The sequence below is a fragment of the Notechis scutatus genome, unplaced genomic scaffold, assembly GCF_049901735.1.
Source record: "Notechis scutatus isolate UNSWTSFEM ecotype Mainland unplaced genomic scaffold, rNotScu1.2 NSCUSCF26, whole genome shotgun sequence".
NCBI lineage: Eukaryota > Metazoa > Chordata > Lepidosauria > Squamata > Elapidae > Notechis > Notechis scutatus.
The window spans coordinates 68,732-140,820 of NW_028263150.1; the positions used below are offsets into that span (position 1 = coordinate 68,732).

Sequence of the window (72,089 nt, forward strand, 5' to 3'; positions counted from 1 at the left end):
TGAAATTAGCTCTCTTAAACTCCAAGACTCTAGTTTGACTTTGTTCTATTGCTTGTGCTTGCATAATGTTGAATTCCAATATTGCATCCTCATTCCCACCAAGGTTCCTGTTGCTTGAACACCTTTCTATCATTTCATCTCTGTAAGAGAATTGAGTGCAGTATGGCTGATCCCCTAATTCCCCTTTCTACTTTTTGAGAGTCAAAGCTGTCTGCTCGGTTTGTCAGGAACCTGTTGGATCTTCCACTTGGTGCAGAGTTTGTCTCCTGATTGATGTCAGGATAGTTAAAGTCTCCCATTACTTTTTTAAATCTTAGTTAACTGATTAGCAAAATGTTCAACTATTTTCTCTGTTTATTTGTGCGGCTGAAAGTGTGTCATTGTCACAGTGCCACTGTGCCATCCACCCCCCCAAGACAGTTTTTATAATTGTTGTGCTCTATTTTTGTAAAGATGTACTTATTTCTCATATATATTACAACTCTGCCTACTCTTTTATGTGGTCTGTTTCTTTTAAATAATTTAAATCCCTCTAGCTGTGTATTGCATTTGTGGGTTTCATCCCACCAAGTTTCCCTAATGGCAACAATATCATATCTGCCCTCATTTGCTTGAATTTCTAATTCACCCTATCCTCATACTCTCTGTGTTAGTGTAGACATTGGGGCCCTTTTTAATTGAGCTGGTGTTTACTTTCTACATAGCCTGTTTTGTGCCTGAGTTTTCCTACTTCCTTACTATCTGTTTTATTGAGCTCAAGGTATAACCTCAACCCCATTCAACTGTTACAAAGTCTGCACTACTATTACTGCTAATCTTGTCCTCACTCCTTATCCCCTTCCACTTGTGATTGTATGACTGTAACTTTGTTGCTTGTATACTTATGATACTTATATACTTATGATTTATATTGACTGTTTCCTAGTAAGATTGATTGCTTATTGTATCCTATCACTATTATTAAGTGTTGTACCTTATGATTCTTGACTCTTGATGAATGTATCTTTTCTTTTATGTACACTAAGAGCATTTGCACCAAGACAAATTCCTTGTGTGTCCAATCACACTTGGCCAATAAAGTATTCTATTCTATTCTATTCTATTCTATTCTATTCTATTCTATTCTATTCTATTCTATTCTATTCTATTCTATTCTATTCTATTCTATTCTATTCTATTCTATTCTATTCTAACACAAACTATCAAAAGCTTGACTTTCCTTGACAGCAAAGTCGATATTCTTATGCGGACAAACATCCATGTTACAAGCACTGCTTACTCTATTAATTTTAGATTCCCAGGGAAGAAAGTGTTCTGTATCAATTAACTCTCTGTCCCCATTTTTTAGTTTAAATGTTTTACCAGAAAATAAATGAATTTAATGCAAAGTAATTCAGCCTCTTCCTTGATGGATGCAAAGCATCTCTTTCACAATTATTTCCATGAAAATGGCATTTGTTCAGCATCATTTTTCTAAGATCATGTACAAAATGTCAGCTTTCCATCAGTGCTGTACTCTCTTATTTTACGGAAGACCCTTTGATAGGACACAGAGCCTCTCCTCACCTTCACAAGTATGCATCAGAAGTCCCCAAAGCAATAGAGATGCTATCAAGAGAGGCTCTGGCTATTTTGATATATGCTCCCAACCTAATTTGTATTCCAGTTTCCAGTTCCTACAATGGACATAGTAAAAAGCAGGTCTTGAACTCCAAAGAAAAGATATGGATGGATCTATCCTGCACTCACTATCACCCCACTCACTTTATTATAAGGAGAAACACGCACACAAACCTGTGGGACTTTATAGGGGCTTACTAAAGTTGACATCTGGATGGAAATCTCTCTGTCAGCTGCATCAAGAAGAGCCAAAAGGTTGTCCTTCTTTCCACAGCTGTAGTTGGGAACATTGGCTTTTCCATTAGACAGCATGTCCAGCAAGACTTCTGAAGTGCCAAGGGTGTTCAAATAGTTGTCATGAATGTTGTAGCCAAGTGTGAAATTGCACAGGAGCTGGATATTCTTGTTGATCTCTTGAATGGTGAAAATAAAGCGTTCTATTCCTTTGGAAGCATAAGTTTCACTAGTGTAAAAAAAATGCTTTGGTTAATATAAGCATCATCAACAGCAGTAATGCAATACCTTTCCCTAAATTTCATCCTCTTTATCAACACAGGACTATTGAGTATGAAGCCAATACTGATAAAAAACCAGAGGCAAATGATATTCACCCATCAAATTTAATATTTGTAAATGTTGAGAAAATGGGAAGCAGATAAGAATCACAAATAATCTATTATCTATAGCAGCAGTAATTTTCATCAGCACAGTATCCAGTCTGCAAAATCATTCCTATTTTAAACTACAACCATCATAAAAGGAAGAAGATATTTCATAAGTGATCCAGAAAAGCTGTTCTAAAAACAATTCACTATTACTATAAAGGTTCAGCTACTGCATATCAACGAGTAATTATAAAAATATGGAAATAAGTTAGTCAACGTTAACTACAACAATCAGTACTTTAAACAAAAGTCAGTATTCAAGTCATGCATTCTAGACTGGATGTGGGAAGCAAAATAATGTGGACTTCTTTCAGCTATTTTTTCTGCTCCATCCTTGTATTTGTGTCTCTTCCAGTAAATAAAACAAAAGAGGAAACCCACAGAAATCTGATCTATCAACAAAATTAATCACTTCCTGAAATATAGGAGTAAGCAGGATAAGGAGAAAAGAATGAGAGTGTTAGAATTGCAGGTGGAAGGAATATAATTTCATTGCACTGAATAACTTACAAGTAAGATTGACTATAAGGAAGCAGGTTGAAAAACAACATTTCCTGGTTTAGTGTTACTGTACTGGTGACTACACCGATGAGATGGTCTCCTGGCTTGTAGTAGCTCCATGGTCTTTCTTTATCCAGGTGCACCATATTCAGTGGGCACTTCATTCTAAGCTTCCCAGAGACTGTCTGGGACACCAGTAGCATCAAATGCAGAAGCAGGAGGTCCATAATTCATGGAGCTGAATCAATCGCCTGTTTCCAAAGAAGGGTTAAATGATTTCAAAGCGCCCTCTGAAAATGGAATATCCAGGAGGTTTCCTTTTTCAAACAGAAACAAAGAGCTTCATCTGGAAAAGAGGCAAAGGTACATTCAGCATCACAGCCCCTGCCTGTGTCCTAAATGGTGTAAACCATTCAGCATGAGTAGATGTTTATATCTTTTTCTAATGAAAGATCCACTCCAGGTTGCTTTAGTCTGGCATTATATCAAAGGCAGACATTGTAAAATTATCAGTAGGCATCTTGAAGTCTAGAATTATGACAATTACTGTGAGTGATAATTTGTCCTCTTCCAGGGCTCCATGTACAGAAGGGTAGCCAGAGAAAAGGATTCTTGGGAAATGTTGCAGATACACCCCTGGAGACACTCTTCTCTAATGGTTGTTATCATTCCTGTCAGGACATATCCAGAAAGTGATGCTGGAGGAAGATGCTTCAATATGCAAGGAATTGGCTTCTGCTGTCTGCCACTATGGGTTATGGTCTCCAGAGAATGTTAGAGAAGATCACCGTGCAGTTTGGTGGCAGTCTGCGTTCTTGACACTTAACTCTAATGCTCTCTGACACCTTCTACACCTTTGAACCCTGCCGGATGTTAAGAGCAGGTCTTCTTTGTTATTTTATTTTTTAAGTTTTATTTGTTTTATTAGTATAATATATAAAAATTCCATTTCAATTGAACAGTGTGTTGTCTGGGTACAATTATTTTTAGGCAATCATAATCCGAGTGTTCACAATAATATGTATCACAATAACATTAAAACTGTAGTGACAATAATATTTTGTTTGTTCATTTTAACAAATTTACATTTTAACATTTATCCTTTTTATGTCCCTTTCTTTCTAATTTCTGTTTTTATTGTCTAGCCATCAATAACATAAACCCCATGACAAAAAGTAGTTAAGTTTCTTCTTTATCTTTGATTGTAAGTGTTAGCCTATCAATTTCTGCGCATCCTAATACTTTTTAAAACTACCTTCTCATCTGTCAGGATCTCATCACACTGCCGTTGTTGAGCATATACAATTCTAGCTGGAGTTAGTACATGTAAAATCAAATATAAAATCTCTTTAAGATATTTTTGGTAGAATGCCCAATAAATTTTTTTGTGGTTTTATATCTAAATGATGTTTGATCATTTTTTCCAAATCAGGTATGTATTTTCGTTGAATTTTTTTTAATTTGTGATCATGTCCACCACATATGGTAATATGAACCAGGTGTTTGATTACATTTCCAATATTTAGCAGATCTATCCTTATACATTTTTACCAGTTTTACTGGTGCAAAATGCCATCTATAAACATTTTAAACAGATTTTATTTGTATGCAGTTGACATAGTCAGTTTAACAGTTCAACCAAAACCAAGCATTTAATAGTGAGTGGCATACCATGTGCATTAATCAAACAGGTGGCAAGAAAGTGGGAGCAGGCAGGCACAACACAGGTTATATAGACAGTAAACACAGTGTCAGACACAAAGATCTCAAGTGCCTATATACAAATGCACAAAGTCTGGGGAACAAACAGGATGAACTCGAACTACAAATACATGAAGGTAGATATGATATAGTTGGAATAACAGAAACTTGGTGGGATGAAACCCATGATTGGAACATACAGGTAGAAGGATACAAACTATTAAAAAAAAACAGACCCCATAAAAGAGGAGGTGGAGTTGCACTGCATGTAAAGGACTACTATATTGCTACAGAAATACATGAAACCAAAGATAAAAACTTCCTAGAATGCATATGGGTCAATATAAAAGAAAAAAGAATGTCATGGCCATAAGTGTATATTATAGGCCATCCAATCAAGCAGAAAAAATAGATGTCCCTTTTGCCAACCAATTAACAAACATATGCAGGAAACACACAACAATAATAATGGGAGACTTCAATTATCCTGAAAAATGGAGATCTAATAGAAAAGAAAATAATAAAAAGACCCTGCTATTAACTGTCTGGGTTCCAGAAAAATCCAATTCCAATTAAAAAGTCTGAGACAGGCATTTTCTCAAAGTTCCATTTTATTAGAGGAGTTATACTGGGACATCTAGGAAAACCCGAATCTGAAAGTTCCAGGTTTTCCTCCAATAAGTGAAATTACAAATCCACACCCTGCATTCATCATTCCATCACATGCCCCAAACACCATCCATTCCAACTTGAGACATCCCTTCAACCACTCCTCAACCAGGAGGTGCAGGAATAACATTACATGTCAGAATCTGTCATTAACATTAAGGAGGGTTCAAGGATAGTTGAACTAGAAGACCGGCAGGATTAAAGTTGTGTCATCAACATAGAGTGTAACCAAACTCCACAGCTCTGGGTGACTTTCCTCAGCAGTCTGTAGAGACACAATGAAGGATAGCAGAAGTCAATTCTCCAGATCAAAGGTTGCCAAACTTTAGCACCCCAGGGAACACCAAACTCATAATTTTAAATCCCATGGACCAGTAATAGGAATCCAGCATGCTGCTTGCTGAAGTGCCTGGACTCCCACTGAGAGGATGGGATCCTTCAGGCACTTAGTTTGGCTGGCTATTTCTGCAACCTTAAATACTCAAAAGAGTCCAGAGAGTCATTTGGACGCATTTCCCACAGAAAACAAAACACTGAGATCTCTAATCTCTCTCTCTCTCTCTCTCTCTCTCTCTCTCTCTCCCTCTCCCTCTCTCCCTCTCCCTCTCCATCTCTCTCTCCATTTCCCTCCCTTTCTCTCTCTCTCACACACATCTCTTTTTCTTGCTCCTCCCTCTCTCCCTTTCTCCCTCTTTCTCCCTTTCTCCCTCTTTCTCTCTTTCCCCCTCTCTTTCTCCCTTTCTCTTTCTCTCTGTCTCTCTTTCTCCCTTTCTCCCTCTTTCTCTCTCTCTCTCTCCTTTCTCCTTCTCCCTCCCTCTCTCTCTCTCTCTTTGTACCTTTCTCCCTCCCTCCTCTCTCTCTCTTGTCCCTTTCTCCCTCTTTCTTTCTCTCTCTCTCTTTCTTCCTTTCTCCCTCCCTCTCTTTCTCTCTCTCTCTCTTCCCCCTCCTCTCTCTCTCTGTCCCTGAGGGTGGGGGAAAGGAATCTCTGAACTAGTGCTACATGGTGAGAATCTGATGTCTGGAGGCTGACAAGCCACATGCTGATGACCAGATGGTGGGCGAGGAAGTGGGGGAACAGGGGTGATACCAGTGGCAGATGGACTCATACACGTGGGAGATCATGGCACTGGAGCCCTTCCCGGGTATTCCCTGGCCTGCGAGGGATAGGGGGAAAGGAACCTCTGAAATGGTGTTACCTCCTGTCTCCTGCCTCCGCACATTGAGGAGGTTGAGCGGCTGTCAGCGATGCCCTCAGGTGAAGATGTTGCAAGGGGGAGGCTTGATCCCATCTCCTGAGGAGCTTCTCTTCCTCCTCGTCAGAAGTGCTCACATGCAAAGCGCTCACTGCCCCTCTGGCACCCAATAAGCCTCCTCCATCCCGCTGTGTGTGAGTGCTTCTGGCGAGGAGGAAGAAGGGGGTCAAGCCTCCACCTTGCAACATCTTCACCCAAGGGCATCACTGACAGCAGCTTCCTGAGGCTCAGAAGGTCCATGCTCTTCCCGCTGCTGCTCAGCCTCCTCGATGCACTGAGGAAGGAGGCAGCAGCCATGACATGGGTTTGCTAGGGAGACTACAGGATTGCCCCACGTCCACACCTGCCATCTGGTCTTCAGCATGCTGGGCCCATCAAGATTTTCTCTCAGACCACCAGTGGGCTGCAGCCAACTGGTTGGCGACCACTGACCTATAGATCCTGTGACAATGTTTTAAAACTTTAAATTTAAAGTTTAAATTTTTAAAAAAGTCCAATAGCTGGGAACCTGGTCTTGTGAAAATGTGTGAAGATCCCAGAAGTTTCCCTGAGCCACAGAGATGCCAAAGAGTGAGACTCAAGACGAGGCTTGCAAAAATAACAGTTTTTTTTAATTCTTTGGCCAAAGCAAAAAGTCTGGGTGAATATTATGTCCAAAACATACGGCCAAAATGCATGTAAAGAATAGCCACACCCTGCAAGAGTGGCTCAGAATATTATATACATTTTATGCTGATAGAAATAAAGTTTATTCAATCAATTTACACTGATATAAACAAAGTATATCTAATCAATTTACACTGATAGAAACAAAAATTATCAAATCAGAGACAAAGGTTTGTTATTAATGTGGAGTGTTCTTTGTTTGTGCTCTGTCCATACTTTGTTATTTTACACAGTATTCCTTGTCCTTGTGTATTCATGCTCCTAGGCAGCCCCACCTCCCATCTATGGATGTTCCTGGGAATTGTCTCCAAGAATGTGTCTAGCTCTGAAGCAAATTGCAGAGGCAAGAAACCAGATAGAAAAGGATAAAATTCTCTTACAGAATGAATTCCTAACAAATGATTCCCATCCTTAGCAAAATAGTACAAGCAACTTTTTTAACAGAAGCAAAGAGCAAATATTAGATTGATTCATGTCAATATGTTCTTTCAACACTAAGCCATCATGTGTTGTGGTTAGCCGGCAGCAGTGAGGAGGAGGTTCCCATGGAGCCTCTGCTAAGTGCAAGTGAGCGCAGGATGATTCATAGAAGAGCAGCACAGGCGATTCGGGAGTAAGAATGCTAATTAACAGCCCCTCCCTCCGGGGAATATAAGCCTGGTTTCAAAGTGTTTTTGCTCTGTAGAAGGCAAAAATGTTCTAAGAAGCTCTAAGGACCCAGCATTGTGTGTAGAGATACTGGCTTATCTGAAGAATTCTGTCAAGGCTTTTCTGGTTGGACTAATTGGCTGCAAGCCATCTTTTATCTACAAAGAAGTTTATTTGTAGATTAAAGCAGTGAAGATTTGAGTTACTGAGTTTGTCTGTGTTTGCTCTCTGGGAACTCGGCTGGGTCAGAACAGTATTTGGTTTATATATTTTGTCCCAAAGTTGCTTTTTTCAAGAGTTAACTCGACTTTCTGTTTTTTCTTTGAAGTCATTTCATTTCTCATTCAAGAAGCTCCTTCAGCGCTGACAGGATAGTGGGGAATGGAAGGATTCCATCCAGCCAGAGCTAAAGAAGCTTCTTGAATGTGAGAAGCGAAATGTCTTCCAGGAAAAACAAGAAAGTGCAGTTGCCTCATGAAAAAGCACCTTGGGGACAACCATGATCTGGATGACTGAGAATCTCTCTCTCTCTCTCTCTCTCTCTCTCTCTCTCTCTCTCAACCTCCCTCCCCCTGCATTTCTGGGAGGTTTTGCCTCTCTCTCATCACACTGAAACCTTTTTATTTTATCCTTATTTGAAACTCTCTCTCCCTCCTCCCCTTTGTCTTTGTTTATTCAACCTCTTCTCCTAAAACCTGATTGGTGCCTTGAGTTCCCAGGCAACCATTGTCTCTTCCCTCCTGTTTGTTTGGCTGCTGCTGGGTAGGCCAGGATGAGAGGCAGCCACTGGGGAGAGAGAGGGGCAGGGCTTTTGCCTTCCCTCAGAACTGGAGGAGTTGAAGGCAAAATCTTCTCTCTTTTAGGAAACTCTGCTCAGCTGCAGCCCAGAGTAGCGAAAAATAAAAGAATATTTTTAAAAACATATTTTAAAAATGAAGGAAAAAGACCTTCAGAGACAGAAAATGGGTAAAAATGTTTTCAAATACAGAGGATTTTAAAGAAATATTCCATATTTTCTTTGAGGATTGATGGATGATCAGTTAGGAAAATGCCATGGAACCTTGTTTTAATATGTGATTATGGTAGTGAGATTATTCAATGCACAAGGAAACATTCAGAACTACCCATCTGGGAGGAATGGCTTGTGAAATTGACAGGACTTTCTGAGATGGACAAACTGATTGCTTTGAATAGAGAAAGGGCAACATTTACATGTTTTGATAACTGGAAACACATTAAGGATTTTTTCGCTAAAAGTGATGTTGTGATTTATGGTTTTCATAGAGAGGAAGCTGTAGATGAAAGAGTGTAACTTTAGGAAAAGAGGTTAAAATATAATTGTACTTATAATGTCTGTGAAGAATATTGGAAGGTATTTGTTGATATTTTTTGACAGTTTAGATTATTTAACATTTCTTAAAGTTTATTGCTTTTTCCCTACCTATTTTCTGTAAACAATTGTCAACCCATGCACCCAAAATTGGTCTGCTGCTTAAGTAAGAAAAAGTCCAGGGATGCAATAAACCAAAGAAGATTATAACTAGAGCCACAGATGTGAAAGAGGCCTGCAGGAATTGAATTCAATCCACTGTTCTGTGCAAAGTTGTAAATTAAACATTAGCTCAGCTATATTTAGATCAGGTGTCAACAAAATACATCATTTAAAGGAGAACACAGAGAAGAAAAACAAATTTAAAAAATAAACAATTAGCATTAAAAATAAAAAATAACATCAATGTTTGAAAACTAGTTAATGACATACATGGTTTGAAGAAAATCAACACATATATATAGTTAACATATACATGTTCCTCTCCAAAGCAATAGAATAACAGAAGACAAAATTTGGCCATGTGTGTTTTTGCAGGTGCATCAGCAAAAACTAACTTTCCCCATCTTGGTTAAAGATGCAGATTGTGAATCAGTCCTTAAATGTTACATATTTATCCAGGTCCAAGAAGGGATGAGGAAGGCTGAGAACTTCTTGGGTGCTAGAAAGGTACAACCATGATAAAGCCAAGAAGGGAGATACACCCAACCAAACACATTTCTACTAAATTTGAGAAACTATGTCATAATATTTTTGAATAGGGTGTCCTTGCAAACTTCCATTTCCAAAAGTTTTGGTTGCCACAATGTAAAAAGAGATGTTGAGACTCTAGAAAGAGGGCAGAGAAGAACAATAATCATGATTAGGAGACTGGAAGTAAAACATATTAAGAATGGTTGTTGGAACTGGGTATGTTTAGTTTAATGAAAAAAAAGGAATAGGGTGACGTGACAGCAGTCTTCCAATATTTTGAGGGGCTGCCACAAAGAAGAGAGAGTCAAGCTAGAGGGACAAGAAACAACAGATGGAAAGTAATCAATAATCTATCAGTGAAACAACTTGCCTCAAGAAGTTGTGGGTTCTCCAACACTGGACATTTTTAAAAAGAGACAACCCTTTGTCTGAAATGGTATAAAATTTCCTGTGTGAGCAGGGGGTTGGACTAGAAGACCTCCAAAGTCTTTTCCAAATAACTCTACCATCAGAAGAATGAGATGGATGAATTGTTGCAATTTAGTAAGGAGTATTTATGCCCAATCCCACCTCCCTCCCTTACACCACATTTATGGGACACTTACATATGGATACTCTCAATTCTGTAGGAATTGTTTTGTAAAACTCTTATATGGCTGTATTTCAGCTCCCATTTTATTTTATTTCTACATGATTTGACCAGATGGATAATCCAGTTTATCCACATCCTGCAGTTATGCTGGGTAAGGATGGAAGGCAATATCTACCAATATACTTTCAAAGTCTGCCTTTGATTATTAGCTGTCCCAGCTCATATATACGGGACAGCTTGAAACAATTTCTATGCTTGGTCTGCTGGAATGTGTTGAGAGTGGAAATTTTTCTAACTCACATTAAACATTTCTTCTGGTCGTAAGATGCTCCTTTGTATTCAGGTCCGGCCTCAGAATGATAATGTAGCACTTGGGGATGAAGACACAGCCCAGCAGACCAGCACTGGAGGCCAGGATGGAGAAAACCTGCACAGCCACCATGTATTTCCCCTTGGTGCTCAGGTAGGTGGGCAGGAAGGAGACCCAGACATTGCAGAAGACCAGCATGCTGAAGGTGATCAGCTTGGCTTCATTGAAGGCTCCAGGGAGATTCCTGGCCAGAAAAGCCACTGTGAAGCAGATGGCAGCCAGGAAGCCCATGTAGCTGAGGGTGATGTAGAACATGAAAACAGAACCTTCATTGCATTGCAGGATGATCTCTCCAGGCTGGGAATGGAAGTCTGAGTCACAGAATGGGGGAGAAATTCCCAACCAGATGGAGCAGATCATAATTTGGACACTAGAACAAGAACCATCTCTTCACTCGGTTTCCTGGTTTTGTGGCCAGGAAAGCCAGCACCACTGTGATGGTTTTGGCCAAGAGAGAAGAAATGGCAACCGAGAAGTTGATGCTGAAAACTGTTTGTCGGAGAAGGCAAGTGGCTTTCCTTGGTTGGCCAATGAAGAGAAAAGGAGACAAGAAGCAAAGCAGGAGGGAAACCAGGAGGATGTAAGAGAGGTCTCGGTTGTTGGCTTTCACAATGGGAGTTTCTAGATGTTTCATGAATATGATTAAAACAAGGCCTGTGGCTAAGAACAAGAGTAGGGCAAAAGAGACCAGAATGATTCCCAGAAGTTCTTCATAGGAAAGGAAGGATATAATTTTGGGGATACAATAAATTCTGTCATGATTTGGATATTTTTCACCTGGACACTTGGTGCATTTTTCTGTATCTGAGTAAAACAAAAAAGCAACATTTAAAAAAAATTCTGTACTTTCACTTTTCAAGAAATACCTTCTTGGGACAACATTTGTTACCCACAGTATTTTCCAAGAAGCATTTCTTAAAATCTCTTCAGAAACAAGAGATAGTCAGCCTATTGCCCCCAACAATCTGGGTTCTCATTTTACTAACCTCAGAAGGATGGAAATCAGGGTCAACCCTGAACTGGAGAGAATCAAACTGCCAAACTGCTAGCAAAAAAAAAAAAAATTAAGCTTCAATCAACCTTTTAACTTGTATTTGTATGACAGTGTTTTGATGAATCCACTTCCACAAGGCCTATCCTTTTCCTTGGTATCCCTCACCTTCATGAATGGAGATGGTCCCCTCAGGACAAGGAATGCAGTCAAAGCAGCAAGCAGGCTCTCCTTCTCGCTTCCGCTTGACGAATCCAGGATGACAACTTTCCACACATTGCAACTGAGGCAGAGACTAAGCAGAAAAACAAGGAACACGAACGAAAATATATTATTGTGACAAAGCATGCATGAAAATGGATGTAGATATTAATATTAGCCAAATAGTTTCTTGGCTTCACTTAGTGAAATATGTAGTGACTCATTCCAAACTAATTCCAAACAGATTTAGGAGAGATAAATACTGGCAAATAGTTCATTTATTCACTCCCGTACTCTCATAGAAGTGGTAGTAAAAAAAAATGAATCCCACCACTGGTCATAATCTTTGGAAAAAAGAGAAGACACAGCAATATTTGACCTACCTTGTTGATCATATTTATCCATGAAAGAGCAATTTTGTTAATAATAACTCTCTGTCTTTCAATACTCCCCAGTTTCCTTTTGATCAAATCCCCATCAGGCGAAATAACCATGAACTCAATGTCCATATCTGCAGCTATTTCTCCATTATGGTCCATGTAAAGATTCCAGTTGGAAAGATTGTAGAACTCATTTTTCTCCAGAAAGGGATGGAACTAGAATGGAAACATCCGAGAATTTTAAAAGTAGAAACCTTGATTTGTTATTCCACCAGATATTTTTACATATGCCCTTTTCTTCTACAGTTTTTGTTTTTAATGTGCCAATATGCTTAATTAGGACAACAGGTGTTACCACTAAGTTCATAAGCAAATGAGAAAAGTTCAGCAAAATTTGTCAATCGTATATTGAAAAAATTGTATTGAGAAAATGTAATAGACACATTTGATCAATTTATAGGGAGCATTCTACAGCAGGTATCAAATAAATTGTACAACAGCAAAAAGTTCATAAACTCCTTGAAAACAACAGGTTGATTACCAGAAAGCATGCATTTTTCCAAGATGAAAGTTCCCAAGCTAACCAATTCATTTTCCAGCCTGAAAATTTAGAGAGGATCCTTTCTGAGTTTGTTTTGCTGGCTCTTATGCAGCTACAGGATCCCCTACTTTATCTGATCACTTCCTGGGCAGTTTATCTTCTCCCTTTCCTCAAAGTTATTCTTGTATATTATTATAGTTCTTTAATAGTATACAATAGTATACAAGGAACAAAAAGGGAAAGGGCAGCATGTAGCAGAGTTTAATGTGTGGCTAAAGGAGTGGTGTAAAAGGGAAGGCTTTGGGTTTATTAGTCATGATGTCTGCAGCTCGTCCAATGAAAAACTGTACAAAAGAGATGCTTTGCATCCATCAAAGAAAGGGACTGAATTACTTGGCATTAAATTCACAGATTTCCTGGATAAACATTTAAACTGAACAGCGGGGAAAGAGAATTAATGGATTCAGAACATTTCTGTCCCCAGCAACCTAAAACTAATAAGGATACCAGTGCATGCAAAACAGATGTTTGTGCAGGTAACATGATCAACCTTGATGCCAATCAAACCCAAGCATTTAATAGTGAGCACCATACCAAGTGAATTAATCAAACAGGTGGCAAGAAAGTAGGGGCAGGCAGGCACAACACAGGTTATGGACACAGTAAGCACAGTGTCAGACATAAAGATCTTGAGTGCCTCTATACAAATGCACAAAGTCTGGGAAACAAACAGGGTGAACTCAAACTACGAATACATGAAGGTAAATATGATATAGTTGGAATAACAGAAACTTGGTGGGATGAACCCCATGACTGGAACATACTAGTAGAAGGATACAAACTATTAAAAAAAAAACAGACCCCATAAAAGAGGAGGTGGAGTTGCACTGTATGCAAAGGACCACTATATTGCAATAGAAATGCATGAAACCAAAGATGAAAACCTCCTAGAATGCATATGGGTCAATATAAAAGAAAAAAGAATGACATGGCCATAAGTGTATATTATAGACCACCCAATCAAGAAGAAAAAATAGATGTCCTTTTTGCCAGCCAACTAACAAACATATGCAGGAAACACACAACAATAGTAATCGGAGACTTCAATTTTCCTGATATCAATTGGAAAACTGGTTCTGCACCAAGTGAGAAATCAAATAAATTCCTAACCAACCTGGCTGGCAACTTTGTTGTCCAAAAGGTAGAGGATGAAACTAGAGGGACAGCCATACTGGACTTAATCCTTACAGAGAAGAAGTGACAGGGGGAGTTGAAACTGCAGGAACCTTGGGTGAAAGTGACCATGTCATACTAGAATTCAACATAACACAGATACAAGCAACAGAACATAATGACATCAGAGTCTTGGATTTTAAAATAGCTGATTTCAATAAACTCAGAGAAAACTTGGGAAAGATTCCATGGATGAAAATCCTAAAGGGCAAAACAACTCAAGAATCTTGGGAAACTCTAAAAAGTATGATCATAGAAACCTAGACCAGCACATTACCACTGAGAAAGAAAAACAAGAAATCCAAAAAGAAACCAGCATGGCTGCACAAAGATCTCTCTGGCAGATTGAAAGAAAAAAAGAACAAGTACAAAAATGGAAAGAAGGACATACAACTAAGGCAGAATGTCAGCAGATAGCCAGAATCTGCAAAGACGAAGTCAGGATAGCAAAGGCTCAGAACAAACAAAGACTTGCAACAAAAGTCAAAGATAATAAAAAAAGTTTCTTCCAACATATAAATAACAAGAAAAAAATCAAGGAAACAGTCGGTCCACTAAAGAGAGAAGACGGCAAGGAAGTAACAGGCAACACAGAGAAAGCAGAACTGCTTAACTCATTCTTTGCATCCATCTTCACGCAAAAGAAACTATAGCTGCACTTTACAGGCCTAATCCTGTAAGGAAGGTATTCCTTACATTCTGAAGTTGTTGCTTTACAAAAACTACCTCTCCATTAACCCTTATTACATTCTTGGCAGGACTAGACTTCCTGTCTCCAGAGCTTCTCTGGAGTTTTTTTTTCCTCCTATGCTGGTACTTTGCTTGTTGGAGCCCAAAATTGACATATGTGTAGCCATTTTACTTGAAAACCTGATAGCTTGACTTTCTTAAAGGGGAAGGATTGTTTTAAGCTTTCTACACTGCTGTTGGGAGGAAATACTCCCCTGTTGGAGTTAGCACTTTGAAGAAATAATTGAATAACAAAGCAGAGTTGCCAGAAAGAAGCTTTTAATGACAAGGAACCAAGATGAGTGACATTCAGCAAGGCTTCTAGGCTAGCTAGAAAGATTGACATTCACACGTGAGTTTACATACCCTTTCTGAGTTTTGATGTAAAACTGGTTTTTTGTCAAGTTTAACTCTGTCCTTGGTGACGTTTATTTCTGTGTTTATTGATGGAATAATTTTCCCTGTTCAGCTTTGTTTGGAAAGAAAAAGGTTAATCTCTGTTCCTGAAAAGAAACTGGTTTGAAAAATCTGGCTAGTTCCTGTGTCTATTTGTTCTGATAATTAGTTTAACAAGTAACAGTTACTGTTGTTATTTAATTATTTCTATTGTGTTTGGTTTTTTTTTCCTGCCTTGTGATTTTTTTAATCTGGGGAGGTTTTTTTTCCCCCCTTCACTGCTTTAGTGGTATCTGGCAATGTTCTTTTGGGGTGTACTTCCAAGAGGCAGCATGCAAGCTTGGCACTGATTTTTTTACTGCCTTTCTGGGGGGCATGTGATCTTTCCTCAAATCTGGATGATTTCCTTAGGATATCTTGTGAGGTGAGTGAGACCAGCTGGTATCTTTAAATGGTGCAAATGGATCTAAGGATTGCTTCTCCTGGGTGTGCTCTTTCTGGAGAGCGTGTGACCTCACTTTATGAGCAAGAGTTGGCTGCTGATAGTTATCATTGCATTTTAACTATTTTAATTCCTCAAGGTAACTCCGGCTTGCAGGTATTTTTAATCTAATGATTGGTATTTAGGACAGCTTTTTGCAAGCAAATAAGCTTTTTGTATTTTTGTACAGGTAATCCTTGACTTACAATAGTTCATTTAGTGACTATTCAAAGTTACAATGGCACCGAATAAAGTGACTTATGACTCTTTTTCACACTTACAACCATTGCAGCATCCCCACAGTCACAAGAGGCCAGGCGAGGAGAAGCGCCCCTCGATGTGAGTGATGTTGAATTGGCCACACCCACCCAGTCACATGTCCACCAAGCTATGCCCACCAACGAAGCCATGCCCACAGAACTGGCTGTTAAAAAATGTGAATCCCACCCCTAGTTTCAACACTTTGTCAGCCAGGAGGTGATCAGAATAGAATTCTTTATTCTTTATTGGCCAGCTGTATTTGGACACACTAGGAATTTGTCTTTGATGCATAAGCTCTCAATGTACATAAAAGCTATAAGTAATAAATCATGATCATAGTTATCATAAAATATATTCATCATAAATCATAAGATACAACACTTAGAGAAAGTCAGAGGATACTAAATAAGCAATCTGTCAGGATTCTGATCAATGCCCTTATTAAATCATGATCTTCAGCCCAAGCTTCTAAGGAAATCCAGTTATTTATTAGGAGCTTCGTGTCAGTACAGACCAAGTCACACCAACTCTGACCTCACTTAATTTGTGCCTTGGCCCTAACTCTGCTTCCCTCTCCCCCCCAAGGTGTGTCATCAGTCACATTCCCCAATGAAGCAATTTCGTAGGTTGTAGAAGTCACTCCCTCCAGCCACTGTGGATCTCTGTGGAGATGACTTTGATGTTGACGGCTAGAATGTGCTTTGTTTTGACTGAAATGCAAGTTCCTCCACACAGCTGCGAGACTCGATTCCCCATCCCCCTGCCTATGGCAATTCAAGAACAGGTCAGGAATGCTTCACGAGTTGACACAATCAACATAAACCATACAAGGAAATTAAATAAAACAATACAAATCATAAAGATACAAGCAACAAAGTTATAGTCATAAGTCCACGATTTGAGGGATCTGTAGATATTTTCACTTACCTTTTAAAAAAATCTTGTATTAAATACAACAAATGCAATCCTGTACCAAAAAGGACAAATTTAATCACCCAAGTGTGAACTCTGATCTTGTGAAAGAAGTCACGTAGGTTGACATGTTGTAAACAACAAAGGAACATTTTGCATTAAATTCTGAGCTAACTTTTATTCAGAGAACTTGAAATGGACCTCTGTCCCAGTATGAAGCACTCTTTCTGCTGGAGTAAACAGCTGAAAGTTGCCTTCCTCATTCCAGCATGATTCATGAGCCACTCACATTGGAAAATAGAACTCATCTAAGGCTTATGCCATCTGTTGTTCTCAGGGTCTCCTTCAAATTTATAACAGTAAAACTCTACAGTGCTAACCACAAACCCTACATACAGGAATATCGTTAAAAGTGCAATCACTCTTTAGAAGTGTTTAATATCAAAACATATCTGGTACCAACTCTTTCATAAATAAATCCCCAGACTACTAGATTGGCCAAATCTGTTGGCCTTTTGTAGTACAAGGAGGTTGATATGATTCCCCTCTTTTTCTAACAGATTCCTTCTCCATAGGAATTTAGTTTGTTGGATCCTTTTGGGGACCCCATACCTGCCATGGCTGCAGCCTTGGAGCCTCCAGTGTCTCTTGAGCCTCCTTCCTTCTCCTCCAGGATCTGGATGAATATGCAGCCTTCAAGATGTGGGCCAGAGTCATAAAGACCATGTAAACAGAGTCACTGTTTTCAACCAATATCCCATTAAAATCATCTTCTATCTCCACTGGAGTTTTTTGGATGCATCTTTTCCGTCCTTTGACAGAAAAAACATGCTTTGGAAAAGAGCACTGAAAATTCTTGTCTTCATACTGGGGGTCTAAAAAGGAAAAGGATTCAAAAGCATCATATTTAGGGCTTACTTTTTGCAGAAATTCAAAGCTCCAAATACTATGGATGTATTTGTGATATCCAAGATGAGTCATTATATAGTATCCCAAAGTTGTGGTGATCCAGATTTTCTCTCTAATGGGTCCTGACAAAATGTCAAGTGTTAGATGAAAAATATGAAATGTGCTTGAAACGATAATGTGTTCTGTGAAGTGAACAAAGACATTGACTTGTTTCCACTGAGAAAAGCTGGAATCCCTCAAGGGTGCTAGATGTCCAGTCATTGAGAATTGTTGTGATATAACAACACAAATTCCATTCCTGATAAGCAAAGGAGGAAAAGTCCTCAGGAAAATATCTCCTTCCTCAGTGTCTGGAGCAAGGAGACCAATCAAGGTCCACCTGAAATGCAGGAGCACTTGGACAATTGCTGAAAACTGAAACCCTTCTTTGAGGAGCATCTGGTGGAAAAATGGGAATTTACTTTTATCACTCAGGGTCTTTGAAACAACTCTATGACTGATCTGGAAAAGCAGTGAAGAAGACAACTCCAAAATATGAGTTTTTAATAAATCCAACTTTTTGTTTTGATAAACATCTTAGAATAATTTGTTGATTGGCCATTGTTTATAATATTAAATACAGAATATTAAGGAGACTTTATATAAAAATGGAAAATGAGAAACAAATTAACTAAAAGCAATAAAATGTAAGGTCTTGCCTCTCCAATGTTCCCAAGAAAGCAGGACTCTTGAAACTGCAGTTGTTCCAAAAGGAGCTTTTATTGAAAAGCATGTGATAAGAAGAGATCTAGGCAAGAACTGAATCTTCTTACTTAAAACCAGTTATTGAAAGCAATGCTAACCAAACCCCTCCCACATTACATCATTGCAGGAAAACAGAAACATCATATAGAGATTAGCACAATAATGCAGGAAACAGAAACAGAACCTTCATATACCAATCACTCCATTCCGCCCCTCTTCCTCCCACCAATATGCCAGCATTCCTGTAGAAATATCTAGGACCTGACAAAAAATCAAAATGCAAATCATATTTCTCAATCACCCTTACAATTTAATGCAGTTAAACTCACATGTGCATGATGTTAACTGAAGTATATTCCAAATAAAGGGCCATATTATATTTAATTTTGGAAGATTGCTACATTGTTCTCTGCTTGTATATTTCAGATTCTTTGTGCAGCCATTGTATTACTTTCTTCTTCAATTGTACAAGAGACAGAGATGTAGTTCCTCATATAATTTGTCAGTTATATAAGCTAAGAGGTCTTTAGTTGAAATTTTGTCTGTTCTAACAGACACAGTTTTGGGAGTCTGTAGTTTCCATAGCTTTAATTTCATGCACCAATAATTAATGATGTTAATTGATATTGATTAACATGATGTTGGTTAATTGATGTTGATTAACATCAGGCCAGTAATCAAGAACTAAACAATACCCTAATCAAGGAACTTCCAAACAAACTAACAGCCCAACAAAAAACTTTCCAAGACCATTCATACCAGTGCTTATAGAGCAAATCATTAGAAGATAAACTTGAGAGCATACCTCACACTCCTTACTAGCACTGATGATCTTGCCTAGTTTGGGTAATGAAATGTCTGCAGGAAAATAACCATGCTCAAAAGCTACAAGAAACTGTCACTTCAACACCAAGCTACAAATATTCTCCTTCATCAATTTGATCCCATCCATCTATTAATGCAGCCTAGGTCTGCATTGGCTTTTTTGGCAGCTGCAACATACTGATGCCTCATATTTAAGTCAGATAACATATTAAAAGATAATCAGAGTTGGAAGGGACCTTGTAGGTCATTTAGTCCAACCCCCTGTCCAAGCAGGAGATCCTGCACCATTTTGGACAGATGGGAGTCCAATCTTCTTGAAAGTCTCAAGAGATGTTGCTCCCACAACTTCCGAGGGCAACTTCTGTTCCATTGGTTGATTGTTCTCACTGTCAGAAAGTTTCCCCTTATTTCCATTGTGAACTACATGCTGAGTGTAGTTTTATCAAAGTGCAGAGGCACTTTGCAGTGAGACAGGTGGCAAAAAAGTTTAATAAATCAATGAATAAATAAAGCCTTCAGCAGGCAATTATTTGTTATTTGTTGACTGAGCAACTATCAACTCTCCTCAATAGGAACTTAGCATTTATTTTAGACACAATATCTATTTGATCAATGGGTCAATAATTGATTGGGTATTTTATACAGTTTTTTTATATTTAGAAAATATTATTGCCATTTTCCACCCAACAGGATATAAAAGGTATTATTTATACATATGGGTAAATCAACCTGCCAATAGTGGGACTCACAACATGGGTGGGGTTTTTTTTGAAAAATTCATTTTGTAGAAAATCATCTCTGTGGGCTTTGTTGCTCTTCAAGCTTTTATGATGAATTTGATTCTAAATACAAAAGGATAAAAATAGTTGACATTTTGGATAATATGTTTGTAATATTTTTAAATAAAGTGATTAATTAATGATAGTAATCACTATGAGGCTGTAAAACAGATATGTTTTATCAAGAGTAGATAAGACTGGAATTAACAGAATAACAGAGTTGGAAGAGACCTTCGAGGTCTTCTAGTCTCACTCCCAGCTCAGGCAGGAAACCCTAGACGATTTCAGACAAATGGTTGTCCTATCTCTTCTTAAGAACGTCCACTGTTGGAGTATTAACTTCTTGAGCGAAGTTGTTCCACTGATTAATTGTTCTAACTGTCAGTAAATTTCTCCTTAATTCTAGGTTGCTTTTCTCCTTGATTAGTTTCCATCCAGAACTCCAATATCCCTCTCACAGTTATTACTATTGAGTTTTTTCTGGTAGTGTTTTTGATAGGTTGTGCAAAAAATAAGTTAAGCAGTTCTGCTTTCTCCCTGTTGCTTGTCAGCTTCTTACCACTTTCTCCTACCAATGGACCAATAATTTCCTTGACTTTTTCTTGTTTTTTACATGTTGAAAAAAGCTTTTGGTTATTGTTGTTGTTATTTTTGAGTTTTTTCACAAGCCTTAATTCATTTTGAGGCTTTCCTCACTTCATCTTTGCACGCTCAGGCTATTTGCTGATATTGCCTTAGATATGTGCTCCTCTTTCCAGTTTTTATACTTGTCCTTTTTGTCTTTCAATTTATCAGTTTTTTTATGCAGCCATGCTGGTTTCTTTTGAGAGCTGTTATTTTTCTTCATTGCTATTGTGCTAGACTGGGCTTTTATTATCTCACTTTTCAAAACTTCCCAAGCTGCTTTGGTTGTTTACCCCTTAAGGGTTCTCATTGATGGAATCCTACCCCAAATCTCTCTAAGTTTATTGAAATTAGCTCTGAAATTAGCTCTAATTTGACTTTGTTCTATTGCTTATGTGCTTGCATAATGTTGAATTCCAATATTGCATCCTCATTCCCCCCAAGGTTCCTGTTGCTTGAACACCTTTCTATCATTTCATCTCTGTTAGAGAGAATTAAGTACAGTATGGCTGATCCCTTAATTCTCCTTTCTACTTTTTGAGAGTCAAAGTGGTCAGTTTGGTTTATCAGGAACCTGTTGGATCTTCCATTTGGTACAGAGTTTGTCTCCTGATTGATGTCAGAATAGTTAAAGTTTCACTTTACTTTTTTGAAGGGCTTAGTTAACTGACTAGCAAAAAATTCAACTATTTTCTCTGTTTGATGGTACGGCTTATAGTGTGTCATTGTCACAGTGCCACTGTGCCAGTCCCCACCCCCCTTTTATATGCATCTAAGTGCATTCAAGAAGTTTTTATAATTGTTGTGCTCTATTTCTGTAAAGATGTACGTATTTCTCATATATATTACAATTCTGCGTACTCTTTTATGTGGTCTGTTTCTTTTAAATAATTTAAATCCCTCTAGCGGTATATTCCATTTGTGGGTTTCATCCCACCAAGTTTCCCTAATGACAACAATATCATATCTGCCCTCATTTGCTTGAATTTCTAATTCATCCTATTCCTCATACTCTGTGTGTTGTGCATAGACATTTAACTCCCTTTTAACTGATCATTTGTTTACTTTCTATATAGCTTGTTTGTGCCTGAGTTCCCCTACTTCCTTGCCACCTGTTTTATTAGTGTACATGATATAGCACACAATATCAAAAGCTTGACTTTCCTTGACAGCAAGGTTGATATTCTTATGCGGACAAACATCCATGTTACAAGCACTGCTTACTCTATTAGTTTTAGATTGCTGGGGAGAAAAGTGTTCTGTATCAATTAACTCTCTGTCCCCATTTTTTAATTTAAATGTTTCGCCAGAGAATAAATGAATTTAATGCCAAGTAATTCAGTCCCTTCCTTGATGGATGCAAAGCATCTCTTTCACAATTATTTCCATGAATATGGCATTTGTTCAGCATTATCATCATTTTTCTAAGATCATGTACAAAATGTCAGCTTTCCACCAGTGGTGTACTCTCTTATTTTATTGAAGACCCCTTGATTGGACACAGAGCCTCTCCTCACCTTCACAAGTATGCATCAGAAGCCCCCAAAGCAATAGAGATGCTATCAAGAGAGGCTATGACTCTTTTTATACATGCTCCCAACCTAATGTGTATTCCAGTTTCCAGTTCCTACAATGGATATAATTTAAAGCAGTTCTTGAACTCCAAAGAGAAGATATGGCTGGATCTATCATGCACCCACTATCACCCCACTCACTTTATTATAAGGAGAAAAATGCACACAAACCTGTGGGACTTTGTAGGGGCCTACTAATGTTGACATCTGGAGGGAATTCTCTCTATCAGCTGCATCAAGAAGAGCCAAAATGTTGTCCTTCCTTCCACAGCTGTAGTTGGGAACATTGGCTTTTCCGGTAGAGAGCATGTCCAGCAAGACTTCTGAAGTGCCAAGCGTATTCAAATAGTTGTCATGGATGTTGTAGCCAAGTGTTAAATTGCACAGGAGCTGGATATTCTTGTTGATCTCTTGAATGGTGAAAATAAAGCGTTCTATTCCTTTGAAAGTGTAAGTTTCACTAATGTAAAAAAAATGCTTTCGTTAATACAAGCATCATCAACAGCAGTGATGCAATACCTTTTCCCCAATTTCATCCTCTTTATCAACACAGGACTATTGAGTATGAAGTTAATACCGATTGAAAACCAGAGGCAAATGATATTCACCCATCAACATTTAATATTTGTAAACATTAAGAAAATGAGAAGCAGATAAGAATCACAAATAATCTTATTATTTATAGCAGCAGTAATTTTCATCAGCATAGTACCTAGTCTGTAAAATCATTCCTATTTTAAACTACAACCATCATAAAGGAAGAAGATATTTCATAAGTGATCCAGAAAAGCTGTTCTAAAAACAATTCAACCACAATTCCTGTAAAGGATCAGGTACTGAATATCAAATTATAAAAATATGGAAATGAGTTAGTCAAGGTTAACTACAACCATAGTACTTTAAACTAAAGTCAGTATTCAAGTCATGCATTAAAGACTGGATGTGGAGAGGAAAATAATGTGAACTTCTTTCAGGTATTTTTTCTGCTCCATCTTTGTATTTGTGTCTCTTCCACTAAATAAGACAAAAGAGGAAACTCACAGAAATCTGATCGATCAACAAAATTAATCACTTCCTAAAATATAGGAGTAAGCAGGATAAGTAGAAAAGAATGAGAGTGTTAGAACTGCAGATGGAAAGAATATAATTTCATTGCACTGAATAACTTACAAGTAAGATTGACTATAAGGAAGCAGGTTGAAAAACAACATTTCCTGGTTTAGTGTTACTGCACTGGTGACTACACCAATGAGATGGTCTCCTGGCTTGTAGTAGCTCCATGGTCTTTCTCTATCCAGGTGCACCATATTCAGTGGGCACTTCATTCTAAGCTTCCCAGAGAGTGTCTGGGACACCAGTAGCATCAAATGCAGAAGCAGGAGGACCATAATTCATGGAGCTGAATCAATCGCCTGTTTCCAAAGAAGAGTTAAATGATTTCAAAGCGCCCTCAGAAAATGGAATATCCAGGAGGTTTCCTTTTTCAAACAGAAACAAAGAGCTTCATCTGGAAAAGAGGCAAAGGTACATTCAGCATCACAGCCCCTGCCCTGTGTCCTAAATGGTGCAAACCATTCAGCATGAGTGGATGTTTATATCTTTTTCTAATGAAAGATCCATTCCAGGTTGCTTTAGTCTGGCATTATATCAAAGGCAGACATTGTAAAATTATCAGTAGGCATCTTGAAGTCTAGAATTATGATAATTACTGTGAGTGATAATTTGTCCTCTTCCAGGGCTCCATGTACAGAAGGGTAGCCAGAGAAAAGGATTCTTGTGAAATGTTGCAGGTACACCCCTGGAGACACTCTTCTCTAATGGTTGTTATCATTCCTGTCAGCACATATCCAGAAAGTGATGCTGGAGGAAGATGCTTCAATATGCAGGTCTTTCTGCGCATCATAATATTTTCTTAATTACCTTCTCATCACACTGCCATTGTTGAGCATATACAATTCTAGCTGCAGTTACTACATGTAAAATCAAATATAAAATCTCTTTAACATATTTTTCTGGTAGAATGCCCAATAAAAATATTTCTGGTTTCATATCTAAATGCTGTTTTATCATTTTTTCCAACCAGGTATGTATTTTTGTCCAATATTTTTTAATTTGTGATCATGTCCACTACATATGAACCAGGTGTTTGATTACATTTCCAACATTTAGCAGATCTATCCTTATATATTTTTGCCAGTTTTGTTGATGCAAAATGCCATCTATAAACATTTTATACCGATTTTCTTTGTATGCAGTTGACATAGTCAGTTTAACATTTCTATCCCACAGTTTCTGCCATTTATCTAGTTCTATTGCACATCCAAAATTTTTAGCCCAAATAATCATTGTCCCCTTTACCTTTTCACTTTCAAGTTTAATGCCTAATAAGGAACAATGTATTTTTGTTAACATTTTTTCATTCGTTCCAGTTAATATCTGGTCCAATTCAGTTAGTTCTTTATTAAAACCACATATTTTAGCATCTTTCTCATACTGAGATTGTATCTGCATTTGTAGAAACCATGCAATGTTCATCGCTTGATTGGTTTTTAGTTCTCCTTTTTCATTCAGAATATCTTTATATCTTACAATTTTTCCATATTAATAACATTAGAATGTATCAATGCTTCCATTGTGGAAAGCCAGGCTGGTATTTTCAGGTAGTGTTGTTCTTTAATTTTAAGCCATACTGATAACAATATATTTCTAAAATAATGTCTTTGAAAATAACTATGTATCTTATTCTTCCCATACCATAAAAAAGTATGTCAACCCAGTTGAAGGTTGTGCCCTTCTAGAGTTAATAGACTTTTATGCCTCAAATTAATCCATTCTTTCACCCAAGTTAATATTGATGTCAACTCAAAAATATTTCTCTGGTCTTTTAGAGTTGTCAGCAGAAAGGGAGTGTGGGAAGTAATGCATACTTTAAATATTTTCATAGATAATTGCTAGGCAGCCAAAGCTTCTGGTGTGCAAGATGGAAAGCATGATTCATGACTCTTGGCTATGGATGGGTTCCATTGGAGAATATACATCCAGGGGTGGGGGGAAGACCAGGGTCAAGGGTGAGATGAATGATGTGTCTCAGAGTTGGCTTCACCCAGGTAATACCGACATTGTTCACTCCTAATAAATGATTTATTTTTTAACTCAGAGATGCAAATAAAGACTCATGATTTGAATAGGGGAGGATTGTCAGAGCTCTGACAATTGAGGCCTAGTAATACAATTCCCAATCTGGCAGTCCAAAGCCCCCTCTTTTTTTTGGAATCTTGCAACATTTTCACACCTATTTTATCTTTCTTCCCTAACCAAACATATCTTAATATTATCTTATTTAATTCCTCAAAATATTTCCCCGCTTTTATTGGTATTGTCTGAAATAAATATAATAATATTGACAGAATATTCATTTTTATAATAGCTATTCTTCCTGACAGTTGCAAATCTTTGCATTTCTCCAGGTCTTATTTAATTTATTGCATCAGTTTCATACAGTTATCCTCTAATTGTTACACATTTTGCTGTTAACTGTACTCCTAGGTACTTCACTTTTGAAACTATCTGCATATCAATTCTTTCCACCAACCCTCTTTTTTGCATATCTGTGAGGTTTTTAACTAAGATCTTTGTCTTATCTTTATTTTCAATCCAGTTACTTCTCCACACACTTCTATCTTTTTAACTAGCTTTGGTCCAGTTTCTAATGGGCCTTCTACAGTGGTGGGATTCACATTTTTTACTACCAGTTCTGTGGGCATGGCTTGGTGGAAGTGGCAGGGAAAGGACATTGTAAAATCCCCAGTCAGAGGTGGTATTTGCCAGTTCTCCAAACTACTCAAAATGCCTGCTACTGGTTCTCCAGAACTGGTCAGAACCTGCTGAATACCACCTCTGGTCTTCTAATATAAAAGCCAGGTCATCTGCAAACACCTGTAGCTTATAGTTCTCTTTTTTAAAAATTTCCATTCCTTTTATTTCTTCATCTCATCAAATGTTTCTGGCTAATACTTCCAGAGTCAGTATAAATAGCAGAGAGGACAAGACCCACCTTGACTACCTAGGTCATTGAGTGTCAAGTGAAGGGGTAGAGATGGACCCAGGGAAAGTAAAAGCCATCCTGGAGTGGCAACCCCCTTGAACCCACAAGCGACTTCAGAGATTCTTCAGATTCCCACGCTTCTACTGGCAGTTTGTCCCATCGTTCATCAAAATAGCCCTACCCAGCATCGAACTGCTAAAGACAGGCAAAGGGTGGGACCCAACCCCAGCCCAGCCAGCCACTAGAGTGGACCATTTGAAATTCTTCCAAAATTACCTGAACATGATTAAATAAGCTTCTGTGTCTTCTATTGCTGAATGGGAAATTCCAGGCTCAGGAGACAGATTCAAAAAAGTCAGAAAACTCCTCAGGGAATTGTCTTCACGATCCTCTCATTGTTGTCCTCTCACACCCTCCATTGATCAGAACCAGTGGTGGTATTCAATTTTTTTTACTACCAGTTCTGTGGGCATGGCTTGGTGGGCATGGTGTGGCTTGGTAGATGTGGCTTGGTGGGCATGGCAGGGAAGGATACTGCAAAACCCTGTTCCCTCCCCACCCCACTAACCTGCTTTCCAGCTCCGTTCTTCTGTGCAGGGCAACCAAGGAAGACCCAGCCAATCAGCTCGGACTCAGGAGGCAGAGAATAGATGGAGGTGGGGCCAGTCAGAGGTGGTATTTGCTGGTTCTCTGAACTATTCAAATTTCCACTACCAGTTCTCCAGAACCAGTCAGAAGTGACTGAATACCACCTCCGATCAGAACCATCATGAGCTGAGCTGCCTTCAAAAACTGCCTTTTTTAAATTATTGGATTGTTGTATACTGCCCAGAATTACTTTTTGTGAGATGTATAAATATAATATAAATTTGATTAATCAATCACTAAGGACACATCAACAACTGGGGACTTTAGTGCTCTCTGATCTTGGTTGTTTTCTGGCTGATCTTTCATTACCCAATTTAGAGAACATCATCAGTACTAAGTGATATTACTAGCACTGATGATGTTACCTTGTTCGGGCACTGAAACATCTTCAAGAAAATGAACAACCTCAGAGAGCACCAAAGAGCCCTCATTTCAACCCTGAGCTACAAATATTCCCAACAGCAATAAAGGTAAAGATTCTCCTCGCACATACATGCTTGTTGTTTCCGGCTCTAGGGGGTGGTGCTCATCTCCGTTACAAAGCTGAAGAGTCAGCACTGTCCGAAGACGTCTCCATGGTCATGTGGCCGGCATGACTAAACATCAAAGGCGCACAGAATGCTGTTCCCTTTCTACCAAAGTGGTCCCTATTTTTCTATCGCATTTTTATGTGCTTTTGAACTATTAGGTTGTCAGAAGCTGGGACAAGTAATGGAACTTCACTCTGTTACATGGTGCTAGGGATTCGAACTGCCAAACTGCCGACCTTTCTGACTGACAAACTCAGTGTCTTAGCCACTGAGCCACTGCATCCCCTTTCATAACAGCAATAGACCTAGTCTAATCTTGAGGTAGTTGGGTCAATCTGGATCTCCAGGAAGGCTCTTCCACAAGGCAGGATGTGCCAGAGAGAAGGGCTGGGTTCTGGATCCAACAGGATGATATGGTTTCATAGAGGGGATGCCAAGAATCTCCCTGCCCCATGTCATATTAGTTGCCAAAAAATTAATGACTTAACCCACTCCATTTCCTGATGGATTCTTCACACATATTAAACCAAATACCATGGAGCATTAAACAAATTAGACAAGTGTTATAGATGGAGGATTTTATTAGGTTTACTTGCCTGTATCAGTTCAACAGGTTTCACAGGTTTTATAGCTATAAATGTTATGCTATCCTAATTTTACCTATTTATTAATTTATCTCTAAACAGGTAGATATTTTCTCTCTCTTGTTAGACACTAGTCACTGATCACCATCATCTTCTGGTTTCTTCTATTATTTACTTCCACTTTACAGACAAATAATGGCTTTTCTCCAATGAAGAAAAATATCTACTTTTCCCTCCCAAAATTGAAATGTCCTAACAGTAGAACCCAAAGTCAAACTTTTGATGTCTATAATGAATAAAAGTGATTTTCAGGGATTTTATTCTGGTTTGGAACATTGTAAGAGAGAAGAATGTCATAGGAACAAAAATGGCCACTCATCTCTTAACTGAAGACAAACCAGAATCAGCTGTATCCATATTGAGGATTGACATTTCAGATTCATGCCAAAATTCTCTGTTGAGATTGGAATATATTGAGAGATATTCTAAGGGATGTGTCAGGGAAATACTTTAAGAGCTGACCAACTGCCATGATGCTGTAATACTGTAAAGTTGTAATGCTGTAATGATGATGCAATTGTAGGAATGAGATGTTTGGGAGAAATGAAGTTTGGGAGAAAGTTCTCCTGTCTCACTCCTGGGCACATTTTCAGAGTTTCACCCCATTTGAGATTCCTCCCATTGGGCACCTGCTTGTTGACTCAGTCCAAGTTTAGAGAGATAATGTCTCTTCTTGTTGCCATTATCCAAATCATAGTGATTTTTTTATCCTCTTGGTGCTAAATGTCAAAATACATTTTGGATTGCTTTCAGATGTCACACAAACTTGGCCATAACATGCTTCCATTTTGATATCATATCAACACCTTGTTGGCTAATCTCCTTGCACCAGGGGCATACATGGCCCTGGAGAAATAGACAACCTTGAGAGCTTTTATGACAGGCAGGGGATGCAGATATGAAGGCTTGCCTGGACTCTGTTGTGATGAGGAATCTTCTGCAGCTTCTGTCTTGGAAGAGGGTTTTGCCTTCTTCCACCTCTTCCTATCACTGTGTCTTCAAAGCAAGGCTGGAGACTCCATCAGGAGCACAAGTCATGTTGCTGCTTCTGCTGCTTCTGCTGCCCCAGGAAGTTCTGGGAAGTCTCAGAGCCAAATGTCTGCTGACTCTGAAGAGGGATGAGGTGCACCCACAGAACTATTACAAGCCAGGAGAGTTTCTCATTGGTGGCATTGTCTCTGCAACGAGAATGCTCCTTCTACCAATAAGCTTCAACAAATCTCCTTTGACTCAAATTTCTCTGTAGGTCAAATTTTGTGCACAGAATTAGAGCCTCTTCATTCCACCTTAAGTTCTAAAGTTTTAGTGGCCTCTCTTACAATGAATGATCTCTTTGATCTGCTAGTTTTTCTCTCTTTCTGTCTCATTTCATCCTTGGCTCATCCTTTTCAGCTGATGAACCTGATTTGAAATTATCAAATGAGTAATCAGTAGATACCTTCGGTTTTTCTTGACTTTGAAGAAGAAGCATCTTCTTTTCTTGACATCCTCTTAGCAGAGTTGGAATGTGGATGAGCAACGATGGTTCTTCTCTTCTACCACTCTGATGCCCAATAAGGTCATCTGGATGGGTAGAAAAATGAACTTTTTATGTGAAAAATTTTATGTGTCATTGCAGGTGTCTCTATTAGTATGTGTCCTTTAATGATTCTAAATTTCATGTGGAATAATAGGTCACACTTCCAATTATTAATTATTGGAGAAGATAAACAGGCAAAGGAATAGAAAGAATTTGAAAGTCAGTTTGAAACCTTAATAACACAGCAAGAATATGGACAATGTGAAGAATATTGCTAAAACTGAATTTGAAACCAAATTATGTAGAAATGATGAACATGTAATAACAAAAATGTATAAAGTTTTAAAGATTTGAAACAGAGGATGAACAGGTTCAATTTGTATGATTGAATTCACTATTAAATTCAGTTATTAAATAAAGATTACAGAGAATTTGGGTAATTGGTATTCGGTTTACACTCTGTCGTAGGTTAAGATAATTTTTTGAAATAAAAAATGTATTCTTGCTATAGGACATCAGAGAAATTATAAAAGATGTGTAAACATATTTCAACCTGTTGTGGCTCCGGGTTTGGAATCTGCTCCTGTGGCAGGTATAAGTTCAAGCTATGAGGATATGGCAGCAAAATATGAGCCGGCATTGCTTAGTGATTTGGATAGTAGCCAGGATGAGGAGATGGATGTAACAAGGGGAGATAAACCTGAGTTAATAGAGTTGTCAGGACCTTCGACCTCCTCTGGTTCTTTATCTGAGCAGCAGCCGGGAATGGCTGACAGGGAAGGCATGAGAGAGTTTTCCAGTGGAGAAGACAATTTGGAGAACTTATGGCTTGACGTCAGAAACAGAAGGAGGCTCAGACGTCAATCTCAATTAGGGAGGAGGCGTCGAGCCAGCAATTAATTAGGGAAATTAACACGATCCATAAGTGGATAAAAGGACACGGCTGGGCTGGTGGAACTCGCCAGAAGCAAAGTGTCTAAATGGAGTGAAGATATGCAATAAACTCTCTGAGGCTTGTGAATTACTGCTACGCCAGGATTGCCGGACAGAGTGTGGATTTATTGCTGTGTTTTGGAATTACTTCAGCCATTCTCTTGTGGGGGTTTGTTTTTGATTTGAATTAATTCTGAAACGGCTGCTTTTTGTTTTGCTCGCCTGCAATTAAAGGGGAGACATAACATCAACCAATGGAGGAATTGTGAAAAGCATGGGGAAACATTTTTTCATGCAGGGTGGACTTGTGAGAAAGCTCAGAAATTTTAGATAGATATTTGACACAACAATGCAAAGAACTTGAAAGGCTAAAAATTGTGAAGAAACCAGAATTCTTTTTTACTGGGATTACTGAGCAAAGAATTAAATAACATTAATAGTGTTTATAAATGGTAACTGTGGCAAGACTATTGTATGCTCAATGATGGAAAAATAATGGAATTCTCACAGTGGACGATTAGATTGTGAAAAATGTAGAATTTGCAGAAATGAAAAATTATCTGTTGAAAGGAAGGTGGAAAATCAGTTTTTTTTTCTTTTTCTTTTTTTTAATTTCTTGGACCTTTTCTTCCTTTCTCTATTTTTTCGTTCCTTTTTTCTTTTGATTAATATTTCATTTTCTTAAACAATTCTTTAGAAATATAAATTTAAACAAGAATTAGAGAATGCTAACAATAAGTAGACTAACTCAGAAATAATATGCATTCAGTGTTGTGGCTCTGAGGTTTGAGCTTGCATTGTTAGAGGACGAAGACTCGGACAATGGGGAAGAGGAGGATTTGGAAATGCCTTCCTCCCCAGGACCTTCCTCTTTGGCAATGCCTTCCTCCATGATTGTGCCTCAGGTGTCGGCAGATAACCGAGAGGGAAAACCTAAGGCTAATCAGGAAAAGGAGGAGGGCATATCGGAGTCTCTGACAGAGAATCAAGCAGAGGAATGCTGGCTTGATGCGAGGCAGCATCGCAGGCAAAAGTGTGAGCTGCAACGCAGGAGGAAGGGACGAATCAGAGACTGAGCTGAGGGACTGACACACCCCACAGGGAATAAAAGTGGGTGTGTTCGCTCTAAGAGCTTCGTGCGGGACAACGTGTGACTTATTCAGAGGAGCCTCGGAGTATTCTGTGTTGTGACAGCTTGTGTGATTTATATTCCTGCTTTCTTGTCGGACTTGGCAGACAGCATGTGTGAGACTGCCAAGAACTTTATCGGCTCAAGGAATTAACTCTATAATTACTGAATTTGCTTGAGATGTCTACTGCTACTTTTCCAGTTGATAGAACATCAGACTAAAGCAACATGCAATGGGTCTTGCATCAGAAAAAGATATAAGCATCTACTCATGCTGAATGATTTGCACAATGTTGAGGACACATGCTGCTGCTGAATGTACCTTTCTCTCTTTGCCAAATGAAGCTGGATTTGTTTCTGTTTGAAAAAGGAAAGCCATTCAATATTGCATTTTCTGGGAGTGCTTTGAAATCATCTAACTCTTCTTTGGAAACAGGCAATTGATTCAGCTCCATGAATTATGGACCTCCTGTTTCTGCTTTCAATGCTACTGGTGTGCCATACAGTCTATGGGAAGCTTAGAATGAAGTGCCCACTGAATTCAGTGCATCTGGATAGAGAAAGACCATGGAGCTACTACAGGCCAGGAGACCACCTCATCGGGGTAGTCACCAGTGCAGTAACACTAAAACAGAAAATGTTGTTTTTCAACCTGCTTCCTTATACTCAGTCTTACTTGTAAGTTATTCAGTGCAATGAAATTGTATTCCTTCCATCTGCAGTTCTAACACTCTCATTGTTTTCTCCTTATTCTGCCTACTCCTATATTGCAGGAACTGATTGATTTTGTTTATTGATCAGATTTCCATGGGTTTCTTCTATTGTCTTATTTAGTGGAAGACACACAAATACAAAGAGGAAACAAAAACAAAACAAACAAAAAAACAAACCCTGAAAGAATTCCACATTATTTTCCTCCCCATGTCTAATCTAGAATGCCTGACCAGAATACTTTGTTCAAAGTAGTGATTGTTGTAGTTAACCATGACCAGATCATTTCCATATTTTTATAACTGCTCATTGATATTGAATGCCTAATCCTTATAGGAATAGAAGATGACTTGATTTTATAACAGCTTTTCTTAGTCACTTATGAAATATCCTTTTCCTTTTATGATGGTTGTACTTTAAAATAGGAATTATTTTGCATACTGGATGCTGTGCTGATGAAAATTACTGCTGCTATAAATAGACTTTGTGATTCTTATCTGCTTCCCATTTTCTCAACATTTACAAATATTAAATTTTGATGGGTGACTATCATTTGCCTCTGGGTTTCGATCAGTATTGGCTTCAGACTCAATAATTATGTATTGATAAAGAGGATGAAATTGGTAAAATGGTATTGTATGACTGCTGTTGATGATGCTTGTATTAATCAAAGCACTTTTTTTACACTAGTGGTCCTTATACTACCAAAGGAATAGAACGCTTTATTTTCACTATTCAAGAGATCAACAAGAATATCCAGCTCCAATGCAATCTCACGCTTGGCTACACTATCCATGACAACTATTTGAACACACTTGGCACTTCAGAAGTCTTGCTGAACATGCTGTCTAATGGAAAAGCCAATGTTCCCAACTACAGCTGTGGAAGGAAGGACAACATCTTGGCTCTTCTTGATGCAGCTGACAGGGAGATTTCCATCCAGATGTCAACATTAGTAGGCCCCTACAAAGTCCCACAGGTTTGTGTATTTGTCTATATACTAAAGAGAGTTGGGTGGTGTTGAATGCATGATAGATTCAATCATATCTTCTCTATGGAATTCAAGAGCTGCTTTTCACTATGTCCATTGTAGGTATCATGGCTGGGAACTGGGATACCCATTAGGATGAGGGCATGTATCAAAATAGTCATATTCTCTCTTAATACCAACTCATTGCTTTGGGGGCTTCTGCTACATACTTGTGAAGGTGAGGAGATGCTCTGTATCCAATCAAAGGGTCTTCAGTAAAATAAGAGAGTATAGCACTGATGGAAAGCTCACATTTTGTACAGGACTTAGAAAAATTATGATAATGCTGAACAAAAGCCACATTCATGGAAATAATTTTGAAAGAGATGCTTTGCATCCATCAAAGAAAGGGACTAAATTACTTGGCATTTAATTCACAGATTTTCTGGAGAACGTTTAAACAATGGGGATAGAGAGTTCATTGATCCAGAACATTTCTGCCCACAGCAATCTAATACTACTAAGGTAATCAGTGCTTGTAACATTGAAGTTTGTGAAAGGAAGTATATCCACCATGCTGTCAAGCAAACTCAAGATTTTTATAATGTGCGCTTCACCATGTAACTAATAAGAAAGGTGGTAAGGAAGTAGAGGAACTCAGGCACAAAACAGGTTATGTAGAAAGTAAACACACAGACGGTGAAAAGTGACTATGCACAACACACAAAGTATGAGGAATAGGGTGAAATAGAAATTCATGAATTTGATATGATATTGTTGCCATTACGAAAACTTGGTGGGATGAAACCCACAAATGGAATACACAGCTACAGGGATTTAAATTATTAAAAAGAAACAGACAAAATAAAATAGTAGGTGGAGTTGCACTATATATAAGAAATAAATAAATGCTTACATAAATCAAGCACAAGAATGATGAAAACTGTCTTGAATGTATTTGGATCGATTTAAAAGGGGGGAAACGGCACTGCCATAGGTGTATACAATAGGCAACCCAACCAAGTAGAGAAAATAGATGAACTTTTTGCTAGTCAGTTAACTAAGTATATTGTAAGCATAATCAAAATAGTAATGAGGGACTTTAACTACCCTGATATTAACTAGGAGACAAACTCTGCACCAAGTGGGAGATCAGACAGGTTCCTGACAAACCTAGCAGACAATTTTGACTCTCAAAAAGTAGAGAAGGCAACTAGGGGATCAGCCATACTGCACTCAATTCTCTCTAATAGAGAGGAAATGATAGAATGTGTCCAAGCTACAGGAACCTTGGGGGAGGAGTGATCATGCAATATTGGAATTCAGCATTATGCAAGCACAATCAATAGAACAAGGCAAACTAAATTTTAAGAGAGCTAATCTCAATAAACCTTGAGAGATCTTTGGTATAATTCCATAAATAAGAACCCCAAGGGGAAAACAACTGAAGCAGCTTGGCAAATTTTGAAAAGTGAGATTAAAAAAGCCCAGTCTAGCACAATAGCAATGAAGATGAAAAATAATAGCTGCATAAAAAATACTCTAGTAATGGGAGACTTTAATTATCCTGATATCAATTGGAAAACTAATTCTGCAACAAGTGAGAAATTAAATAAGTTCCTAACCAACCTAGCTGGCAACTTTGTTGTCCAAAAGGTAGAGGGTGAAACTAGAGGGACAGCCATACTGGACAGGGGTGGGATTCTACCAGCTTGTACCTATTCGCTAGAACCGGTTGTTAACATTCTAAGCAGTTTGGAGAACTGGTTGTTAGAAGAAATTACTGGCCTAATCCTGTAAGGAAGGCAGGAAGGAAACATTCTGGTGTTGCTTACAGAAACTACCTCTCTGTTAACCCTTATTACATGCTTGGCAGGTCTAGACTTCCTGTCTCAGTAACCTCTCTGGAGTTTGTTTCCCCTCCTTTGCTGATACTTTGCTTGTGTGGAGTGACCATTCAAAGTTATAATGGCACTGCAAAAACTGACTTATGACCATTTTTCACACTTACGACTGTTGCAGCATCCCCACAGTCATGAGAGGCCAGGCGAGGAGATGCGTGCCTCAATGTGAGTGATATTGAGTTGGCCACATCCAGCCAATAACATGACCACTAAGCCAGGTCCACCCAGTCACATGACCACCAAGCCACGCCTACCACCTAAGCCATGCCCACAGAACCGGTTGTTAAAAATTTTTAATCCCACCCCTGACACTGGACTTAATTCTTACAAACAGAGAAGAAGTGATAGAGGGAGTTGAAACTGCAGGAACCTTGGGTGAGAGTGACCATGTCATACTAGAATTCAACATAACACAAACACAAGCAACAGAACATAATGACACCAGAGTCTTGGATTTTAAAAGAGCTGATTTCAATAAACTCAGAGAGAACTTGGGAAAGATTCAATGGATGAAAAACCTAAAGGGGAAAACAACTCAAGAATCTTAGGAAATTCTAAAAAGTATGATCATAGAAGCCCAGACCAGCACAATACCACTGAGAAGGAAAAACAAGAAATCCAAGAAGAAACCAGCATGGCTGCACAAAGATCTCTCTGGCAAATTGAAAGAAAAAAAGGACAAGTACAAAAAATGGAAAGAAGGGCATACAACTAAGGCAGAATATCAGCAGATAGCCAGAATCTGCAAAGACGAAGTCAGGATAGCAAAGGCTCAGAACAAACAAAGACTTGCAACAAAAGTCAAAGATAATAAACAAAGTTTCTTCCAACATATAAATAACAAGAAAAAATTCAAGGAAACAGTCGGTCCACTAAAGAGAGAAGATGGCAAGGAAGTAACAGGCAACAGGCAGAAAGGAGAACTGCTTAACTCATTCTTTGCATCCGTCTTCACGCAAAAAGAAACTATAGCTCAACCCACCAAAAACATAACTGTAAAAGACAGATCAGAAATAAAAGTTAAAATAAGCAAAAAATAGTAAGAAAACACCTGTCTGATCTTGATGAACACAAATCTCCGGGGCCTGATGGATTACATCCGACAGTTTTAAAGGAGCTGGCAGTGGTAATCTCAGAACCACTGCACTATAACTTTCAAAAATCCTGGAGCACCGGAAAACTACCAGAGGACTTGAAAAGAACCGATGTGTTTCCCATCTTCAAAAAAGGAACAAAAACAGACCCAGGAAACTATGGACCAATCAGCCTAACATCAATACCTGGGAAGATACTGGAAAAGATAATTAAAAAACAGATCTGCCAACATCTAGAAACAAGTAAAGTAATAACTAGCAGTCAACACGGGTTTGTTAAAAACAGATCATGCCAAACCAATCTTATTTCATTCTTCAACACAGTGACTAAATTAGTAGACCAGCAAAATACTGTGGACATAATATGTTTAGATTTCAGCAAGGCATTCAACAAAGTAGACCACAACCTACTTCTTAGTAAGTTAGAAAAAAGTAGAAAAGATAGCACCACCACTAGATGGACTCGCAACTGGCTGGCAAACCATACTCAACGAGTAGTCCTTAATGGGTCTAAGTCTACATGGAGGGAAGTAAGCAGTGGGGTGCCACAAGGTTCCGTCCAGTACTCTTCAATATCTTCATTGACGATTTAGATGAGGGAATAGAAGGGGAACTTACCAAATTTGCAGATGATACTAAGCTGGCAGGAATAGCTAACACCCAAGAAGATAGGCTCAAGATCCAGATGGATCTTGACAGACTAGAACACTGGGCCATATCTAACAAAATGAAATTCAATGTAGAGAAAAGTAAAGTCCTACACTTAGGCAAGAAAAACCAAAAGTACACATATAGACTGGGTGAAACCAGGCTCAAAAGCAGTAACTGTGAGAGGGATCTTGGAGTCTTAGTGGACAACCAGCCAAATATGAGCTAGCAATGTGCAGCAGCCGCAAGAAAAGCTAATGCAATCCTAAATTGTATTAACAGAGGGATACAATCAAGATCAAGGGAAGTACTAATACCACTCTATAAAGCCGTAGTAAGACCACACCTAGAGTACTGTTAAGTTTGGAGAATAAGGAGACCAGACATCTGACCAGTGACTTCAACTCTTTAATAATAACAGGAATCAGAATGGAACAGAGCAATACTATGGGCAGCAGTAACCCTTTTATAGGGTTAGCTGCTGCCTTATTAACCAATGAAAATGTGCAACAGGTTCCAACTACTGACCAATAAGGACAGTCCCAAAAGTGGCCAATCAGGGACTGGTTCTGGCCCAATCCCAAGTTGTTGTATAAGGACCAATCAAGTGTGCAGGTTTTCAACCCCTAATTTGCATTTAGGTTATTCACTTTTATTGATTCACAACACCCCTCCCCTTGGGTTCCGTTTGAGGGGAGCTGTGATAAAATCCTCAAGATAGGCAGGCCGTTTGGTCTGCCTGGATGATTTCCAAGGCTCCACCGGGTTTTGTCCAATGTCCGGTTCCGGTGGAGCATTTGGATGACCATTGTTAAGTTCTATTTCGCTGCACGGCGATTCCGTGCTGCATTCACTGTGGTTGTCTCTGCCGCTGCGTGTTTCTTCGGGTTTTGCAGTTCGTTTTCCCCGTATTAAAGTTCCCTGAAGACATCAACTCCCTCCCCGCTTCACGCCCGGTGCTTCGCTGGGCTGTAGGGCTCCCGTTGACCTGCTATTAGTTGTATCAAAGTCAATTCCTCGATACTCCCTCCCCTTGAGTTGTTGAACCGGGAAGTCATGGCCGCTGGGTGGTAATCTCGATCGGAGTTGGTCTATGTGGCGTTCCACACCCTCCCATCGTCTGTTAGCAGGCGGGTAAGATATAGGCCCGGTGAGGTGGGTAACGGTTGCGGGTATCCATAACGGGTCGCCGGAAAAGTTTTTGGCAAAGATTAAATCGCCTACCTTAAATTCCCGGCATTTGCTGCTGGAGCCGAAAGGGTTTTCTGGTGCGAAAGCGGGTGGAGCCGGTCAAGGTGCGATCGTATTTTCCGCCCCATAAGAAGTTCAGCGGGTGTTTTGTTGGTCACGCTGTGGGGCGTGATGTGCTGCAATAAGAGGATTCGATTGATTTTCTCGCCGATGTTGCCAAATTCCATTTTATGCAGGGTCTTTTTCACAAATTGTACCATGCGTTCTGCACGTCCATTCGCCGCAGGGTGCGCGGGCGAGGTCAGCGCATGGTGGATGCCCCGATCAGCCAGATATTGTTCAAAGGGCAATGCAGTGAACTGCGGGCCGTTGTCCGAGACCAACACGTCCGGAAACCGTGCGTGGCAAATAGTCTGTTTAATTTATTAATAACTGAGTCGGTTGTAGTTGTGTGCATTCGATGAATCTCGAGCCAGTTAGAATAGGCGTCGACAGTAATCAGGAAAGTGTGACCTTTGGTAGACCCCGCAAAGTCAATATGAATACGGGACCACGGTCCCTCGGCGTTTCCCATTCGGTTGGGCTTGCATTCGGTGGGGCGTTGCTGACGCCCTGGCAACGCTGGCACGTAGCGACCCAGGCCTCGATTCTTTTGTCGATTCCGGCCACCAAGCGTAGCTGGCGTGCAGTGATTTCATCCGCACAATGCCCGGATGTCCTCATGCAATACTGCCAACACAGTCTGTTGCAATTTGCCAGGGATTACGACTCGATCGCCCCACAAGATACAGCCTTTTTGGGAAAACAGCTCGGTTTGGCGGGCTTTGAAGGGCGCCCATTCAGGTGCACTTTGGTCCGTCGGCCACCCCGCTCAACCCAGTGTAGTATGTGTTGCAGAACTGGGTCACATTTCGTTTCAAAAGCAATGTCTCTAGCCGTCCAAGGGTGGTGCCTGTAGAGTTTCAATCTGTAGTGTTGAGAGGGTTGGGGCTGGATCCACAACAGCGTCTGGGAGCGGTGTTCTGCTCAATGCATCGGCGTGGAGAATCGATTTCCCGGCGGTGCTGCAAGGTGTAGTTGTAGGTCGCCAGGAATTCAGACCAACGGGTCATTCTGGGGGACAATATATACGGGTTGGTTTATTACCCGCAATGATCCCCAGTAGTGGTTTATGATCAGTGATTATTGTAAATGCACGCCATAAACATATTCGTGAAATCTTTTAACTGCAGCAACAATAGCTAAAGCTTCTTTGTCCAGCTGACTATAATTTCGCTCAGCTTTAGCTAAGGTTCGAAAAAAAACGCGATGGGGCTTCCGCTCCGTTTGGTGACACGTGGGCCAGAATTGCCCCAACCCCAAAAGGTGATGCATCACACGTGATAGTGAGCGGCAGAGTCTCGTTGTACTGCATAAGTACTGAATCAGAAGTTAGCAATTTCTTTACTTGTTGGAAAGCATGTTGTTCCCGTTGTCCCCAAACCCACGTTGCTTTTTTGTCTAATAGTCTATGCAATGGTTCAGCTACTGTTGCTTTGTGGGGTAAAAACACATTATAGAAATTGATAAGTCCAAGGAACGCCTGTAGGTCTGCCTTGTTCCTAGGAGTGGGTGCCTATTTTATTGCTCGTAATTTGTCTTCGGTGGGATGAATTCCTTGGCTGTCCAGGAGGTATCCCAAAAATTCTACTTTTTCAGTACATAAGTGGCATTTATCTTTTTTACTCTGAGGCCTGCATTTTGGAATCTTCGTAAAACCTCTCTGAGTCGTTTTTCTAGGATGTCTTTGTTAGGTGCGGCGATGAGTACATCGTCGAAATATGGCACAACGCCTTTTATCCCTTGTAACAACCTTTCCATTAAACTCTGGAAGATTCCAGGGGCGACGCTTACTCCGAATTGGAGCCGGTTGCATTTAAAGGCGCCCTATGTGTTACGATCGTTTGCGCCTCGGCTGTGGTTGGGTCTACAGGCAATTGTTGATATGCCTGGGCTAAATCTAGTTTGGCAAAAACTTTCCCGCCGCCCAGAGATTGGAGTAAGTGTTGCACTACCGGTACTGGATAAGCACTTTGCTGCAGTGCGTGGTTTAAAGTGGCCCAGTAGTCTCCGCAAATTCTTAGGGACCCATCAGGCTTGATAGGCGTTACTATCGGGGTTTCCCAACGGGCGTGGTCGGTGGGTTCCAGTACGCCCTGCGCTATCAGCTTATCGAGTTGTTCGTCGATTTTAGGCTTTAAGGCTAACGGCACCCGACGCGGCTTAAGGCGGATGGGTGCTATTTCAGGGTTCAAGTTAAACGAGATTGGGGTCCCCTTATACTTGCCTAGTCCGTTCGCGAAAACGCCTTGGAATTCTTGCAGTGCTTCCTCCCAATCGACGCTTTCGGCCTTGTGGACTCCGCCACAGTGATTCCGAGCGGCCTGAACCATTGCAGGCCTAGAAGACTAGGCCTGTCTCGATCCACGACAGTCAGTGGTAGTGCGACGGTGCGGTCCTTGAATGAGACCTGAATCTGCGGGACCCGACGACGGGAATTCGTTGCCCTGATAGTCTTTGAGTATAACCCTCTGAGGGTTAAGGTCTTGGCGGTGAATCGTTGGAAGGAGCTGTTGGAGCATTTTCCACGACACCATTGAGAGGGAAGATCCCGAGTCTACCTCCATCACGCAAGGTTTGTTTTCGATGGCGACCTTTACTCGGATTTTTCCGGCATCAAGGGATGTAGCGTGGCCTATGGTGATTGTTTGGTGGGTCTCTTCCCGCCTGGTTTCTTCACGCCTGGTGGAAGTGGTGGGACGGCTTGTTTCTGTAGGAGTGGTTCAATTTTTCTCGGTGAGTGCCGAAGAATCCTGAAGACTGGAATTCGGCCTGTCGGGGTTTGGAGTTCTGTTTGCTCCTGCAAACCTTTGCGATGTGACCGCGTCTCCGCAATGGCGGCAAAGTGCGTCAAGGAATTTGCAGCCGGATCGTGGGTGATTTGCTCCACAGCCTGCACACGGTCGAAATGAGTGTTGTGAGGACTGGTCTCTCTCCGTTCGAAGTCGGTTGACCTCTTCCTCATCGCTGTCGGACGGGGACTCTAGGTCTTCGTGGTGAGTTGATACCGGGTGTCTCTCTGAGCGAGGCGAGGTATCAGTGGCGAGTTTACGTAGCGGTGCGTTGGTGTGGCGCATTTGGGGTGCTGACTTCTTTGTCGCCTCTGCTGCCGAGGCTTCTTTAAGGGCATCGGTGAGGCTGATGTCCCCCTTAGCCATAATTTTGCTCTGGATAGCGCCGTCTTCTAGGCCCAGAACCAGGCAGTCCCGGAGGGCTTCTTCCAAGTCGGCGAACCCGCAGAGGCCTCCTAGGTTCCGGAGGTCCGCGATGTAATTGGCAAGGCTTTCGCCCTTCCGTTGATCCCTCTGGTAATATTCGTGTCTTCTTACTAGGGTTGGTACGGAGGGCGCGTAGTGAGCCCGTAGTAACAGCTCGAGGACGTCCCAGTCCATTTCTTTTACCTCTGCTGGCTTGGCAAGCGACTTTGCCATTTTAAACACGGTTGGTCCACAATGCGTTAGAAAGATAGCTCTTTTTTTGCCGGTTGTTGCATCTTTCAAATTGTTAGTTTCCAGAAACATCTGGAACCGATCCATGTAGGCCTCCCAGTCTTCAGTCTCTGGATTGAATGGAGCGGGTGGTACGGCACCGCTGGCCATGTTGCCGTTGATGGTGTGTGTTCGACCACGTGCTCTGTTAGTTGCTCTGTAGATTAGTCAGCTCTTCGGTCTCCGAATCCCATCCTCGTCGCCAGTGTTAAGTTTGGAGAATAAGGTGACCAGACATCTGACCAGTGACTTCAACTCTTTAATAATAACAGGAATCAGAATGGAACAGAGCAATGCTATGGGCAGCAGTAACCCTTTTATAGGATTAGCTGCTGCCTTATTAACCAATGAAAATGTGCAACAGGTTCCAACTACTGACTAATAAGGACAGTCCCAAAAGTGGCCAATCAGGGACTGGTTCTGGCCCAATCCCAAGTTGTTGTATAAGGACCAATCAAGTGTGCAGGTTTTCAACCCCTAATTTGCATTTAGGTTATTCACTTTTATTGATTCACAACAAGTACTACATCCAGTTTTGTTCACCACATTATAAAAAAGACATTGAGACTCTAGAAAAAGTACAGAGAAGAGCAACCAGGATAATTATGGGACTGGAAGCTAAAACATAAAACGAACGGTTGCAGGAACTGGGCTTGGCTAGTCTAGTAAAGAGAAGGACCAGGGGAGACATGATAGCGTTCTTCCAATATTTGAGGGGCTGCCACAGAGAGGAAGGGGTCAAGCTATCTTCTAAAGCTCCTGTAGGCCAGACAAGGAATAATGGATGGAAACTGAACAAGGAGAGATTTAACCTGGAAATAAGGAGAAACTTTCTGACAGTGAGAACAATCAACCAATGGAACAGCTTGCCCTTGGAAGTTGTGGGAGCGCCATCACTTGAGACTTTCAAGAAGAGACTGGACTGCCATTTGTCAGAAATTGTGTAGGGTCTCCCGCTTGGGTGGGGGGTTGGAACTAGATGACTGACAAGGTCCCTTCCAACTCTGATTATCTGTTAAATCTGTTGAATCTGTTGACTCTCTGATAAATTGAAAGACAAAAAGGACGAATATAAAAAGTGTAAAGAGGAGCACATATCTAAGGCAGAATATCAGCAAATAGCCTGAGCATGCAAAGATGAAGTGAGAAAAGCTAAGGCTCAAAAAAAACTAAGGCTTGTGGCAAAACTCAAAAACAATAACAACAACAAAAAGCTTCTTTCAACAGGAGAAAAACAGTCCAACCTATTAAAAATACTACCACAAAGAGCTCAATAATAATAGAGTCCACAGATACAATTTTCTACAAGATGAACTTTTTTTAAAAAAATTCCATGTTGTGAGTCCCACTATTACTATACATATGTATAAATAATACTTCTTATATCCTGTTGGGTGGAAGAAAGCAATAATATTTTCTAAATATTAAAAAACAGTATAACAATACCAATCAATTATTGTTCCCATAACCAAATAGATATTGTGGCTAAAAACAAGTGCTAAGTTCCTATTGAGTAGAGTTGATAGTTGCTCAGGGAACAAATGACAAATAATTTCTTGATGAAGACTTATTTATTCATGTATTTATTAAACTTGTTTCCCACCTGTCTCACTGCAAAGTGAGTCTGAGCAGCTTATATTAAAAATCATAAAACTACAGAAAAACACATTTGTAATGGCACTAAAAATAAAACAGAGATACAAATTATCAACTGTACCTAAAGCACAGAAGGGAGTAGGATGACCAGGTGGGAGGTGGGATCTACTACTGATCAATCAACCACTTCCACCATGACACTCCCCCATTGGGGCCACAAGCCAAGTGGCCAAGCTTCAGGCTCTTGCAGAAGCTCAGAAGAGTGGGAACTGACCTCACTCTTGGGGACAAGATGTTCCAAAGGGCAGAAGCAATGGCAGAGTGCATTCTTCTCCTGGTTCTGCAACATGCCTCCTCTGCTGGCACAGATGGGGTTGGCCAATTCCTTTGGGGTGAGATGGTTCTTTAAGCTTTTGAGTTTGACTAACCAACCTCCTTCAGTGTGTAGTCCTCAATGGAACTTCAGTTACATGGAAGGAAGAATGCAGAGTGGTGCCCCAAGATTCTGTCTTAGGCCCAGTGTTCTTCAACATCTTCACAAAAGATCTAGATGAGGAAAAAGAAGGGGATTTCATCAAATTTCATCAAAGTTGGGGGAAATTGCTAACACTTTGGAAGATGGACTCAAGATTCAGAAGGATCTTGACAAACTTAAGCACTGGACTCTATCCAATGAAATGCAATTTTCAATGGTGAAAAAATTAAGGCCCTATTCCTAGACAAGAAATACTAAATGCACAGTTATAGCATAGTTGATACCTGGCTGAGCAGTAGCAACCGTGAGGGAAATCTAGTTTTCCTACTGGACCATGACTTAAATATGAGACACCAGTATGTTGCAGCTGCCCAAAAAGCCACCGCAGACCTAGAGTGCATCAATAGAGGGATGAAATCAATAAAGGAGAATATTTCTGGCTCAGTATTGAAATGAAGGTTTCTTGTAACTTTCTGAATGTGGTTATTTTCTTGCAGACGTTTCATTACCAAAACTAGGTAAGAATATCAGTGCTAGTAAGGACTGTGAGGTATGCTCTGGATTTTATTTTCTAATGACTTGCCCTGTAAGCACTGTTGGGAATGGTTTGGGAGTTTTTTTAGTTGAGCTGTTTACTGTTAGTTTGTTTGGCAGTTCCTTAAATGGGGTATAGTTTATTTCTTGATTGGTCATCTGATGATAGTCAACATCAGATTCTTCCCCAAACCCCAAAAACTTTAACCTTAGACTGTCTACTATTGACCTCACCCCTTTCCTAAGAGGTCTGTAGGGAGTGTGCATAAGCGCACCAACGTGCCTACCGTCCCTGTCCTTTGTTTCTTTTATTTTTCTTATATGTATCCATTTCATGTATTCATAACTATGTTTATTCTTATACCTATTATCTTGTAAATGATTGACAAATCAAATTAAATAAAAAAATAAAAAATAAAACATCAATTAACCAGCATTATGTTAAATCAACATCAATGAACATCATTAATTATTGGTGCAACTTGAAAGCTATGGAAGCTACAGACTCCCAAAATTGTGTCTATTAGAATAGACAAAATTTCAACTAAAGATCTCTTAGCTCGGGGTCGCCAACCTTTTGGACCTCAAGGACCACCAAACTCATAATTTTATATCCTGGGGACCACTAATATGAATTTTGACTGATGGTGGGGTGCTGACGTTGGTGGGAGAGAGAGAAAGAGAGGGAGATGTGATCTAACCTCTCTCTCTCTCTCTCACTCTCTCTCACACACACACACACCAGAGGCAGGGGTGGGATTCAAATGTCTTAACAACTGGTTCTGTGGGCATGGTCTAATTTGTGAGTGTGGCTTGGTGGTCACGTGACTGGCTGGGCATGGCTTGTATGTAAATATTATAAATATTTATGTAAATATTGAAATTTTTATTAAAAAAGCGCAACTTTTACCCAAAATCAGGCAAAGCAGGCAGGCAGATTGAGTTGCTCACAGAATCACAGATTCACTCAGAGATCTACCTTTCTGCCATCGACTACCTGAGTCTGCACTGAATTACAGAAGCTTTAGTCCTAAGGAAGGTTGGGCTCTGAAGAGCAAAAGATCTAAAGATTAGCTAGAAAGCAAGAAATCTAATGGTTTTCTGCTTTCTAGCTAATCTAAATCTCCCCGCACAGCAGAACAGCTGATGGTTGGGGGGGGGAGGAAAAATAGCAACTTATCAGGCAAGTTTGCCAGGTAAGGAGTGAGTGGTTGGGGAGTGTTCTTATGGGCCATGTGGGCAGTGCAGACTTGAGTTCCCATGCAGCCTGGATTAATTGCTTTGGGGGGTGCTCTGGGGGTGACATTTCTCTGTGGCTCACCAAAATTTTCTCTGTGGCCCACCAGTTGGTGACCACTGTCTTAGCTTGTACAACTGACAAATTATATAAGGAACTACGCCTGCCTGTCTCTTGTATAACTGGAGAAGAAAGTAAAACGATGGCTGCACAAAGAATCTGAAAGCAGAAAATGATGTGCCAATCTTCCAAAATTAAATATGATATCACCCATTACTGGAACAATATATTTCACTTAACGTTTGCACATGTGTGTCTAACTGCATTACATTCTAGTGGTGATTTGCATTTTGATTGTTATTCTTTTTACTTTATTTTGTTTCTTTTTATACAAAGTCTTCTTGATATTCTGTGTTTAATATTTTAAACAATGGCCAATAAACAAACTATTCTAAGATGTTTATCAAAACAAAGTTAGATTTATGAAAAATTCATATTTTGGAGTTGCCTTCTTTATTGTTTTTCCAGATCAGTCATAGAATTGTTTCAGAGACTCTGAGTGATAAAAGTAAATTCCCTTTTTTCCACCGGATGCTCCTCAAAGAAGGGTTTCAGTATTCAGCAATTGTCCAAGTGCTCCTGCACTTCAGATGGACCTTGATTGGGCTCCTTGCTCCAGACACAGAGGAAGGAGAGAATTTCCTCAGGACTTTTCCCCCTTTGCTTGTCAGGAATGGAATTTGTGTCGTTATATCACAACAATTCTCAATGACTGGACATCTAGCACCCTTGAGGGATTCCAGCTTTTCTCAGTGGAAACAAGTCAATGTCTTTGTTCACTTCACAGAACATATTATTGTTTCAAACACATTTCATATTTTTCATCTAACAATTGACATTTTGTCAGGACCCATTAGAGATAAAATCTGGGTCACCACAGCTTTGGAAAACTATATAATATCTCATCTTGGATATCATAAATACATCCATAGTATATGGAGCTTTGAATTTATGCAAATGATAAGTCCAAAATATGGTGCTTTTGAACCCTTTTCCTTTTTAGACTCCCAGTATAAAGACAAGAATTTTCAGTGTTCTTTTTCAAAGCATGTTTTTTCTGTCAAAGGCCGGAAAAGATGCACCCAAAAAACTCCAGTGGAGGTGGAAGAGGATTTGAATGGGATGTTTGTTGAAAACAGTGACTCTGTTTACATGATCTTTACGATTCTGGCCCACGTCCTGAAGGCTGCATATTCATCCAGATCCTGGAAGAAAAGGAAGGAGGCCCAAGAGACACTGGAGGCTCCAAGGCTGCAGTCATGGCAGGTATGGGGTCCCAATAAGGATCCAACAAACTAAATTCCTCTGGAAAAGGAATCTGTTAGAGAAAGAAGGGAATCATATCAACTCCTTGTGATACAAGAGGCCAAGGGATTTGGCCAATCTAGTTGCTGGGAGGGGGGGATAATTTACCAAGGAGCTGGTAGCAGATATGTTTGATATTAAAAATTTGTTGTTTGCCAATTTCTCACCACATATTAAGCATCTTGGGGAACCAGTCTCGTCAGCAGCGAAAGCAAATGAATCTGCCACATACCATTAAATGTTCTGTTTATTTCTGAAACTTGTCTTTTCTTGGATTTATCTATGGTTGGCCTACCAGGGGTCAAAAAGCTCAATAAATCACATGCTGGCAGGTGTCGCACATTGGTGGTTGTGACACATATTTTGAAGGACAGGGATCTGCAGCAGAGTGATGAAAGAGCCACATGCTGCACTAGAGCTGCAGGGTGCTGATCCCTGATCTAGTCAAACCCTCCACCCAAGCAGAAGCTACATCATTTTTAATAGATGGCAATCCAGTCTCTTCTTGAAAGCTTCCAGTGATGAAGCTCCCACTAGTTGATTGTTTTCACTGTCAGAAACTTTCTCCTTCTTTCCAGGTTGAATCTTTCCTTGTTCAGTTTCCATCCATTATTCCTTGTACGGCCTTCTGGTGCTTTAGAAAATAGCTTGACCCCTTCCTCCTCTCTGTGGCAGCTCCTCAAATATTGGAAAACTGCTATCATATCTCCCCTGGTCCTTCTCTTCACTAGACTAGCCCTGCCCAGTTTCTGCAACTGTTCAACATTAAGCATCTTTGCAATTAAAAAAAAACTATAAGAAAAAGTCACAGATGAAAATACCAGGTGGGATAACAAACCAAGGTTTCTGCTTTTAAAATTCCTGGATGTTTTCATTCTAGTTCCATCCCTTTCTGGAGAAGAATGAGTTCTACAATCTTTCCCACTGGAATCTTTACATGGACCCTAATGGAGAAATAGCTGCAGATTTGGACATCGAGTTCATGGTGATTTCGTCTGAGGGGGATTTGATCAAAAGGAAACTGGGAAGTATTGAAAGACAGAGAGTTATTATTAGCGAAATTGCTCTTTCATGGATAAATCTGCTCAACAAGGTGGGTCAAATATTGCTGTGTTTTCTCCTTTTTTCTAAAGATTATGATCCATTTCAAATAGTTTAACTCTAGTCACCATGGCAGATGACCCTCACTGGGAATTGATGGATTGTGGGGACTTCAATACTACTCACACAAGTGTCCTTCAGATGCCATGATATCCTTATGATGATGAAATACAGTTATGACTAGATAGAGATCCTGTTGGTCCATGTGAGAAATAAGCCCCACCTTGTCCAGATTGAAGAATGTCTCTCTTGAAAGGTCACTGATGTTCTTGTTGATGCTGTGCACACCTAGGCCGCTGGGAGAGATGTGCAACTTTTCTCCATCCCAAGACACTTGCTGGGCCGGCTGCAGCCAATGCTCTACATCCTAATGAGCTCCAGGAAGAGGAGGGGATGCTATCTCTCCCATTGTTGAAGCACAATTAAATTTAAGTGTGTTGCGCAAGGTGCTGAAAGAGCAGAGAGCAGGCTATAGAGGTGGTGGGAGCAGCCCAGCCAGTATCTTGGGGTGGAGAGAAAGATGCATGTCTCCCCATCAAAAAGCAAAGCACCAACAAAGGCCAGAAAAAGAGGCTTCGCTCCCACTATGGAATACAGAGCGAGTCTCGATCTGCTGCTGTCGTCCTTCTCTTCTCAGGGCAGGCTAGGAGTGAGTCAGAGGGGAGGGTGAGGGGAGGGGCCAGCCAGTGGGAGGTTCAGCTGCCAGGAAGCCACAGCAGGGGAACAAAACAGCTTCATTTATCTGGGAATCTGTCTTAGCCGTGGTTCTGTGAATCCTAGATAAGAAATTGCAAACAGATAGGTTTGTATTCTTTTTTCTTTTTATTGTTACTAGTACAGTAACCGGCAAGCACAGTTAAACTGAACAAGGTTAGCACTGAAATCAATCATCTTTCAGTGTAATTTATCCCTTCACTCCATCCACCTAATCGCTGTCTATCTCTGCCCTGCACTTGTGTCCCAATTACCCTATCAACACTACAATTCTACGGTCTACATGGCACACTAACTAAGCCACGATTCCCAACTACCCCTTACTCCTCCTGTTCCTGCAGTTGCTCTCTCTTGATTTACCCACCCTGCCAAAAGCTGTCTTTATGAATTTATTAGTATGATGTTCCTCTTCGTTAATGCTGCATTGTTGAATGTAGATATGTAATGAAGTGTTTGTATTCCCCCCTCATCAATCCAAGCTAGTCAGCGTGCAGACGTCATCTGGTAGCAATTTTTGTTTTCATTTCATCTCCTTCACTCCCTTAATCTTCCAATACTGTCGAGCGAGTTGTTTCCCGAAGCCCGACAGGGTGCCCTCTCTACCACTGGTCTCCCTGGAAATGAAACAGAGGGGATTAATATCTTATATTTCATTAGCATTGTTATATTTCCGTTTCTTTATGTGGATTTTTCTATGAAACCATTGACATAATCGTGGAGCATGGATGTCATTGCTATTAACCCATGATGCTTCCGCAATGGGATACCCCTTCCATTTTATCAAATATTGTAACTTTCCCCTATTCTTTCGGGAATCTAATACTTCCTCTACCTCATATTGATCGTCTTTTATTGGACCAGGAAGTGTTTGTGGTGAGTCTATATCTTTATATATATGTTTAATAAACTGCAATGAAATACAGGATGTATTCTTTTATATTGTGATGATAGTTTCAATTGTACAGTCACCAGATTAATTACCTTTACAATTGGGAATGGTCCAATATATATTGGCCCTAATTTCTTACAAGGAAGACCCAGATTTATATATTTAGTGGACAGATATATGAGATCTCCAATGTGGAAAGGTTTTTGTTCACTTCTCCATTTGTCAAATTGTTTTTTACATGCAATGAAGGCATCACGTAAGGCTTCTCTTTCATATTTCCATGATTGTTGTATTTGTTCATACGATTGCTTCTGCGTTACTGGTGTCTCTGTACTATATGGCAATTCTGGAAATGGTAGTAACTCACTTCCATATACTATTTGAAATGGGGTGTATCCTTTGCTGCTGTGTATAGTGTTATTATAAGCAAACTCTGCGAATGGTAATAATTCAGACCAATCATTTTGTTGATATAATACATAACACCTTAGATATGGTTCTATGGCTGCATTGGCTCGCTCTGCAACGCCGTTCATACTCGGGTGGTAAGCGATACTTAACTCCTGCTGTGAGCCTATCGTTTTCTCAAACTCTCTCCAGAATCTGGCTGTAAATTGTACCCCTCTGTCTGAAATAATACATCTTGTTACACCATGTAAGCAATATATATGTTTTAGAAACAAACCAACTAATTTCTTTGCAGAGGATATGCCTTTACATGGAATGAAATGTAACTGTTTTGAGAACAGATCTATTGCAGTCCATATTACGGTGAACCCATGACTACAAGGTAAACCTACAATGAAGTCCATGGCAATATCCTGCCATGGTTTAACTGGATCAGACACCTTTTGCAATAGTCCTAAAGGTTTTCCAGGACAGGCCTTACTACTAGCACATACTTTACATTTTCTAACGTAACATTCAATATCTCCCCTCATACCTGACCACCAAAATTGTCTCTTAACTAGATGTAACATTTTAAGATATCCATAATGACCAGCTTGTTTGCTATCATAGCACCTTTTAAGTACTAGTTCATGTAAGGTAATCGGTTTATATAATTTTGTTCCTTTCCAAGCTATTCCATCAGTGATAATACATTGTTTTTTTATTTTTCTGTAACCAGGGATCTTTTTCTAAAGCTTTTGGTAGTCATCTATTACTTTATATTTTAAATATAAAAAATATAAAATATAAATGTTTGTATGATATCTTTACCCTGTACAATAGATTGTATCATAGTTTCTCTTTTAATATCATATTGTGGGAGTCGAGATAATGCATCAGCTAGAAAATTTTTTCCTGCAGCTACATATTTCAAAACAAAATTAAACCTCCGAAAATAAAGTGCCCATCGAACGTGTTTGGGGGATAGCTTGCAAGGGGTTTGTAGAGCTTCCAAATTCTGATGGTCAGTCCAGACCTCAAATTGTTCTTTTGAATCCTCCAGGAATTGTCACCAGGTTAACAGTGCCCATCTTACAGCAAATGCCTCTTTCTCCCAGATTGCTCAGAGAGAGGGAGAAAGAGGAGAGAAAGAGAGGGAGAAAGAGAGAAAGATAACACAGAGAAAGAGAGAGAGGAGAGAGAGAGAGAGAGAGAGGAGAGAAAGAGAGAGGAGACAGAGAAGTGAAAAACACACACACACACACACACACACAGAGAGAGAGAGAGAGAGAGAGAGAGAGAGAGAGAGAGAGATGTTTAAAAAAAATACCAGGAGGCATAAAACCTCTGTAGGCATGGCTAGGGGGGTCATGTGACAGGGTGGGAATGAATGATTTCCAGTTGGCCATGCCCACCCAGGTTTGTGGCTCCCAGTGTTTTCTTTTCTGTGGGGAAAGGGTCCAAATGGCTCTTCGACTGTTTAAGGTTGCAGACCCCTGAACTAGGCAGTCAGTTTTAGTCTTAGTTAAGAGCCATATGAATTGAGGAAAGAAACACAAAAATAAATAAAGCACTAATTTTAAAGGGTTTTCCCCTTTATATCTTAACTGGGGGATGGTTTTGGACTCCTTTCAAAGGGAAGCAGTTTTGCAATGTTTTATATACTCCAGAAGAAGCTTGTCCAAATCCTACAGGTCCAAAGTTCCTTTCTTTACTACAGTGTTACTTTATTTAATAAATCTAATATAATACCAAATTAATACATCTTTGACAATAAAAAATTTCTTTACCATAATTTAATGCAAAATCATTGTACTGTACTTTATAATCATAGTTATGTGTAGAATGGAGAGATGTTAACAAGGCTAGGAGGAGGAGCCAAACTACTTGTCACTTAAGGCTGAAATCTTTTCAATTCCATCCCTCCAGTCTTTCTTAAGTAGAAAAGTCCTTTATTTTAATGTTAGATGCCAAAAGCAAAACAGAGTGAGTAAATGAACAATCTGCCCATATTTATCTCTCCATTACAAATCTGTTTGGAATGAGTCAATGATTTCATATTTATCTAAGTGAAGCCCAGAATCTATTTGGCTAATGTTAATGTCTGCATCCATTTTCATGCATGCTTCATTCCAATATATATTCTTCCGCATTTCTTCTTTTTCTGCTTAGTCTCTGCCTCAGTCCCAATGTGTGGAAAGTTGTCATCCTGGATTTGTCAAGCGGAAGCGAGAAGGAGAGCCTGCTTGCTGCTATGACTGTATTCCTTGTCCTGCGGGGACCATTTCCATTCATGAAGGTGGGGGAAACCAAGGGAATAGACAGGACTTGTGAAAGTGGATTCATCTGAAATACGGTCATACAAATACAAGTCAAAAGACAGATTGAAACTCATCCTTTTTTGTTTTTGCTAGCATTTCAGCAATTCGATTTTCACAGACTCAGGGTTGACTCAGCCTTCCATCCTTCTGAGGTCAGTAAATTGAGGACTCAGATTGATGGGGACAATTGGCTGACTCTAAACTGCTTAGAGATGGCTGTAAAAACAATGTGAAATGGTTTATAACTCTAAGTGCTATTGCTCTTATCTTCAAATTGCACAATTTCTTATTTAGAGGGAGGGATAGCAGAAAAACCTTGAGGAAAGGCCGAGGAAGAGGTAGGTGGTGTAGCAGATTGGACAAGCTTCTCTACTGCCAGAAAAAAATCTCTTCTGTTTCTAGTTTGGATTCCAGATTATTTGCAGAACTAACTTTTTTTCTAGCTAATTCAATTTCAAAAGACAGCCATCCCACATCAAATATATTAAGAAGAGCCAAAGCTCAGGATCCAGGAAATGTATTTAGAAAGATTAATTGATTCATTATCTTCCTCTAACAATATAGGTTCGGCAAATGACAGAAGAAATCATTCAGGTTCCAGGACTTCTTCTAATTTCAAAAACTATAAAAATATCACTTTTTTTTTAAACAGAAAATCTTATTCTTACCTTCTTTGTGTATAGATTTTAAGCAATACTTTTCAGAAAATGCTGCTGGTAACACATTTTGTTGCAAGAAGGTATTTCTTAAAATGTGAAAGTACGGAATAGGTTTTTTAAATGTTGCTTTTTTGTTTTACTCAGACACAGAAAAATGCAACAAGTGTCCTGATGAAAAATATCCAAATGAGGACAGAATCCAATGTATCCCCAAAAGAATAACCTTCCTGTCCTATGAAGAACATCTCAGCATCCTCCTCATCTCCATTGCCGTTCTCTTGTTCCTAACCACAGGACTTGTTTTAATCATATTCCTTAAATACCTAGAAACTCCCATTGTGAAAGCCAACAACCGAGACCTTTCTTACATTCTCCTGGTCTCCCTCCTATTTTGCTTCTTGTCTCCTTTTCTCTTCATTGGTCAACCAAGGAAAGCCACTTGCCTTCTCCGACAAACAGTTTTCAGCATCGTCTTCTCAGTTGCCGTTTCTTCTCTCTTGGCCAAAACCATCACAGTGGTGCTGGCCTTCCTGGCCACAAAACCAGGAAACCGAGTGAAGAGATGGTTGGGGAAGAGCTTGGCCAACTGCATCATCCTTTCTTGTTCTAGTGTCCAAATTATGATCTGCTCCATCTGGTTGGGAATTTCTCCCCCATTCTGTGACTTGGACTTCCATTCCCAGCCTGGAGAGATCATCCTGCAATGCAATGAAGGCTCTGTTTTCATGTTCTACATCACCCTCAGCTACATGGGCTTCCTGGCTGCCATCTGCTTCACAGTGGCTTTCCTGGCCCGGAATCTCCCTGGAGCCTTCAATGAAGCCAAGCTGATCACCTTCAGCATGCTGGTCTTCTGCAATGTCTGGGTCTCCTTCCTGCCCACTTACCTGAGCACCAAGGGGAAATACATGGTGGCTGTGCAGGTCTTCTCCATCTTGGCCTCCAGTGCTGGTCTGCTGGTCTGCATCTTCCTCCCCAAGTGCTACATTATCATTCTGAGGCCAGACTTGAATACAAAGGAGCATCTTACGACCAGAAGAAATGTATAGATGTGAGTTAGAGGAATTTCCACTCTCAACATATTCCAGCAGACCAAGCATAGAAATTGTTTCAAGGTGTCCCATGACATCGCTGGGGCGATGATTTTGAGCTGATATAACAAAGTGCAATTGGAAAATAGCGTCCTCCATCCTTGTCCAGTATAATTGCAAGGTGTGTATAGTCTGGATTAGCCATCAAGTCAAATTATGTAGAAATAAAATAAAAGAAGAGCTGAAATACAGCCAAATAAGAGTCTTACAAAACAATTCCTGAAGAATTGAGAGTATCCACATTTAAATGTCCAAGGTTCCATCTGTTGCTTCTTGTCCTGCCTTTTGATGCTTTGGAGAATAGGTTGACTCTCTCTTCTTTTTGGCAGCCCCTCAAATATTGAAATACTACTATCATGTCACCCCTAGTCCTTGTTTTCATTAAAAAAAGATGTTTAATGAAATTCCAGCAACCATTCTTTATTTGTTTTACCTTCACTCCCCTAATCATCATTGTTGCTCTTCTCTGTCCTCTTTCTAGAGTCTCAACATCTTTTTTACATTGTGGCAACCAAACCTGGTTTCATTATTCCAAGTGTGGTCTTAGCAAGGCACTGAGATATAAAGATGGGTCCTGGCCTTATTCAGAAGACCTGTTTTTAACTTTTGGAAATGGAAGTTTGCAAATTCAAAGAAATTATCACATAGTTTCTCAAGTTTAGCAGATTTTTGGGGGGGTTGTGTATCTCTTCCTTCTTGGCTTTATCATGGCTGTGTTTTTCTAGCAGCCAAGAAATTCTCAGTGTTCCTCATTCCTTCTTAGAATGAGATGAACATGTAGCATTTAAGGACTGTGTTAAAATTTGCCCCTTTAAACAATCTGGAGAAAGTCTGTTTTTGCTGATGCACCTGCAGAAACATGTAGCAATATGGTCAAGTTTTCTAGTGTCTTCTGTTATTAAGTTGTTTTGGAGAGAAACTGTTAGTAATATACATGTGCTGATTTTCTTCAAACCATGTGTGCAATTAATGAGTTTTCAAAGATTGATGTTAAATGGTTATTTTTTAAACTCTAATTGTTCATTTTTAAAATCTGGTTTTCTTCTCTGTGTTCTCCTTTGAGCAATATATTTTGTTGACAGCTGGTCTAAATATAGATGAGCTAATGTTTGATTAACAACCTTGCACAGTTGGTTGAATTCAATTCCTGCAGGCCTCTTTCGCTGTAGTTATAATCTTTTTTGCTTTATTGTATCCCTGGACTTTGTCTTACTTAAGCAGCATACCAATTTTGTGTGCATGGGTTGACAAATGTTTACAAAAAAATAAGTAAGGGAGAAAGCAATAATGTTTAAAAAATGTTAAATAATTTAAACTGTCAAAAAAGATATCAACGAATACTTTTCAATACACTTCACAGAAGTTATAAGGACAATTATATTTTAACTTCCATCTTCTTAAGGTTACCTTGTGACTTTTTTATCTATATTTTCTTCTGTATGAAAACCATAAATCACAACTTCATTTTTAGCCAAAATATCCATAATGGGTTTCCAATCACCAATACATGGAGATACATGCCTTTCAAAGGAGGCAGTTTGTTCATCTCAGGAAATTCTGTCAGTTTCACAAGCCGTTCCTTCCTGGTGGGTAATTCTGAATGTTTCCTTGCACATTGAGTAATCTCAGCACAATAATCACATATTAAAACAATGTTCCATGACATTTTCCTAACTGACCATCCATCAATCCTCAAAGAAAATATTGAACATTTAGCTTTAAAATCCTCTGTATTATCTTTTTTACATGTCCACCAAGCATTATAAAATGTCCTTTCACATTTTTCACATTTCCAACTCTACAAAACTTTTAAATAAAAAGACCCTGATGTAATATCTGGAAATCTGCTTTAGTAGAATTGGTTTGAGAACCTTTATCAATGTAATTTCTCTCATCTTTGTTCTTAGTGCTCCTCATCTTACTATTTATCTCTTTCCCAAACTGAAGTGGGTAGAAAGAACAAAATGTCCAGAACCCTTAAAAAGATAGTATTATGGGGAGCTTCAGGATCTCTCAGGGAACTTTGTCCATTTCCTTTGGACAACCTCCTCCCAGATCACAACACCAGACCATGCACTTTGACCTTTGTTAGGATATGTGCAGAGTAACCCTTATATAAAAAGGATACACACACGGAAATGGTTTACGAGAACAGTTATGAATAAATATACAGCCACACAGAGTTGAACAAGTTGTGTTAATGTTTACTTGAAGAAATAGCACAGTCCAATAAACAGTCCACATCATACACATTTGTAACAGTCCACAAAATATCCAGTTATAAAGTCTTCTTACTGGTTCCATGTATTTTACAGTAGACAAATATCAAACCATAATACAACAGATAACCTTCGATATCAACAGAATATCAAAATAAACAGGGTTAGTCAGTATCAGTCCATAGTCAGTCTGTATCAGTATCAAGAGAGAGATCATCAGTGAAAAAGAGAAAAGAAAAAGAATTAAACCATGATCTATAGCTTCCTCTGATGGCAACTTGTAGCATAATTAACCAACCAGAACACAGCATAATACATTACACTATTTTTCCTTAAAGCTACAAACTGTAGTTTATATATTGTCAACCCAACTACGTTATTTACATATACATAACAACCTTCCTTGTTCAGATCAGAAGACATATCATTAATTTTATCCTCCAGATAGCCTGGATAATATTCCCTCCAAAGCCTCAGCCAGATGTTTTGAGGACCCTCCCTAATCTATAAAGAGGGCTATCAGCAGATCTAGTGAAGGTGGGGAAATATTGCTTTTTCACCCCACATCACCATTAGGTAATCTCCAACATGGTCTCTTACAAATATTCACTCAGATTCCCTTTAGTTTTAGCAAGATAAGGCAGAAAACATCAGAGATTACGCATCAATCTGGGACTAGATTGGAACTAGCACTGAGACTAGAATCCTAAGGGCTACACAGTGGGGCAACCCTTGAGTAGTAGATCAGATGTCACCAAATATGGCCAAACATCTACTGATCCTTATGAGGATGCTCCTACCTGTTCCTTCAGCTCCCCTCTTTAATTCAAACCTCAAGTAAACATTTACAGGCCAAGAAACATTATCCTCCCAACTGGATACACCAGGAATTTGGGAACTACCAACAGAAGGACTTCTTCCAATTTTGTAAACTGTAAAAATATATCTGTTTTTTTAAAAAAACAATGATATTCTTCTTACCTACTCTCTGTAGAGATTTTAAGCAATGCTTCTTGGAAAATGCTTCTAATAATAAATGTTCTTGAAAAGTGAAAGTACAGAATATTTTAAAAATACATTGGTTTTTTACTCAGATACAGAAAAATGCACCAAATGTCCCAATGAAAAATATCCAAATGAAGACAGAATCCAATGTATCCACAAAGTTATATCCTTCCTTTCTTTCTTATGAAGAACATCTGGGAAACATTCTGGTCTCTTTTGCCCTATTCTTGTTCTTAGCCACAGGCCTTGTTTTAATCATATTCATTAAACATCTAGAAACACCCATTGTGAAAGCCAACAATCAAGACCTTTCTTACATCCTCCTGGTCTCCCTCCTGTTTTGCTTCTTGTCTCCTTTTCTCTTCATTGGGCAACCAAGAAAGCCACTTGCCTTCTCCGACAGACAATTTTCAGCATTGTCTTCTCACTTGCTGTTTCTTCTCTCTTGGACAAAACCACCACAGTGGTTCTGGCTTTCCTGGCCACAAAACCAGGGAATTGAGTGAAGAGATGGTTGGGGAAGAGCTTGGCCAACTCCATCATCCTTTCTTGTTCTAGTGTCCAGATTATTATTTGCTCCATCTGGCTTGGAGCTTTTCCCCATTCTGTGACTCAGACTTTTATTCCCAGCCTGGAGAGATCATCCTGCAATGCAATGAAGGCTCTGTTTTCATGTTCTACATCACTCTCAGCTATATGGGCTTCCTGGCTGCCATCTGCTTCACGGTGGCTTTCTGGCCTGCAATCTCCCTGGAGCCTTTAATGAAGCCAAGCTGATCACCTTCAGCATGCTGGTCTTCTGCAATGTGTGGGTCTCCTTCCTGCCCACCTACCTGAGCACCAAGGGGTAATTCATGGTGGCTGTGCAAATCTTCGCCATCTTGGCCTCCAGTGCTGGTCTGCTGGTCTGCATCTTCCTCCCCAAGTGCTACATTATCATTCTGAGGCCACACTTGAATACAAAGGAGCATCTTACGACCAAAAGAAATATAAAATGTGTGTTAGAGGAATTTCCACTCTCAACACATTCCAGCACACCAAGCATAGAAATTGTTCCAAGCTGTCCCTGTATATGAGCTGGAGCAACAATTTTGAGTTGAAATAATCAAAGGGCAGATGGAAGATATTGTCCTCCATTTTTATTCAGTATAATTTCAAGATGTAGATAATCTGGATAATCCATCTGGTCAAATTATGTAGAAATAAAATAAAATGGGAACTGAAATACAGTCATATAATAGTTTTACAAAACTAAAAAATTGAGAGTACCCATATTTAACTTTTTCATAAATCTGTAAGGGAGGGAGGTGGGATTGGGCATAAACACTCGTTACTAAATTGCAACTATTCATCCACCTCATTCTTCTGATGACTGACACTCAAGAGATATTTGGAAGGGACTTTGGAGGTCTTCTAGTCCAACCCCCTGCTCAGATAGGAATCCACTTCAGTGTTGGAGCACCCACAACTTCTGGAGGCACGTTGTTCCACTGATAGATTATTGTGTCATGAAATTTCTCCTTAGTTCTAATTGTTTATCTTCTTGATTACTTTTCTTCTGTTGCTTCTTGTCCTGCCTCCTGGTGCTTTGGAGAATAAGTTGACTCCCTCTTCTTTTTAGCAGCCCTTGAAACAATATATTGTCACCTCGGTCCTTCTTTTCATTAGACATACCCAATTCCAGCAACCAATCTTTATATGTTTCACCTTCAGTCCTCTAAACATCATTGTTTCTCTTCTCTGCCCTTTTTCTAGAGTCTCAACATCTTTTTACATCGTGGTAACCAAACCTGGTTGCAGTATTCCAAGTGTGATCTTACCAAGACACTGAGAGATAAAGATGGATCCTGGCCTGATTCAGAAGACCTGTTCATTTTTTAAATCTGATTTTCTTCTCTGTGTTCTTCTTTGAGCAATATATTTTGTTGACAGCTGGTCTAAATATAGATGAGCTAATGTTTAATTTACAACCTTGCACAGTGCATTGAATTCCATTCCTGCATGCCTCTTTCATATCTGTGGCTCTAGTTATAATCTTTTTTGCTTTATTTTATCCCTGGACCTATTTTTACTTAAGCATCATACCAATTTTGTGTGCATGAGTTGATAAATGTTGACAAAAAATAAGTAGGGAGAAAGCAATAATTTTAAGAAATGTTAAATAGTTTAAACTGTCAGAAATATATCAACAAATACTTTCCAATATTCTTCACAGCAGTTATAAGTACTATTATATTTTAAACTCTATCTTCCTAAAGTTACCTTGTGACTCTTTTATCTATACTTTCCTCTGTATGAAAACCATAAATCACAACTTCATTTTTAGCCGAAAAATCCACAATGGGTTTCCTGTCACTAATACAGGTAGATGTTGCCTTTTCTCTATCCAAATAGGCAGTTTGTCCATCTCAGAAAATTCAGTCAATTTCACAAGCTATTCCTCCCTGGTGGGTAATTTGAATGTTTCCCTGTGCATTGAGTAATCCCATCACAATAATCACATATTAAAACAATGTTCCATGGCATTTTCCTAATTGATCCTCCATCAATCCTCAAAGAAAATATTGAACATTTAGCTTTAAAATCCTCTGTATTACCTTTTTTACATGTCCACCAAGCATAATAAAATGTCCCTACACATTTTTCACATTTCCAGCTCAATAAAAAGCCCATGATGTAATATCTGAAATCTGTTTTAGTCAAATTGGTTTCAGAACTTTTATCAATGTAATTTCTCTCATCTTTGTCCTCAGTGTTTCCCATCTTACTATTTAGCTCTTTCCCAAATTGAAGTGGGTAGAAAGAGCAAAATGTTCAGAACCCTTAAAAAGACAGCATTATGGGGAGCTTCTGGATGTCTCATGGAAGCTTGTCCATTTCCTTTAGACAACCTCCTCCCAGATCACCACACCAGACCATGCACCAGACACTTTGACCTTCCTTGTAAGGATCACCAGAACTCTCAGTAATTTTATCCTCCAGATAGTCTGGATAATATTCCCCTCCAAAGCCTATAAGGACCTGGTCACCTCAAATGTGGCTGCTTCTTCACTATCAGCAGACCTAATGAAGGTGGGAAAATATTACTTTTTCACCCCAATTTACCACCATTACGTAATCTCCAACATGGTCTCTTACTGATGTTCACTCAGATTCCCTTTAGTTTTAGTAAGATAAGGCAGAAAACATCAGGGATGGGACCCCTTATGCATCAATCTGGCATTCAAAAGCAACAGCTAAAACTCAGAGCTACCAAGGATCTCTTAGCCAGGCACTGAGACTAGAATCCTAAGGGCTACACAGTGGGGCAACCCTTGAGTAGTAGATTAGATGTGTCACCGTATGGCCAAACATCTACTGATCCTTATGAGGATGCTCCTACCTGTTCCTTCAGCTCCCCTCTTTAATTCAAACCTCAAGTTAACATTTACAGGCCAAGAAATATTATCCTCCCAACTGGAGACATCAGGAATTTGGGAACTCCCAACCACATCTGCCAACCTCTTGGCAATGTTTTGGGAGGATTTACACACAGTCGCTGAGATGGGAAAGCCAAAGTGGGCCCTCTCCACAAATTGTTTACAAAAAAGAAGATGGACCTCCAAATTCCTCCCCAAAACCAGTTTCTGGGTGGGTGTGGCAAGAAATCAGGTTGCATCACCCATCATGCTATGGGCACTGACACCCTCTCAGTTGCAGAGCTCAGTTGCCCAGTGTTTATTTGATAAATAAGAAACTTCAAACTATAAAGATACTTAGTGGCTTACATAGTTGTGAAAGAACAACACAGAAAGTGTCAAGATAAAGAAAAATTTCTATCCACTCTATGACTGTCTCCCTATATACCTGGGTTGTCAATTTTTTGCCTGATCATTGGCTCTTTTCCAACAATTGACATTTCTAGAACTGATGGGAAATGAAATTTTACTTTAGGCACAAATAATTTTAAAAGCAGCTCCAGTTTAGGATTGAAAAATTGAGATCTAATAGAAAAGAAAATTATAAAAAGACCAGACTCTTATCATTAGGGAGGGTTCAAGGATAGTTGAACTTCAAGACAGACAGGATTAAAGATTAAAGTTGTGTCATCATCATAGAGTGTAACCAAACTCCACAGCTCTGGGTGACCTTCTTTGGTAGTCTCTGGAGACAAGATGCCATGATGAAGGATAACAGAAGCCAATTCTCTAGATATTGAACTCTTTTCTTCTAGCATAACTTTCTAGACATGTCCTGACAGGAAGGACAGCAACACTTCCTGGGATGTATTTGTAATTTTTCACTTATATCAGGGGTGTCAAACTCGATTTATTTGAGGGTCACATTAGGGTTGTTTTTTTACCTCAAAGGGCTGGGTGTGGGCTGGCCAGGGTGGGCATGGCAGCTTGACGTCGCTCATGTAAGGGGCACCTGTGGCCCGAGTGCTCTACCAGTGAAAATGGGCTCCCAAGCTCTGTTTTTGGTTGGGACGGCCTCCTGCAGACATCTGCCAATGAAAATGGAGCTCAGGGGTGGTTGCACGCAGCCCCCACAAGCTCCTTTTTAGCCAGGATGGTCTCCTGCAGCCCTCTGGCAGCAAAAAATGAGTCCCCCTGAGCTCCATTTTTGGTGGCAGAGGGCCATCACAGCTGAAAATGGACCTTGAGAGGGCCATAGCCCCCCCCCAAGCTCTGTTTTCACTGGCAGCGGCACTGCAGGCCAGACTTTTGCTGTTTCCAGAGTGGCCCCATGGGCCAGATCTAAACACCCTGTGGGCCAGATCCAGACCATGGGCCTTGAGTTTGACACCCCTGACTTAAATGAACTTCAGGATCCCCAGAGGAAAAGTTGCTTCTCATCATAATTATCACTATTCTGGTGATAATGGAGATCTATTCTGCTACAGTGAGTGCCTTTGATGTTATGATCACCTGGTGCCTCAATCACTACACCAAACTGGTTTGTTTCATATCCATATAATCCACCTAGCCTGGTCATGTCACCAATGGCTACATCCACATTTGTAACTTTCAACTATTGTTTGTTTTCTGAAATCAACTCTGTTGGCTGATGGGTCAGTGAATTACTGGAACCCTGAAATTCATTACTTTAGTGGAGACAAGCTGAACAATAGTTTGTAAATGAAATAACCAGGGACATTTTTCTTTCTGCAAGGATGCCATTCACACAATAGACTTCACTAAATCAGGGAAGATTCTCATAGCCAAACTGAGAAAAGAAGCAGGTCTAATTTCAGCCTCCTGAAAGACCGTAACAAACCACAAATGTCAACAGCTATTCTTTCTTCTCTCCCCTGGGGAAAAACTACATATTGCCAAGGGCAGATATTCTGACCGAAAAGGGGAATTCCTGCCAGCTTGGGAGGCCCAGATTCTGAGAGTAGAAGTTGAAGGCCATACAGTGGGAAAACTTTCTCACTTTCTCTGTTCCTCACTTGAGGATGGATCTGCTTATCCTCTCAGCTCTCTCCTCTCACTCAAACCCCAAGTTCTCCATTCAAAGCCAAGCTGTACATATCAAGTGACAGTTCATTTCCATCCATCTCCAGGTAAGAAACATAACCTCAACAATAAATCACCCAGATAAACCAGGAATCCAGCAGAGGTGGTATTCAGCAGATTCTGACCAGTTCTGGAGAACCAGTAGCAGAAAGTTTGAGTAGTTAGGAGAACTGTATACCTCTGACTGGAGATTTTACAGTATCCTTCCCCTGCCATGCCCACCAAGCCATGCCCACAGAACCAGTAGTAAAAAATTTTGAATCCCACCACTGGGACACAGGTCTCCCAACTGCTCCTCAAAGCACTTGTTTGTGTGTGTGTGGGGGATGTCACACAAAGCCTGAGAGATGCAAAAGTCAGATGGGGCCCATCCCTCCAAGTACATCCATAAAAGCAGAGCAAGGGCCAATGTGTATCTCTAAACCAGTCTCTTGGTAAGTCTGGCAAGAAATGAGGTCACACCATCCATCATGCCATGAGCACAACCACCAGCTCAGCTGCACACTTCACCACCATTCAATAAACTATGAAACTTCAAAATACAAAGGATTTCAGTATTTTCCATAAATATTGAAGGACAACAAAGAGTCAAGGAAAATACAATTTTCTATCTCTTCTGTAAATTTCTCCCTATTTACTAAAGAATATAGTCTAAAGACTGCCACTTTCCTGCCTCTTAGTCAGCTCTCATCCAAAAAATTATACTTATACAGTTGGAAATGAAATGTCACTTCAGACGCAAGGAATTTTAAAATCAGCTCTGTTGTATATATTTGCATACTCGTAATACTGCATTCTGATTGGTCTGCCAATGCCGCCTATTGATTGGTCCATACTGAATACTTGAATACTGTTTATAAAAGGTCCACCTGATGGCGGGAAGTTTAAGGAGCTGTCATTGGCCGCGAGCCGCGAGCAGCCGCTATAAAAGAGGCTGTCGCGGCTCTGGTTTTGTTGAAGTTACTGAGAGCAAATAAAGAGCTGAATTCACACTGGTCTCGAGTCAGATCTTTTCCCGCGACAGAACACTGGTGACGAAGGTGGGATACTGAGACAAGGAGACCAGTTGAGCACGTGGCAACGAGAACCGAGCAACCGACGAAATGGCCGGTAACAACTCGCCACCCGCACCGTTCAACCCAACAGAAGAAGACTGGGAATCGTACATCGACAGATTCCTCATGTTCCTCGAGAGCAACGAGCTACAGGGGATAACTGATAAAAGGAAGAGAGCCGTGTTCCTGACGCACTGTGGGCGCACAGTCTTCAAAATGGCCAAGGCATTGGCCAAACCCCAGGACGTTAAACAGATGGTGTGGCCAGATTTGAACCGGCTACTGAGAGCCCATTACGCGCCAGCTGTCTCCAGCCTTATCCAGAGACACGAATTCTACAAACGAGATCAACGAGAAGACGAGAGCATTGGGGATTTCATGGCGGCTCTAAGGGACATTGGAGGGGCGTGCGACTTTCTCAACATGGATGAAGCCATGAGAGACCGCGTGGTCCTCGAAATGAGAGACCTTACCCTACAAAGCCGACTGCTGACCCGACCCAATATCACCGTGACCGAGGCCATCGCTGAAGCCACCGCTGCTGAAGCAGCGGAAAAATCAGCAGCCACCATGCAACTAATGAATACAGCTACCCAAGAAACTCAGGGCGACCCGAGACAAGCCCGAGACAAGAAACCAGAGGGCACTCAGAAGCCCACCACCACAACCACCCACCATGAGGACATCGATTCCTCGCCCAACACCGATGACGAGGAAGAAGAAATACATAAGCTCCAGTCGGAACGGAATCGGCGAAGAAAGAGGGAGAGGAAATCGGAGTTCTATTGTGCCTGATGCAGAGGAGACCACCCATGTTCCGAGTGCCATTTCCACTGCGAGAGACGGGGGCACATAGCTAGAGTCTGCCAGAACAGAAAGAACTACAGCCCTAAAAGACGAGGCAGCACACACACACACCACCCCCCAGAACCAGAGAGAGACAGACCGGGAGTCATTGGAGCCGAGAAAACAGAAGTAAGCGGCTCAACGAGAAGGAGGAAACACACCAAACAATCATCATTGGCCATTCAAATGCAACCGATGCAAGAAAGGTATGCATCAACGCTAACATAGAAGGACAGCCATGCGAGATGGAGGTGGATTCCGGCTCATATCTGTCCATGGTATCATGGAATACCATAAAGAACTTGATACCAGACATACAAAGAAAAGAACTAGAAAAGCAAAACCTGACCCTGAAAGACTACTAGGGAAACAGGATCCCTGTAGTTGGACTCGGACATTTCAAAGTCAAGTTCAAGAGACATACTGAAATCCTCCCATTAACTATCATCAACCGGGATCGCCCTAGCCTGCTTGGACTCGAATGGTTCACACCCCTGGGAATTGGAGTGACCAGAATTAACAGCATCACTGAGATGGACTGGGAGGAGAGCATGATGAAGGAGTTCCAGGACGTATTCAACGGGAAGCTAGGCAAGTACCGAGGGACCCCTATATCATTTAATTTGAATCCCAACATAGTGCCAATCAGGCTTAAGGCCAGACGAGTTCCCTTCGCATTAAAACCGAAAATCGATGAGCAATTGAATAAACTCATCACACAGGGGGTGTTGGAACCCATCGATCATGCAAGATGGGAAACTCCAATTGTGACCCCCGTTAAGCCAGATGGGTCCATGCGCATCTGTGGAGACTATAAGGCCACCCTCAACCACGCGCTACAACAAAGCGCATACCCCGTTCTGGTAGTCCAGCACCTTTTACATTCATTAGGGGGAGGAAAAGTTTTTGCAAAGCTCGACCTTGCGCAAGGATATCAACAATTGCCAGTCGACCCCAAGACAGCAGAGGCACAGACAATTGTGATGCATAGGGGGGCATTCAAATGCAACAGACTGCAATTCGGCGTCAGCATGGCCCCAGGCGTTTTCCAAAGCCTGATGGAGCGCCTTTTGAAAGGACTCAAGGGGGTGGTCCCTTATTTTGATGATGTATTGGTATCCGCCAGGGACAAAAAGCAACTGAAAGACCGGCTGAGGGAAGTCTTGTGAAGATTTAGAGAAGCGGGACTCAAAGTCAAAAGAGAAAAATGCCAACTAGCCACCAATCAGGTTGAGTTCCTGGGATACCTCATAGATGAAGAAGGGATCCACCCCACCGAAAAGAAAATAAGAGCTATCAAAGAAGCGCCCAGACCCAAAAATAAAGCAGACTTACAGGCATTTTTGGGACTCATTAACTTTTACAATGTCTTTTTGCCACAGAAGGCAACGATTACGGAACCATTGCACAGATTACTGGATAAGAAAGCTACCTGAACCTGGGGCCGATGAGAGGAAGCTGCATTCCAGGGAGTTAAAGACTTATTGACATCCGAATCTGTGTTAATTCAATACAGTGACACCCTGCCACTAACAGTCACCTGCGATGCATCACCCTTCAGCGTCGGTGCCATACTCAGCCACACCTTACCCAACAGCAGAGAAGCACCGATCGCCTTCTACTCCAAAACACTGTCAAAAGCTGAAAGAAACTACAGCCAACTGGACAGAGAAGCCCTAGCCGCAATAACGGGGGTCAAACGATTCCACGAATACCTTTACGGTAGGACATTCTCTCTAATTACAGACCACAAGCCACTATTGGGAATACTCACAGGGAACAGGGCCACTCCCAACATCCTGTCACCACGGATGACATGGTGGTCAGAGTTTCTCGCCGCATACAGTTACAAGTTAATCCACAGGCCAGGAAAGGACATACCCCATGTGGACGCCCTGAGCCGTTCACCCCTACCGGAACTGGAAGACGACCTGGCACCTACCACGTCCACTCTACAAATTGAGACATTACCGAACCTTCCCATCACCACATCACACATCGCGAAAGAAACCGCAAAAGACACACAGATGGCGCGGATTTTAAACTGGGTAGGTAAGGGTTGGCCGGAAACCGATAATGATGAAACTTTTAGATCCTTCCGTAACTGACAAACTGAACTCTCAATTTTGAAGGGATGTATACTGTGGGGGGGATAGGGTTGTCATTCCGAAAGACTACAGGAAAAAGTACTGTGTATGTTACATGAGGGACACCCGGATATCGTAAAAATGAAATCCCTGGCCAGGAGTTACGTCTGGTGGCCAGGGATGGACAAGGACATTGAGACATGGGTGGGAACATGCACTAAATGCCAAAAGTCCAGACCTACCCCCCTCCTGCACCTATCCTTGACTGGGAGACACCCAGGGGCCCCTGGTCGAGGATCCACATAGATTTCGCAGGACCCACAAAAGGATATACATTTTTAATAATTGTCGACGCTTACTCCAATTGGCTGGAGGTCAGCGTCATGCATTCCACGACGACAGAAGCCGTCATCACAGTTAAGAAAATTATTCGCAACGCATGGGTTACCGGACCTATTAGTCTCAGACAACGGGCCACAGTTCACAGCGTTGTCATTTGAAAAATTCCTCGCCGAACAGGGCATACGGCATGCCCTAACAGCGCCCGCTCGCCTGGCTACAAACGGATGGGCAGAATGCATGGTTCGGTATACCAAAGAGGCATTAGATAAACTAGACACGGGTGACATCCAAGACAAAATCAATAAAATGCTAACCATCCAACATATAACACCGAACACCTCGACTAACAACAGCCCAGCAGAACTCCTGATGGGCAGGAAACTACGGTCGCACCTGGATAGATTACACCCCACATACAACCCTGAAAAGCCACCTGCTTGCTGCTATGATTGCACTCCTTGTCCTGAGGGGACCATCTCCATTCATGAAGGTGGGGGACACCAAGAAAAAGGACAGGAAGTGGATTCAGGTTGAAGCTCAATTGTTTTTCATTTTTCCTAGCAATTTGGCAGTTCGATTCTCACAGACTCAGGGTTGACTCAGATTTTCATCCTTCTGAGTTCGGTAAAATGATTGTTTGGGGCAATAGGCTAACTCTAAACTGCTTAGAGATGGCTGTAAAAGTACTGGTAAGAGCCTCGGTGGCATAGTGGTTAGAGTGCAGTACTGCAGGCTACTTCTGCTGCAGCCAGCTGCCTGAAATTTGGCAGATCAAATCTCACCAGGCTCAAGGTTGACTCAGCCATCCATCCTTCCAAGGTGGGTAAATTGAGGAAGCAAATTATTGGGGGCAATATGCTGACTCTGTAAACAGCTTAGAGAAGGCTGTAAAAGCACTATAAAATGGTATATAAGTCTAAGTGCTATTGCTATATAAGTCTAAACACTATTGCTATTACCTTCAAATTGCACAATATCTTATTTAGAGGGAGGAATAGCAGAAAAACCTTGAGGGAAGGCCAATAAAGAGATAAGTGGTGTAGCAGATTGGACAAACTTCTGTACTGCCAGAAAAAAAAATCTCTTCTGCTTTCCTTCTTTCTTTCTTTCTTTCTTTCTTTCTTTCTTTCTTTCTTTCTTTCTTTCTTTCTTTCTTTCTTTCTTTCTTTCTTTCTTTCTTTCTTTCTTTCTTTCTTTTTTCTTTCTTTCCTTCTTTCTTTCTTTTAATATTGATTTTATTGCAGTTTTCAAAAATACAAAACTCAATCATAATCTTAACATTTTGGCATCGACAAATACATATATCCTATATACATATATTGATAATCATATTGATAATCTCCTAAGGTCTCCTGATTTATTTGCCATAATCCTTCTACCTAATCTTTATATCTGTTTTTTAACCACTCATACCACTTATCCCATATTACATAATATTCAGAGTGTTCCTTTTCTTTCATTTGCAATGTGAGCTTATCCAATTTGGCACATTCCAATACCTTTTGTATGAACAAGTCTTCTGAGGGGACATTGGCTCCTTTCCATTATTGTGCGAAAGCTATTCTGGCTGCCATCCAAATATGTAATATAATACACTTAATCTTTTTACTATGTTGGCCTGTAAGTATTCCTCATTAAAAGAGTTCTGGTTTGAGTTCAATTTGGTATTTGATAATGTCTTGTAGCCAGTTTTTTTTTTTAACCCAATATTTCCTGGTCTCGGGGCATAACCACCACATGTGATAGAAGGTACATGTGATAGAATGTTGGCACTTTCCTGCCTCTTAGTCAACTCTCATCCAAAAAATTATACTTCTAGAACAGTTGGAAATGAAATGTCACTTCAGACGCAAGGAATTTTAAAATCAGCACCAAATTAGAATTAATATATGGAGATCTCATAGAAAAGAAAATCACAAAGAAGACCTGCTCTTAAGATTAGGCAGGGTTCAAGGGTGCAGAAGGTATCAGAGAGCATTAGAGTTAAGTGTCAGGAACCTAGACTGCCACCAAACTGCATAGTGATCTTCTCTAGTATTCTCTGGAGACCATATGCCACAATGGCAGACAGCAGAAGCCAATTCCCTCCATATTGAAGCATCTTCCTCCAGCATCACCTTCTGGATATGTCCTGACAGGAAGGATGACAACCATTGTAGAGAGTGTCTCCAGGGACATATCTGCAACATCTCAGAAAAATCCTTTTCTCCAGCTGCCCCTCTATACATGGAGCCCTGGAAGAGGTCCTGAGTACAAATTATCACTCACAGTAATTATCATAATTCTAGACTTCAAGATGCCTACTGATAATTTTACAATGTCTGCCTTTGATATAATGCCAGACTAAAGCAACATGGAATGGATCTTTCATTAGAAAAAGATATAAACATCTACTCGTGCTGAATGGTTTGCACCATTTAGGACACAGGCAGGGGCTGTGATGCTGAATGTACCTTTGCCTCTTTTCCAGATGAAGCTCAATTTGTTTCTGTTTGAAAAAGTAAAACTCCTGGATATTCCATTTTCTGAGGGCGCTTTGAAATCATTTAACTCTTCTTTGGAAACAGGCAATTGATTCAGCTCCATGAATTATGGACCTCCTGCTTCTGCCTTTGATGCTACTGGTGTCCCAGACAGTCTCTGGGAAGCTTAGAATGAAGTGCCCACTGAATATGGTGCACCTGGATAGAGAAAGACCATGGAGCTACTACAGGCCAGGAGACCATCTCATCAGTATAGTCACCAGTGCACTAACACTAAGCCAGGAAATGTTGTTTTTCAACCTGCTTCCTTATAGTCAATCTCACTTGTAAGTGATTCAGTGTGATGAAATTGTATTCCTTCTATCTGCAGTTCTAACACTCTCATTCTTTTCTCCGTATCCTGCTTACTCCTATACTTCAGGAAGTGATTACTTTTTTTGATTGATCAGATTTCTGTGGGTTTCTTCTTTTGTCTTATTTAGTGGAAGAGACACAAATACAAAGACGGAGCAGAAAAATATACCTGAAAGAGTCCAAATTATTTTCATCTCCATATCCAGTCTAGAATGCATGACTTGAATACTGACTTTTGTTTAAAGTAGGGATAGTTGTAATTAAATTTTCATGTATTTATAATTGCTCATTGATATTGAATGCCTGATCCCTTACAGGAATAGAGGATGACTTGATTTTAGAACAGCTTTTCTGGGTCACTTTTATGATGGTTAAACTTTAAAAAATGAAATTTTGCAGACTGGGTACTGTGTTGATGAAAATTACTGCTGCTATAAATAATAAACTATTTGTGATTTTTATCTGCTTCAACATTTACAAATATTAAATTTGATGGGGACCATCAGTTGCCTCTTCTTTTCGATCAGTATTGGCTTCAAGTTCAATAGTCATGTATTGATAAAGAGGATGAAATTTGAAAAAAGGAATTGCATTGATGATGCTTGTATTAACCAAAGCATGTTTTATACTAGTGAACCTTATGGTTACAAAGGAATAGAATGTTTCATTTTCACCATTCAAGAGATCAGCAAGAATATCCAGCTCTTGTGCAATCTCACACTCGGCTACAACATCCATGACAACTATTTGAACACACTTGGCACTTCAGAAGTATTGCTGGACATGCTCTCTACTGGAGAAGCCAACGTTCCCAACTACAGCTGTGGAAAGAAGGATAACATTTTGGCTCTTCTTGATGCAGCTGACAGGGAGATTTCCATCCAGACGTCAACATTAGTAGGCCCCTACAAAGTCCCACAGGTTTGTATGTTTGTTTCTCTATATATAGTAAGGTGACTGGGATGGTACTGGGTACAGGATAGATTCAACCGTATCTTCTCTATGGAGTGCAAAAGCTGCTTTTCACTATGTCCAATGTAGGTGTCATGGCTGGGAACTGGAATACACCATAGGATGGGACCATGTATCAAAACAGTTGTATCCTCTCTTGATTGCATTTATATTGCTTTGGGGGCTTCTGATGCATACTTGTGAAGGTGAGGAGGGGCTCTGTGTCCAATCAAAGGGTCTTCCATAAAATAAGAAAGTGCAGCACTGATGGAAAGCTCACATTTTGTACACGATCTTAGAAAAATGATGATACTGTTGAACAAATGCCATATTCATAAAAATTATTGTGAAAGAGATCATTTGCATATATGAAAGAAAGTTACATAACAATAAATTCACAGATTTTCTGGAGAAATGTTCAAACTAAACAATGGGGATAGAGAGTTTATTGATACAGAACACTTTAGTTCCCAGCAATCTAAAACTAACAGGGTAATCAGTGCTTGTAACATAGATGTTTGTGTGGGTAAGAATATCAACCTTGCTGTCAAGGAAAATCAAGCTTTTGATAGTGTGTGCTATACCATGTACAGGTGGCAAGGTAATAGGGGAACTCAGGCACAAAATGGTTATGTAGAAAGTATACACACAGTCAATTATAAAGGACTCAATTGTCTGTACACTAACACATAGGGTTTGAGGAATAGGATGAATTAGAAATTCAGGTAAATGAGGTCAGATATGATATTGTTGCCATTACAGAAACTTGGAGGGATAAAACCCAGAAATTGAATACACAGATAGAGGGATTTAAATTATTTAAAAGAAACAGACCAAATAGAAGAGGTGGAGTTGCAATATATATAAGATATAAGTACATCTTAACCAAAATAGAGCATGAACGCAAGTTAAAATACGGAAGAAAAGAAGTGAGCACCTGTCTACCCTAAACAAGTTCAAATCACCAGGACCAGATGGATTACACCCCAAGATTCTGAGGGAACTGGCAGACATGATCTCAGAACCATTGAAT

General features: G+C 40.2%; 1 protein-coding gene and 1 pseudogene across 3 annotated transcripts; one reads left to right on the forward strand and one right to left on the reverse strand.

The window, feature by feature from the left end:
* Positions 1-10,639: 10,639 nt before the first annotated feature.
* Positions 10,640-12,200, reverse strand: LOC148128546 (vomeronasal type-2 receptor 26-like; annotated as a pseudogene). The gene is made up of 3 exons (XR_015746282.1): positions 12,195-12,200; positions 11,868-11,994; positions 10,640-11,512 (listed from the first exon to the last, which is right to left on the reverse strand). The product of XR_015746282.1 is annotated as a vomeronasal type-2 receptor 26-like (transcript).
* A 20,137-nt stretch (positions 12,201-32,337) lies between these two features.
* On the forward strand, positions 32,338-54,282 carry LOC113432333 (vomeronasal type-2 receptor 26-like). 2 transcript variants are annotated; one of them, XM_087948847.1, is made up of 4 exons: positions 32,338-32,414; positions 33,138-33,426; positions 52,315-52,441; positions 53,267-54,282. In XM_087948847.1, the coding sequence occupies exons 1-4, from the start codon at positions 32,374-32,376 to the stop codon at positions 54,169-54,171; spliced, it is 1,362 nt and encodes a 453-aa protein (XP_087804973.1). In that variant the 5' UTR covers positions 32,338-32,373; the 3' UTR covers positions 54,172-54,282. The 2 variants fall into 2 exon arrangements, 1 of the variants encoding a protein (XP_087804973.1); XR_015746283.1 differs by lacking the exons at positions 32,338-32,414; positions 52,315-52,441; positions 53,267-54,282 and adding an exon at positions 46,212-46,594 and having other exon boundaries at positions 33,339-33,426.
* The last annotated feature ends 17,807 nt before the right edge of the window (positions 54,283-72,089 follow it).

What these genes read in the sequence shown, in the direction of transcription:
- LOC113432333 (XM_087948847.1), top strand. Translation starts at nt 32,374, where the DNA reads ATGTTGTTTTTCAACCTGCTTCCTTATACTCAGTCTTACTT. An exon ending in CCTTATACTCAGTCTTACTT is followed by an intron (nt 32,415 to 33,137) that starts GTAAGTTATTCA and finishes TTTTTACACTAG; the next exon opens with TGGTCCTTATACTACCAAAG. An exon ending in GACCATTTCCATTCATGAAG is followed by an intron (nt 52,442 to 53,266) that starts GTGGGGGAAACC and finishes TGTTTTACTCAG; the next exon opens with ACACAGAAAAATGCAACAAG.